This window comes from Rutidosis leptorrhynchoides, chromosome 4 (genome assembly GCF_046630445.1).
Source record: "Rutidosis leptorrhynchoides isolate AG116_Rl617_1_P2 chromosome 4, CSIRO_AGI_Rlap_v1, whole genome shotgun sequence".
Classification (NCBI taxonomy): Eukaryota; Viridiplantae; Streptophyta; class Magnoliopsida; order Asterales; family Asteraceae; genus Rutidosis; species Rutidosis leptorrhynchoides.
Genome location: NC_092336.1, coordinates 26282186 through 26354274, shown reverse-complemented (window position 1 = coordinate 26354274; position 72089 = coordinate 26282186). Strand labels below are relative to the sequence as shown.

At 33.1% G+C, this 72089-nt stretch overlaps 1 protein-coding gene across 1 annotated transcript; it reads left to right on the top strand.

Annotated features, from left to right (window-relative positions):
- The first annotated feature begins 26022 nt into the window (after positions 1 to 26022).
- Positions 26023 to 29419, top strand: LOC139904613 (probable serine/threonine-protein kinase At1g01540). Its single transcript, XM_071886540.1, has 7 exons — positions 26023 to 26777; positions 27205 to 27309; positions 27402 to 27524; positions 27594 to 27764; positions 28043 to 28172; positions 28251 to 28460; positions 29108 to 29419. The coding sequence occupies exons 1-7, from the start codon at positions 26170 to 26172 to the stop codon at positions 29237 to 29239; spliced, it is 1479 nt and encodes a 492-aa protein (XP_071742641.1). The 5' UTR covers positions 26023 to 26169; the 3' UTR covers positions 29240 to 29419.
- Positions 29420 to 72089: the final 42670 nt, after the last annotated feature.

Below are 72089 nucleotides of genomic sequence, written 5' to 3'. Positions count from 1 at the left end.
GGCTATTAATCCATTCCCGTGTCCGGTTAAATGAACGATTATTCGTACATATAAATACCCCGCCCATCGTGTCCGATCGAGTGTATATGGTAATTTATAGGGACGCCCAATTGTAAATCTTTATATTAACATTAACAAACTATCATTTAGTTAAACAAATATAAAGCCCATTAATAGCCCATAGTCTAATTTCCACAAGTGTCGTTCTTTTGTCCAAACCCCAATTATGGTACAAAGCCCAATTACCCAATTTTAGTAATTAGCCCAACATCATGATTACTTCGTTTTAAATAAGCATAATAATAACTTAGCTACGAGACATTAATGTAAAAAGGTTGAACATAACTTACAATGATTAAAAATAGCGTAGCGTTACACGGACAGAATTTCGACTTACACCCTTACAATATTCGCTAACATACCCTTATTATTAGAATTATAATTAAAATTAAAATATAAATTATATATATATATATATATATCGTTTACGTATGATAAGAGAAGAAAAAGATTATGAATTGCGATCAGAATTCGGTTGCTTTTATAGGAAAAGTTGAAATTTGGGGCTCCGCGACTCACGGCAAAATCCTCTTCAAACTCCGCGAGTCGCGGAGAATGAATTTACAGCTCACACCCTTGGAGTCTTTCTCTGCCGACGGTTTTATAATATATACATATATAATATATATATATAATTAATATAATTAATTATATATTATATTATATTTATATACATAGTTAACTTGTAATTTTTAGTCCGTTGCGTCGAGCGTTAAGAGTTGACTCTGGTCCCGGTTCCGGATTTTCGAACGTCCTTGCGTACAATTTTATATTTTGTACTTTGCGTTTTGAATCTTGTACTCTTGTAATTTCGAGACGTTTCTTATCAATAATTGGAACCTTTTTGATTATCTTTTGTACTTTTGAGCTTTTTGGTCGTTTGCGTCTTCAATTCGTCGAATCTGTCTTTTGTCTTCACCTTTTATTATTTAAACGAATATCACTTGTAAATAGAACAATTGCAACTAAAAGCTTGTCTTTCTTGAGGAATAATGCTATGAAATATATGTTCGTTTTTAGCATTATCAAATATTCCCACACTTGAGCGTTGCTTGTCCTCAAGCAATATTGTCTTGAAATACTAGAATCACTTCTTTATTCTTCGCTCTTTGTACATCAGTGATTTCTATACGGCGGTATAAACAATGGTAGTAACGATATGGTTTACAGTCCCACATGACTATAAAAATTTAGATCCATTAAGGAAATTGGATCTTTATGAAAACATTTGATCTTTTGAAAATTAAATCTAGTTTTTACCCTATATAAGTTTTCCGGGATAACCCTTTACCGGTGTTTGCAAAATATTTTTGTGGGTTTGGTGGGGTTCAGAATTGAAAATTTTAGCTCAAAACTTGCTGTTTTGTGTCACCCACTTGCTAACCTTGTATTTGGAAAGCAACACGTCCAGTTTACTTGTTCCGTATATTACCTTTTGGCAAACTACCGTCCGGTTGTAAAGGAAAGCATTGAACAAGCAACTGTTAAGGCAATGTCCCGTGACATGCTTTTGATTATGGTCTATAACGTGTCGGACGCAATTACTATCCTTGGTAGGAGCAATAGTAAAGCTCACCCTTATAATTTTTCGGTCTGGCACAAGGTCCTGTCTTTGACCACTATGCAACCACCGTTCTTACGGTTGACACCCGATTTAGTTCAGGTGACCTAATGAATTCCAGGTGAATTCCTAGGATTTTACGTTCAATGGTAATGAACGCAATGAAAATGGGTTTTCAGAAAACAAATCGGTTTGTATTTTTGATCAAAATATTTTCTCGTTCAAGCTCGAGTTTAGATATCATTGAATTCCATGAGTTTGTAATTCTCAATCTTTAAAGTCAATCTCAAGGATTGAGTAATATCAGGCTTAAAAGCTGATTTTTAATCTTTAAGGAGATTATCCTTTCTGGGGATCTGATTCATTAGTCTTATCCAGCTAATTTGCATGGTGCCCCCCCCATTGTACGAGATAAATCCTTCTCATGGTTAGGATAAATCTGACCACTTGGCGACCCTGTTTAATGCTGAGGTCCGTGGATTTCCTGCTGATTTTAGTGATGACTTTTCTAGATTTTTCGTCAACCTACAGCTGGTCTGGACGACAACTTCATGACCTAAATCAAGAAGTGCGTGTCTTTTTCGGAAGACTTTACTTCCTTTTAATGATGGAATTGATTCATCGTGTAGATCCACCTCTTCTTTTCTTTCATCGGGTAAAAACAGTTTAGTTTAGTCCAAAGCAAAAGTATTTTCAGTTATTTGTTACAGATATATGTGACATATGTTTAAGATAACTTGGTAAATTTTCCCACACTTGGCTTTTATTTTCCTTTTTATCGTCCTCTATTCCATCTTAAATGAATTTTAACATTTTGGTTTGTTTCTCAATTTATGTCCTTTCCGAGGTTACAATAATTTCGGTGTTAAAACCTAGTTTTATCGTTCATAAATATGTATAAACATGATTTTGAGTTCATTTAATTGAAAATTTTGAAAAATTTTACTAGAATTGGGTAGTCAGTATATAAGACTAGGGCTGTTCTTTTTTATCAGAGAGCACTAGATTCTAATACAACTACTGCTTTACTAGTATTTTTATTGGTAACCAAGTGTTAAAATCCGAAAGAATTTAACCCCTTCCCACACTTAAGATCTTGCAATGCCCTCATTTGCAAGAAATCAGTAACAATTTAAATTATTGAGGGTGATTTGTGTGAAAATGATTAAATTTTACCAAAGTTTCCAAATATATTGGCGTTTGTTTGCTGAATGATAAATGGTGCACATCATTTGTTCATTCCGTCTTGTTGTTATTTCACATATATTTTGCATCTTGTCGTCAAAATTAGTTGCTTTTGCTGAACTTAATGCCAGTCTTTGAAAATGCGTTGTTTTACCCTGTTGTGTACATAAGATAAACTTGCAAACATATATACATATTTTTGAAGTTTGGTATATTACCCCACGTTCAAAAATTATTAAAATCTAAGAATAAAAGTTAGATAATTATAAAAATGATTACAATATTAACAAAAGTATTAAACGTATCAATAATTACAAATTACAAAATAAAAAATAAAAAAAATAATAAGTAAACTAAGGATGATATTGGTACCAATAGGGGTTCCAGGCATAACCATAGGTGCTATAGAATGCTTCGGCAGGGTCATACGTAGGATATGGTGGCTGCATCTCTATAGACCAAGGAGGGAAGATGGGTTTCGGTGTAGGAATATAGTTTCTACCTATATGTTGGCAATGAGCTATGATCTGGTTCTGATGAACTTGCCAATCTTCAAATGCTCTCTGTCTAGCATTTTCGTATTCCTGAGAAGCTATAAACCTATGCATTTCTTGCATCTCATTCCCCCCTCCTACATTACCTTGTTGTTGGTTTCTCTCCACCTGTGGATGTCTACCATGGTATCGTACTGCGGCGTTATTTTGCCTCTTCAAAACTTTCGCACCATGGTATACATTTAAACCTATAGTATCGCGGGGTTCTGGTTCTTCTACTAATAATCCCCCCCGACTTATATCCACACCGAGATATTCACCAATCAAAGTAATAAAAATACCACCTCCTATTATGCTATGCGGTCGCATCCCCCGAACCATAGCTGATAAATAATAACCCACACAATATGGTATACTTACAGCGCTTTGTGGGTCTCGAATACACATATGGTAAAACAAATCCTGTTCATTTACTTTTTCCTTGTTCTTACCCCTTTGTGTAATCGAATTAACTAAAAACCTATGTATCACTCTTAATTCGGATCTATCTATATCCAAATAAGAGTAATTTCCCCCTTTGAAACGGTGATGGCTTGTCATTTGACTCCACACACCGTGTGTATCAAAATTTTCATCTATCTTTCTACCGTTTAGTATCAATCCTCTACAATCGGCAGACGCTAACTCCTCAGGCGTATATATACGTAAAGCCTGAGCCATGTCCAGTAAAGACATGTGGCGCATCGAACCGCCTAACAAAAATCTAATAAAAGAACGATCGGTTAAACTAGCTACCCGATCATTCAACTCTATACTACATAACAATTCTTCACACCATACTTTATATACAGGTCTACGTATGGTGAATAAACATATCCAGTCATTAAAAGAAGAATTACCATACCTCTGTACAAGTAATTCCCTAATTGGCCCGGCCAATTCTACAGCTTCTAAGGATCCCCATTCTATGACCCTCGGTACCTCAACAACCTTGGAATGAAGAGTATGCAAACCCCTTTGACATTTTGGATAATCTATCCAAAGTCTGTCAAATCTCAGGTTCGGGTGCAACTCTTCCAAATGCATATCGGAAAAGGTCATGACTGGATGAGGTATATCCTGCTTGTAGTAGTTATCCACCTCCTGTTGTTCCAAATTCTCAGCAGGAGCATTGCGGGCTTGGGATGAAGATTCACCCCTTTCATTCTGCAAAACACATCAAACACAATTTTTGTGCATCCAAATATGCATTAGTGTCAGCAAAATCATCAATCAAAATAATTACAATGACATTATCAATTTATATCAAACTTAAGCTTATTTTCACATTTTTATCAAATCTACACTTTTTCAAATAAGCATATACGAAAATTTTTGCCAAGTTCATAAGCATTCAACTCAAATAACATTTCAAAATAATCATTACTAGCAATCAAACAAGTCTCAAATGGCATTATCTTTCAAAAATCAAGTTCATGAATTTTAGACTTGAAAAAGTCCACTTTAATTCTCAAAATCATGTTTAGGCTCAAAGTTTGGATCATTTAACTACCTAGACATGTTACACTACTTATTTTAGCAACAATTCATGACAAAAATCGGCCATAACCTGTTTATATCAAAAAGTCCCAAATATGCTCATGAACACAAACCCTAGATTATTCAAAATTTGAAGTTTAAGGCTTCTAATCATGTTAAACAGCATCAATCTAGGTTATACAAGCATAATACATAAACAATTTAAGTCTAATTACACTAAAAAGCATCAAAATCAATTTGGGGAAAAAATAGCTCAAGAACACCAAATTTCGGATTAAATGGTGTTTAGGTGTAGAAATTTACCATTTTTCTTGAGTAATTCTTAGATAGCATCCTTCTCAACATGATTTTAGCAAAAGATTTGGTGATTAACGGTTAAAAATTGTGATTTTGGGGTGTATTTTGCGGGGTTTTTCGTGGGTTTTCGCAGTTTGTTTTTGAGTTTTTGGGTTGGGGACTGAAACAGGTCGTTCAGCTCTTTTTATTTTTTTTCTGTAATCCGGCCCCTCCGCGAGTCGCGGAGTTTTTTTTTTTTTTTTTTTTTTTATAATCATTAACTTTTGAAAACAATTAAGAAATTAATTTTAAAATTTTGTTTCCTTTATTATTTAGGACGAGGTCGTTTCGGATCGATGTCCTAGTCCGTCCTTCGATAAAATTTTAAAATTTGTCTTTTTGTAGCGATTGTTTTAAAAGCTAAGATTTTTGGGTTTTTTCAATGTTTTTGGCATACTCTAATTCAATAAGATTAAAAATAATGATAATAAAAGTTCTCGTCCCTCCCTCGGGTAAAGCAATTTCGGTTCAAAGACCTAGTCTTCAACTTACGACGAATTTTAAAAATCATATTCTTAACTTAATGAGATAAAGTAAATTTTTGTTTTTAAATTCACACAACTTAAATATAAAATTCAAAATTATTATTAAAAATTCACACCAAACTTAAAATTTGAAATGCATAAAATTAAAAATTAATATTTTAAAAATTAAAAATTCACACCAAACTTAATTTAAAAATTTATAAATTCATACTAAACTTATATTAATTTTTCAAATATTTACAATTTTAAATATATTGTTTTTATAAAGTTTACAATATTAATTTAAGATTTAAATATTAATTTTAAAAACATGGTAAAAATAAAATTAAAAATCTTTTTTTTTTCTTTTTATCCCACTTTAATCAATCAAATATTATCAAAAATATGCGCTCCTCTTTTCGGTAAAGTAATTTCGGTTCCAAGACCTAATTTAACTCATGACGAATTTTTGAAATATTTTGGGTTGATTGTTTAAAGATATTTATACCTTAAGAATAAACGTTAAATTTCGCAGTGATGTAATAAATTTTTGAATGATATCAATAATTTCGGTCGCCAAACCTAATTTTATTTAATACCAATTTAATACTTTTTAGCGAACAAATTAGCGTTTATTATCAAAAGGTTAAAAATAAAAATAAAAATAAAAACTGTACAGACATACCTGTGAAATAGATTTCTTAGTTATATGATCTATCCCATTCATAAGATAGTCGGTTTAATTGGTTTTCCATGGCTACATAGGCGTAACCTCGAGCATTCAGTATCTTTTCTTCTAAACATATGAACGGTCCGTCTCTGCATAAAGTAACAAATTCGGTATTTGAATAGGTTTGATTATTTGAACATTTACCTCCATGTGACCATTTTCCGCATTTGTGACATCTTTCTAGGTGTCGTGCTCTTCTTTTCGCTGCGGATTTTGATTTTCCTTTACCAAATTGTAACTTATTATCTTCGCATCTGGATTCTTTTCTAACTCCGTCCATTCTTTCTCTGATTACTGATACTATTTCACTCGGTAGTATGTCATTATTACGTTTAGTGATCAAAGCGTGTAGCATTAGACCATGGTTTAGTTCACAGGCAGTCTTCATTTTGTAAAAACCTAAAAAAAAAAAAAAAATTCAGAATGGGGGGAGAAGACTAGTTCTTTAGGGTCTGCTAGGGAAAGACCATTCGGGTTCCATTTTCGAGAACTACACGAAAACAGACAATCTAACTCTAACAGAAATACATATTATCCTTTAAAGACTTGATTCTCCCCACACTTAGTTAGCTGTGGTGTCGAAATTGTGATTAACTTCGCTGTCGACTTCCATCGGACCATGTATGTAATGTTTAACTCTGTGACCATTAACTTTAAATTCAAACCCATTTAAATTTATTAATTCTATCGTTCCGTATGGAAAAACTCTTTTGACTATGAATGGTCCAGACCATCTTGATTTCAATTTTCCAGGAAATAGCTTGAATCGTGAATTGAAAAGAAGAACTCTGTCTCCTTCTTTAAATTCTTTTGAACTTCTGATTCTTTTATCATGCCATTTCTTCGTTCTTTCTTTATAGATTAACGAATTTTCGTATGCTTCATGTCTTAATTCTTCTAATTCGTTTAGTTGACTTAATCGTAGACGTCCGGCTTCATGTAAATCAAGATTACATGTCTTCAAAGCCCAAAATGCTTTGTGTTCAATTTCTACTGGAAGATGACATGCTTTTCCATAAACAAGTCTAAAAGGTGTGGTTCCAATTGGAGTTTTGTAGGCTGTTCTAAAAGCCCAGAGTGCATCCTCCAATTTAATGGACCATTCCTTCGGATTTGATCCTACCGTTTTCTCTAGAATACGTTTTAAAGCTCGGTTGGTATTTTTAACTTGTCCACTTGTTTGTGGATGATATGCGGTGGAGATTTTATGAGTTACTCCATATCTTTTAAGAACTTTCTCAAGTTGATTATTACAGAAATGAGTACCCCGATCACTTATTAAAGCTTTCGGTGTTCCAAACCTTGCAAAAAGACGTTTTAAAAAGTTGACTACAACTCGTGCATCGTTAGTTGGGAGAGCTTGTGCTTCCGCCCATTTAGATACATAATCAATGGCTACGAGTATATATAGATTATTATGAGATTTTGGAAATGGACCCATAAAGTCAATACCCCAAATGTCAAATACTTCACATACTTGGATGACATTTTGTGGCATTTCATCACGTTGACTTATTTTTCCGGCCCTTTGACAAGCATCACAGGATTTGCAAAGAAGGTGTGCGTCTTTGTAAATTGTAGGCCAATAGAATCCAGCTTCATAAACTTTTCTAGCTGTTAGTTGAGGTCCATAATGCCCTCCTGTTGGTCCTGTGTGACAATGGTTTAATATTTTACTAGCTTCATCTCCAAATACACATCGGCGTATTATTCCATCGGGACAACTTTTAAACAGATGTGGATCTTCCCAGAAATAGTGTTTTATATCACTGAAGAATTTCTTTCGTCTTTGGTACGATAATCCTTTTTCAAGGAATCCACAAACTAAGTAGTTTGCATAGTCTGCAAACCATGGGATTTCTTTATAATCTATCTTCAATAGATATTCATCAGGAAAGTTGTCTTGTATGGCCGATTCATTTAGAACTTCTAACTCAGGATTTTCAAGACGAGAAAGATGATCAGCGGCGAGATTTTCTGCTCCTCTTTTATCTCGGATTTCAATATCAAACTCTTGTAAGAGTAAGATCCAACGGATTAATCTTGGTTTAGCATCTTGTTTTGAAAATAGGTATCTAAGAGCAGAATGGTCGGTATAGACCACCGTTTTTGCTAGAACGAGATATGATCGAAATTTGTCAAAAGCAAAGACAATAGCAAGGAGTTCTTTTTCAGTAGTTGTATAGTTTTTTTGTGCTCCTTGTAACGTCTTACTAGCATAATATATAGGTTGAAATCGTTTTTCAATCCTTTGTCCTAAAACGGCTCCCATTGCAAAATCACTTGCATCGCACATTAGTTCAAATGGTAGATTCCAATTTAGTGTTATCATGATTGGTGCATTAGTGAGTTTCTCTTTAAGAATATTAAAAGATTTGATACACTCATCTGAAAAGATGAATGGCGCATCCTTTTCTAGGAGTTTATTCATAGGAGTGGCAATTTTAGAAAAATCTTTTATGAAACGTCGGTAAAAACCGGCATGCCCTAGAAAACTCCTAACTCCTCTAACATTGGTGGGATGTGGAAGTTTAGCAATTACATCTACTTTAGCTCTATCCACTTCAATTCCTTCTTTTGAAATTTTATGTCCAAGAACGATGCCTTCTTTAACCATGAAATGGCATTTCTCCCAATTAAGTACTAGATTTGATTTTTCGCATCTAATTAGCATTCGTTCCAGATTAACTAGACATGATTTAAATGTATCACCGAAGACTGAAAAGTCATCCATGAATACTTCCATGCATTCTTCTATCATGTCGTGAAAAATCGCCATCATACACCTTTGAAAGGTTGCAGGGGCGTTGCAAAGTCCAAATGGCATGCGTTTGTAAGCAAAAGTACCATAAGGGCACGTGAATGTGGTTTTCTCTTGGTCCTCGGGTGCTATTGGAATTTGAAAATATCCGGAAAATCCATCTAGAAAACAATAGTAACTATTTTCGGCTATCTTTCCAACATTTGATCTATGAAAGGTAAGGGAAAGTGATCTTTTCTGGTGGCGTCATTTAATTTTCTATAATCAATACATACACGCCATCCTGTTACAGTCCTAGTAGGAATAAGCTCATTTTTCTCATTTGTAATGACAGTCATGCCACCCTTCTTAGGTACGCATTGAACTGGGCTTACCCATGGACTATCAGAAATTGGATATATCAAACCTGCATCTAGCAGTTTAATAATCTCTTTCTTAACTACATCTTGCATATTAGGATTTAGTCTTCGTTGGCGTTGCACATACGTTTTATGACCTTCTTCCATAAGGATTTTATGTGTGCAATACGAAGGACTTATTCCTTTAATATCATGAATCTTCCATGCAATGGCTGGTTTATGAGCTTTCAACACAGAAATGAGTTGTGATTTCTCATTTTCAGTAAGAGAAGACGATATTATTACAGGTAATTCAGATTCACCATGTAAATAAGCGTATTCCAAATGGTTTAGAAGTGGCTTTAACTCTAATTTCGGAGGTTCTTCTATCGATGATTTATATCGATATCTGTCTTCTTCTTTTAGCATTTGAATTTCTTCTGTTGTTGGTTCATATCCATTAGCTATAAGTGTAGCTAACATTTCAGCTTCATCAATTGGTTCATTACCTTCTCCTAAAGAACATTCTCCTGTTCCTTGTAATTCTGGAAATTCTTCTAATAATTCTGCATGTGCATCTATAGTTTGAATATAATAACATGTATCATCTGCAGATTGTGGTTGTTGCATTGCTCTATCAACTGAAAAGGTAACACTCTCATCCTCTATACTTAGGGTCAGTTTCTTACCGAACACGTCTATCATTGCTTTAGCCGTGTTTAAGAATGGTCTTCCTAATATGAGAGGAACTTGAGAATCTTCTTCCATGTCCAAAACAACAAAATCTACTGGAAATACTAAAGTACCAACTTTAACTAGCATGTTCTCCATTATCCCTCTAGGATATTTTATTGATCTATCGGCTAGTTGTATGCTTATTCTTGTTGGTTTCAATTCTCCAAGGTCTAGTTTAGCGTATAGTGAATACGGCATTAGATTTATACTAGCACCTAAGTCTGCCAATGCTTCTATTGAACTAAGACTACCCAGAAAACATGGAATTGTGAAACTTCCTGGATCAGATAATTTTTCTGGTATCTTATTCAACAGCACTGCTGAACAATTAGCATTCATAGTAACAGCCGAGAGTTCTTCCATTTTCTTTCTATTTGAGATTAGATCTTTCAAGAATTTAGCATATCTTGGCATTCCTGAAATCACATCAATGAAAGGAAGATTTACATTTATCAGTTTAAACATATCCAAAAATTTGGATTGCTCGGCTTCAAGTTTTTCTTTCTTCATTTTACTCGGGTAAGGAAGTGGTGGTTGGTATGGTTTAACATAAGGTTTATCCTTAACTGTGTTATCTTCATTAACTTTTTCAACTACCGGTTCTTTTTCCTTATCTTGATCAGGTTGTGGTTCTTGTGGAGTAGGAATAGTTTCATCAGAAGTTACAGGTATTTCAGGTGGTTTAAGTGTTGTACCACTTCTTGTGGTAATGGCTTTAGCTGTTTCATTTCGGGGGTTAGCGTTTGTATCACTAGGTAGACTTCCCGGTTTTCTTTCACCTATTAACCTTGCTAGGTTACTTACTTCTTGTTCCAGATTTTGAATAGAAGCTTGTTGATTTCTAAATGCTTGAGCATTTTGTTCATTAGTTTGTTTTTGAGATGTGAAAAACTGCGTTTGAGTTTCAACTAGCTTCGTCATCATATCTTCTAAATTCGGTTTTTTATCATCGGTTTGTTGTGGTGGTTTGTTTTGAAAATTCGGTCTTTGCTGATTGTAAGTATTATTGGATACTTGTTGATTGCTAGGACCTTGTTGGTTGTTGTATGGAATATTTCGGTTATAATTCTGGTTTTGATTGTAAATCGGTCTTGGCGGTTGATAATTATTCTGATAATTATTTCCAGGCCTTTGGTTTATGTATGAAATATTCTCTCTTTGTTCCATTGTTAATTCAATACTGAGACAATCTTTTGTCAAATGTGGTCCTCCACACTGCTCACAACTAATTCGTATTGAGTGAATATCTTTAGTCATCTTTTCCATTCGTCTCTCTACAGCATCTATCTTTGCGGAAATGGAATCTAAGTCATGGCTAGAATAGGCTCTAGCTGCTTTAGATGATCTAATGATGTCTTTTTCTTGGTGCCACTCATGTGAGTGGGAAGCAGTATTATCAATAATTTTGTAAGCATCAGTTTCGGTTTTCTTCATAATAGAACCACCAGCTGCTATATCTATGTCTTTTCTTGTAGTGATGTCGCATCCTTGGTAGAATATTTGTACTATTTGACAGGTGTCTAAACCATGTTGCGGACATCCTCTTAACAACTTTCCATATCTAGTCCACGCCTCATATAGAGTTTCATTTGGCTTTTGTGTGAACGTAACAATTTCTGCTTGAAGTCTTACGGCTTTAGATGCAGGAAAGAATTGTTTAAGAAATTTGTCAACTAAAACGTCCCATGTATCAATCGCCCCTTCAGGTAACGATTCCAACCAATCTTTGGCTTCTCCCTTTAAAGTCCAGGGAAATAACATGAGATATATCTGTTCATCCTCCACTTCTCGTATTTTAAATAGTGTGCAGATCCTATTAAAGGTACGTAGATGTTCATTTGGATCTTCCTTCGGCGCACCACTAAATTGGCATTGATTAGTCACCATGTGTAGAATTTGTCCTTTGATTTCATAATCTGGCGCATTAATGTCTGGATGAGTAATTGCGTGACCTTGGCCAGTGCGTTTAGCTCTCATTCGGTCTTCCATACTTAAAGGTTCCAGATTCTCCATAATTGAATTTGTTGAATCGGTATCACTAGATGATTCTGATTTAATGGTTCGTTCCTCAACAATCTCTGTTTGAATGATTGGTGGTTCCGGAGGAAAGTTTAGTGGTTCAGGATCTACGAACCGTTCCTGAATATTCTCCGGATTCTCAATTGTGAGGTCGGGTTCAAAAAATGGATTATCGGAAATTTGAACTGAAGTATTTGGTCGACTGGATGACGATTCTAAAGAAAAATCAACGGCGGTTATATTTGCTAAATGTCTTGATCTAGTTACAGGTGGTGAACGTACAAAAGGTGATGAACGTCTTGCTCGGTGCATTCACTGAATATCCTATTAGTTTTAAAAAGGAAAGAAAAATTATAATAAGTTATCCAATCAATAGACTTTTCTGATTTTGCCCACGTTTCGAATAGCCAAAAGATGCAGCAGAGGGGCAGGATTCGTTTGGTCTCAATATAATTGAGGGCTGTTTGGCTCCAATAACCCGGTCCACGTACAAATCCAACTATTACTACGAACCAGAAAATTTTGATGTCTATTAATTTAACCACTTAAAATAAATTTTCGTAATTTTAAGAAATTTAGATAAGAGGTAGAAAAAATTCTAAGTCCTAAAACTAGAATAGCGAGAAATGAGAGAGAAAAAGAGTTCGTCGAAAAAGGTCGAAAAAGAAAAAAATGGTTGAAAAATAAAAGGTGACGGAAAAATAAAAGAAACTTATAAAAACTTAAAAATACTTGACTAACCTAACCTTATTACTACAACTAACTTAAAATTATAATCGCAAATTGAGATTACTAATTGGAATGATAATTGATACATAGTAAAAGGTGTCTAAAAATATTAAAGCTTACAGGAAAAACTAAATCCCAAATGGAAATAACTTAAAAAGAAGCTAAAACTTAAAAAGGCGTCGCAAAATTCTAAAGCACCTAAATTTTAGTCTAAAGAAAAAGCACTTAAGGAATTCTACGGCAAAGCCTAAAAATCTAGGAGTAAAAATAACTATAGCAAAAACTAAGTTTAAAATTAAATATGAGCTAAAAATACAAATATTACGCTACAACGATTAAAAAGGGACAAAATATAAAAATATACAAAAAGTTGTAAAAAGTACAATTTTTATAAAAATATTATTTTTATATTATTTATTTAATAAAACTACTAATTTTACAATTTAATAAAACTAATTTAACTAAAGTATATAAATTAAATAAAAAGTAAAAGTTAAAGTAAAATTAATTATAATAATAATAATAATAAGGGTTTAATATTAATTAATTAATAATAATCCGTAATAAATGCTGAATTAGGGCTTCTGTCGGCGTGTCAGAAAGCCTCCGCGAGTCGCGGTATTTAATGAAGAAAACCCCGCGAGTCGCGGGGTTCAGAAATTCAGTTCTGGCACAGTTTGAATCGACGCGTTTTTTCTTTATTTATATTTTTTTTTTATTTTCTGTTTTCTGTTTTTTCTATATATAAAAGATATTTAATAAAACTTATATTTTTATAAATTAAAATAAGAATAAAGAAACTTATAAAACTTAAATATTTAAAAAAAATACTTATATTTTTGTTTTTCTTTTTATATTTTTGAATAATTAACACGTATTTTTACAAAAACGAATTTTTAATAGAAGTAAGCTAAAAATCTTTTTTTTATTATTATATTAGCGTTGCGCTTCCGGCGTTTAAGAGTGTTCCCCGGCAGCGGCGCCAAAAATACTTGATGTTATGCGAGGTGTATATAAAATAGTTTATATTTTACTAGAAAAAAAAACTATTAAATACGATACAATTTTACACAAGATATTTACTTATTTATAGAATGGATATACTTAAACCTTGCTACAACACTTATAGGCAGTGTACCTAATCGTACAGTAGTGTAGTTTTTAGTAAGTCCGGTTCGTTCCACAGGGAAATCTTTAAACAAAGCTCAACGCTATAAAAAATACAAATATATATATAAGTAATATTATTATTATAAAGGGGGGTTTTTACCGTTTAATGACCGGTTTGTCGATTTTAAGACTTTAGTCGCAGTTAAAACCTAATGTAAAATATTAAATAAATAAAAGACTTAATTTAAAGCGTAAAGTAAATAACGATAATGAAATTGCGAATAATAAAAGTGCGATAAAATAAAATTGCGATAATTAAAAAGTATGATAATTAAAAGTGCGATTAAATAACAATAAATAAAATTAAATATGAAATAAAAGAATTATGCTTATTTAAACTTCCGTAATCATGATGTTTGACGTGTTGATTTTAGTTTTATGCCCATGGGTTAATTGTCCTTTGTCCTGGATTATTTAATATGTCCGTCTGGTTTTTGTCCATAACAGTCCATCAGTCATAAATATAAAGTGCGAGTGTCCTCGTCAAATTATTATTATACCCGAAGTTAAATATTCCAACTAATTGGGGATTCGAATTGTAACAAGGTTTTAATACTTTGTTTAATGAATACACCAGGTTATCGACTGCGTGTAAACCAAGGTTTTACTACTTTGTTAACAATTACACCAATTACCCTTGAATGTAATTTCACCCCTGTTTTAATTATTCTAGTGGCTATTAATCCATTCCCGTGTCCGGTTAAATGAACGATTATTCGTACATATAAATACCCCGCCCATCGTGTCCGATCGAGTGTATATGGTAATTTATAGGGACGCCCAATTGTAAATCTTTATATTAACATTAACAAACTATCATTTAGTTAAACAAATATAAAGCCCATTAATAGCCCATAGTCTAATTTCCACAAGTGTCGTTCTTTTGTCCAAACCCCAATTATGGTACAAAGCCCAATTAACCAATTTTAGTAATTAGCCCAACATCATGATTACTTCGTTTTAAATAAGCATAATAATAACTTAGCTACGAGACATTAATGTAAAAAGGTTGAACATAACTTACAATGATTAAAAATAGCGTAGCGTTACACGGACAGAATTTCGACTTACACCCTTACAATATTCGCTAACATACCCTTATTATTAGAATTATAATTAAAATTAAAATATAAATTATATATATATATATCGTTTACGTATGATAAGAGAAGAAAAAGATTATGAATTGCGATCAGAATTCGGTTGTTTTTATAGGAAAAGTTGAAATTTGGGGCTCCGCGACTCGCGGCAAAATCCTCTTCAAACTCCGCGAGTCGCGGAGAATGAATTTACAGCTCACACCCTTGGAGTCTTTCTCTGCCGACGGTTTTATAATATATATATATAATATATATATATAATTAATATAATTAATTATATATTATATTATATTTATATACATAGTTAACTTGTAATTTTTAGTCCGTTGCGTCGAGCGTTAAGAGTTGACTCTGGTCCCGGTTCCGGATTTTCGAACGTCCTTGCGTACAATTTTATATTTTGTACTTTGCGTTTTGAATCTTGTACTCTTGTAATTTCGAGACGTTTCTTATCAATAATTGGAACCTTTTTGATTGTCTTTTGTACTTTTGAGCTTTTTGGTCGTTTGCGTCTTCAATTCGTCGAATCTGTCTTTTGTCTTCACCTTTTATTATTTAAACGAATATCACTTGTAAATAGAACAATTGCAACTAAAAGCTTGTCTTTCTTGAGGAATAATGCTATGAAATATATGTTCGTTTTTAGCATTATCATACCTACTTGCAAACACTTACACACATACCGCATACATGCTAGCAACACAATTAGCTTATCATCTCAAATACAAGCTATTAACCTCCAATACCATAATCTAGCAATACAATAGCATATATACAATTGGTATAATATAATATGCTTACGCTACAACACAATAATCATGGTTAACCAATAGCACGAGGAATGGTACTCGAATTTCTCATCGGTGTTCATAACAACCATTAGAGTACTTAACACGTCGTACACTAATCCCACGGGTGGCATCTTAACACATCGATACTTCACCCCGGATGGTGTCTTAACACGTCGACACTTCATCCGTTACTTTCTTAGAGTGGCATCTTAACACGTCGATACTTCACTCCGAGTGGTGCCTTAACACGTCGGCACTTCATTCTTCATCTTACTTGAGGTGGCATTTTAACACGTCGATACTTCACCCCGAGTGGCGTCTTAACACGTCGACACTTCACTCTTTACATTGCTTTGAGTGGTGTCTTAACACATCGACACTTCACTCATTTCATTACTTGGAGTGGTGTCTTAGCACATCGACACTTCACTCTTCACGTGAACGTGGTGTCCTAACACATCGACACTTCACATCTCACGCTACACAAATAAATACATTATATACCTACGCATATAATTATTCCACTCACCTTAACGATTCGGTGACGGTTTTATACTTCCGCAAGCTTCAAAGCAAAGTACCTAATACAATAAGTACTCAATCAACACACAAACTAGTTGGACTAAAGACCAACAATTCACTCATGTGCATTTAATGACTTAAAATGCATTAAATGTCCCATTTACTCCAAAATCGTCCATTTAAGGTCAAGACCTTCTTAAATCACTCAAAGCTAGTGATTAATGTCCAACAACGCTAACTAATACATAATTAGGGTATTTCATACCCACATTTCCCAACTAGGTCAATCATTACCCATTTGGCCATTTCAAGGTCAACACACCCATTTCGGGTCATCCACTAACCCAAGTAACACCCATTCACTTTAATAGCTAGGTGTGCTAGCAATTAACTAACCAATTATGACTCTTAAACACCAAATAACCCTTTGAAACCCTAGGTTAGTCATTCTTGAGTTCTCATGACTCAATCTTACCCAAGAACACCCAAAATCACCAAATATGGATTTTATGTTCTTCTTTTAACCAAACCCTAACCCATACATAAATCAAAGTTAGGAAATCAACGTTAGAACATACCACTACAACCAAAACGTAGCTAGTTGCTAGATGAACGACTTTAATGCACGCGCTTTGACCCGTAATCAACTTCTTCCTTCTTGATTTGAGCTTTCTCTCTCTCAAATGGGTTTCTCACTCTAGAACTTTTGTTTGGAGAGATGAAGTGGTTGGTGATAATGTTAAGTGTGTTTCAACCACCAAACAACTGGCCACTAAAGCCCCAAACTCATCCTCATGTGATTTTACCAAAAAGCCCTTCCAAATATCCAATTAAATGAAACAGAATCTGCCAGCTGGAAAGGGTGCGCGGCGCGCTCCCTTACATGTGCGCGGCGCACACAGTGGTCTGAACGGGCTCTGGTCACAGTTTAATGACACACAGCTTCCTACACTTCCAGTAGCTTATTTACACTTATGTACAATAAATATTAAGGTCTTACATAACATGCATCAAACAGCGGATAACATGCATCAGATGCATCTTAACGCTACAGTTAAAAAAAAAAATATTTTTTTTGAATCTGCACACTGAAAATAGATACCAGCAATTTTTTTTTTAATCGGAACTGTAGAATTAAAGATATAAAAATCACAAAATCACTTATCCCCTTATCCCACCAAGTACCACTTAGCGCTGGATCCTTACCCTATATATATTTAATCAAAAGAGAAACACTTTTTTAGGGAAAGTGGGGAGATAAATTTTTTTGTTTTTTTTTTTGTACATTCAAACGTTAAGATCAAATGAAAATATGAACATTTAAAAAAGATAAATGTTATTATTTTGACGGAAAAAAGTTCGAAGAAATAAATGATAATTTGCATTATATGTAATGTTTTAATTAAAGTTTTTTTAAAGGGGAAGAAAGATGAAGATAGTAGCGGTAGTAGGACGACGTTGGTGGTGGTTTTCAGTGATGGCCATAAATGGGGTGAACGGTGTGTGATGGTGGCGGTGGTAGGAGGTTGATTGTGGCGGTGGCAAGAGTTCGATGGTGGCGGAGTAGTGGTGGGGCAGGAGCTATAGTGGTGGTGGTGGTGGTGGTGTGGTGGTAGGATTTATAGTGGTGGTGACCTGGTGGTAGGAGGTATAGTGGTGGTGGCAAAAACAGTAATTAGTAAATAAATGAAGTAAAATGGTGAAAATGCCCCTGTGAACAGTGAAAGTTCATAGCTTTCGGTATATAGATAGATATAATAATATATAATAGTTTATTTTATTAATTTTTTAATTTTTAATATGTTTAAACTTGAATTGCCTGTTTATTTTAGACAAAATCAAGCATTGGTCCTTATTATTTGTCTAAAATTTCATGAATACATCTAAAATATTTTTTTGACATGAAAGGCCGTAATGTTTCAATATGTGACATCGTTGGTCCATGAAGGTGACATACTGTAATTCTCCACCATTAGTCTCCATCACATACACGAGGGTTGTTTTGCCATTTACGATTACAGTATAACAGACAACCCTAACATTAATATAATATCACGTTTATGTTGAAATTGAAACAAAATACGAACATAACTCAATGAGGAAACCGTAGAATATACGATCGGGGTTTTTCGAATTCTTTGAAGTGCGAAGTATAACGCGTCTGCCACACCAACAATCAACCATTGCGAAACTGGAATTATGATTTTGAATTGTTGTGCATGTAATTAGGATTATTATAGGTTGAACGAGCTATTGGAATTAGGGTTACAAATTAACGCGGAACGAATGAATTAAATCGGTTACAATATATTGCATACGTTGATTTGACAAAACAACCCTCGTGTGGACCTCACGTGATGAAGGCTAACGATGGAGAACTAACATCTGCTACTGGACCGACATTTGAAAACATTAGGGTCATCCACGTCAAAACATACTTTAAGTCCATCCATGAAATTTTAAGCAAACATTGTAGGATCGTTTCAGGTCCGCCAACATGTACGACATATAAGCTCATGAGTTTCACATTACTCTAAAACCAATTGGTAATAGAGGGAGGTTCCCATAAGCTTATATACAAACATTTGGTTCATTCATTTTTCGATGTGGGACATGACTTGCACACCTTAACCGATTATACTCCAACAATCACCCCCTTAATCGGTTAATCTTGCTGCATGCTACGTGCTACATGTTATTATAAGGTTGCAATCAAGCCCTTTCTTTCATCTTCATGCGTCCGGTTTACTTGCTCTCTGCTCCGGCTCTGATACCACGTGTAGGATCGTTTCAGGTCCGCCAACATATACGACATATAAGCTCATGAGTTCCACATTACTCTAAAACCAATTGGTGATAGAAGGAGGTTCTCATAAGCTTATATACATACATTTGGTTCATTCATTTTTCGATGTGGAACATGACTTGCACACCATAACCGATTATAATCCAACAAACATTAAGAACCGATGGCGTAATTTTTAGTTTATTTTATTATACATTATCTGAATTTATGATTTTTGTTTTTATTATTACTTATTGATTATTGATTTAATCATTGTAAGACAAGTTATACTGATTCAATCATTTATGCTGACTCTGACTCTAACTATATTTAAGGATTTAAACGGCGATTTGAAAAACATAATATGTATGTGTTGAATTGATTTGTCTTTAATACAAACGTGATAATTAGTTAGAGAATACATCTTTTATAAAAACCCTATGAACCTGTAGTGATTGCTTTACATTTATTAATTTATAAGATAAGACTCGATTGTCAATTGCTTTCTTTAGTTTAAGTAAGATTAATATAATATTTGTTTTCTTAATAGTAATTTTAGAATTAGTTAATTCAACTAAAATCAACCTTGACATTAATATTTCTTGTTCAAAAGCTTAGCTGTAACCACATACTCCCCGTGATTTGACCCAATACCTTAGCTGGTTTAAGGTAATTGAAGTTCATTTTTTATTGGTACTAAGAGGCCGATCAAATGTTGGAGCCGTTGTCCAGGAGTGAGTGCGCTTATAGCTTAAGTTTTATTTGTTTTACTTATTTCAAAAAAAAATATTTGTAAGAAAAGGGAAGTGGCTTGCAAACGATTAACGGAAAAGTACCACTCAAAGTAAAGCAGGTAGAGTTGGTAGTGCTCAAAGAGACTTCCCTTATATTTCATCTCAGCGGAGAAGACGGTAAACAAGAGTGTGTGTAAGAAAAGAAAAACTAAATTTCATATAGCACATGTTGTGTTAGACAAAGGAATGAGGAAAGCACGAATGCATTGACGAAAAGATAAACTCTTGTTACGAATTGGAAATAACAATTTCGTGTAGTTCTTACCCATGTAAAAATGATCCAAAGCTGTAAAGTTATAGCACGAGCTTATCCGGGAAATTCATTTGGAAAATGGTCAGAACCACCATCTGCAATCCAAACAACCTAATATCAGGAACCAAAAAAAAAAAAAATCAAATCTTAATAGACATATGTTAAGTAAATGTAATTTAGTATGTACCAATTAAAAACACTCTAGCCATTGTCGAAAATGCAGTACTTAGATAAAACAGTTCCCTCCCGTTATCTCTTTCGTGTACCGTTGGAATAAACTGTACAAACAACGAAAAAAATATGTGTGTTTATTTCAAATGAAAATAAACATTAAGCTAGTCATGCTAATTCATGTGTACATTTACATGTTAAACAAAGTAAATGTATCCAATTGCACTACCTCTATGGGCACTTTCTTGTAATCAGACCATTTAATATCTTTCTTGTTCATGGAATTCAACGCCAATATTTTGTAAGGAATGCTGTAATATTCAAGAAATGTTGTAAAAAGAAAATAAATTTCAAGTTAACAGCAAATAGCTAAGCAACATAACACAACATTACGATAAAAAAAAATATATATATATATATATTCCTCATATAAACACACTAACATGTACTATGTAACTTTTTGGGGTAAAGTGATGTGGTAGCGGAGTGGTATAAAATAGTTACTGTATTAATTTTAGCAGAAAATACTATTAAATACGATACAATTTTACACAAGATATTTATTTATTTAGAGAACGGATATACTTAAACCTTGCTACAACACTTATAGGCAGTGTACCTAATCGTACAGTAGTGTAGTTTTTAGTAAGCCCGGTTCGTTCTACAGGGAATCTTTTTAAACAAAGTTTAACGCTATATTAGTTTACTTTTATAGAAATACAAATATATATATAAGTAATATTATTATTATAAAGGGGGGTTTTTACCGTTTAATGACCGGTTTGTCGATTTTAAAACTTTAGTCGCAGTTAAAACCTAATGTAAAATATTAAAAATAAATACAAGACTTAAATTAAAGCATAAAGTAAATAACGATAATGAAATTGCGAATAATAAAAGTGCAATAAAATAAACTTGCGATAATTAAAAGTACGATAATTAAAAGTACGATTAAATACAATAACAATAAAAATGTGATGATTAGAAATGCAATTAAATATAAAATAAAGAAAATTAAATATGAAATAAAAGAATTATGCTTATTTAAACTTCCGTAATCATGATGTTTGACGTGTTGATTTTAGTTTTATGCCCATGAGTTAATTGTCCTTTGTCCTGAATTATTTAATATGTCCGTCTGGTTTTTGTCCATAACAGTCCATCAGTCATAAATATAAAGTGCGAGTGTCCTCGTCAAATTATCCTTATACCCAAAGTTAAATATTCCAACTAATTGGGACTTAAACTGTAACAAGATTTTAATACTTTGCTTAATAATTACACCAGGATATCGACTGAGTGTAACTCAAGGTTTTAATATTTTGTTATCAATTATACCAAGTGTCCTTGTACATAATTTCACCCATGTTTTAATTATTCTAGTGACTATTAATCCATTCCCGTGTCCGGTTAAATGAACGATTATTCGTACATATAAATACCCCGCCCATCGTGTCCGATCGAGTGTATATGGTAATTTATAGGGCCGCCCAATTGTAAATCTTTATATTAACATTAACAAACTATCATTTAGTTAAACAAATATAAAGCCCATTAATAGCCCATAGTCTAATTTCCACAAGTGTCGTTCTTTTGTCCAAACCCCAATTATGGTACAAAGCCCAATTACCCAATTTTAGTAATTAGCCCAACATCATGATTACTTCGTTTTAAATAAGCATAATAATAACTTAGCTACGAGACATTAATGTAAAAAGGTTGAACATAACTTACAATGATTAAAAATAGCGTAGCGTTACATGAACAGAATTTCGACTTACACCCTTACAACATTCGCTAACATACCCTTATTATTATAATTATAATTAAAATTAAAATATAAATTATAAATATATATATATATATTTTACGTATGAATGAGGAGAAGAAAAAGATGATGATTACGATCAGAATGCGCGAGCTTTATAGGGATTTTCTGAAATTGGGGCTCCGCGACTCGCGGCCTTTTTGGCCTTCAAACTCCGCGAGTCGCGGAGTTTGAAATTACAGCTCAGATACTTTGGAGTCTTTCTTGTCGACGGATTTATAAATATATATAATATATTAAATAATTATAAGAATTATTTAAATATTATATTATATTTATGTGCATAGTTGATTTGTAATTTTTAGTCCGTTGCGTCGAGCGTTGAGAGTTGACTCATGTCCCGGTTCCGGATTTTCGAACGTCCTTGCGTACAATTTAATATCTTGTACTTTGCGTTTTGAATCTTGTACTCTTGTAATTTCGAGACGTTTCTTATCAATAATTGGAACCTTTTTTATTGTCTTTTGTACTTTTGAGCTTTTTGGTCGTTTGCGTCTTCAATTCGTCGAATCTGTCTTTTGTCTTCACCTTTTATTATTTAAACGAATATCACTTGTAAATAGAACAATTGCAACTAAAAGTTTGTCTTTTTTGAGGAATAATGCTATGAATTATATGTTCGTTTTTAGCATTATCATAAAGCATTGCTGAATGTACTACTTTTATTTACATATGATTATATGAGTCACTAATGGATGACTTGGTGTATGGGCTGGGTCATTTTGTGACAGATAAGTTTTACATCTCATATAGATGAGCACATGAATAAGGATCCTACAAAAGAGTACTAACGTAATAAGAAGATTAAGAACACTCGAATTAGAATTCAAATCATTTGCAAATTTTTTTTTTTTTTTTTAAAAAAAAAACGTTGGTCAGGGCAATACATTATCTCATATATACATTGTTGCAGATTGTCAAATAGCTTCTTAAATTGAAATGCATCAAACGGAATATATCCACTTGAAGTTGATACACAAGTCAAAAGTTGTGATTATGTTATCTTAGATGATTTAACATATTTTTAAACACTTCACAAATTATTTCAGGGTGCTATAAATTATACAAACATAAATAACATATTGAACAACAATTAGAATTTTTTTTTTTTTTTTTTTTTTTTTAAAGGCAAACACGAACAACTATTAGAAATTAAGACGCAAAATGACATAAACAGGACTGAAAGTCAAATTTTTAGGCTCATGGACCACAGTAGACTACAAAGTTGCTAACAAAATTACAAATCCTCTTATAACATAGATTAGATTAAAGAATAATATTAAATAGATTTAACTTCAGTAACAACCGTTTTAGTGCTAAATTACGAATTGTACCGAACCTTATATTGCATCCAATCATGCAATAATGTTAAAATTCGGAAAAAGTATCTAACTTTGGTACAAATCGGTCCATTTCTCCGAATTATATGCAAATTAAAAAATAGAGGAGATTTTTCATCAAAATATTATGAATGCGAATTTTGGTTACCGTAGCGGCGATGGCGGCGAGACGACTGGAATTTTTTTAATCGTTGTTGCCATAGGAACCGATGGTTGTAGAAAAAAAAAATAGGGGTTTTAGCAGCAAACGTCGAAGGAATTGGGTAATTGGTGGATCAGTAAATAAAAGAAAAAAAAAACAACAAAAAGTGTGAACTTAACAGTAAAAGAACTTTATGTTTTATACTGTAGCATTTTACTACGGAGTACGAGTACTTTTAATTAAATTTCAGGCGTTAAACAAAATTAGTTATCGAAGTTGTTAGAAGGAAAAAAAAAAGGTAGAATTAATTCCCAGTTGGTTCCAAACCGATCACTCTCACGAGTAACATATAAGAAAATTGTGTGACACGTGATTAAAGGGTCGGGATGCTATGATTGAACTCATTATCTCCGCTTCATGCTTGCATATCTTCCGGCTGCTAAACTACATCTATGAAGAATGATATATTGATATGATATGAGTGGTTCACTTTATAAGATTGCAAAGCATCTAGTGAGTTGAGTTGAACTTATATTATTATTATAAGTATAATATAAAGTATAATTAAGTATATAATAGTTAATTAAGTGTACATGAATCAAAAGGTTTGTGTGAAGATCATCTTCCTCTATCTATACGTAATCCCTTAAGATTATAATTAAAAAGTACGGAGTATATGATTGATAAATGAAAGTTATAAAATCAATCCACTTTATTACTCCCCCATATTATATACTCCTTATAAAGTTAGGAGCAATGACGCGTCCACATAATTTTCAAAAGAAAGAATTTACAAATTGAGTTGTACCAAGCAAATTAAGTGATAGAACATTAGAACAATGACAGAGAAAGAAGAACTGCATTTATTTGGCTCACATCATTTGATAAAATATTTTTATGAAATATATGTGATCTTTTACATTTCTCTTGAGTTAATTATATATGAAATTGATGTGATTATTAAATAAACAACGAAAACTTAAACATTTAACTATTTTTCGTTCGAATCTTCAAACGCATTCTGAAATTTCTTGTGAATCTTAGGACAAGCTTTCAACACCAACTCGTATTGTTTGGGAGTCAAGTCGTTTGCAACCGGTTTGGTGTATAATTTTAAGCTATCCAACATCGTACGATTCTCGGCTTCTTTGTATATTTTGTTCATAGTCCGCTTTGTAGCATTTGCAGAATCAACAACCATTCGTCGAGCTTCCTCTGACGATAAACGCGATGACGCATCGGACTATCAGGAACTTTTTTGACTCTTGGAAATTGCACGGACATTTGCACAACTCAGTGGACGTCGGAGTGCCACCTCACGGAATAGATGCTCAAACTGAGTCGGTACCTAGCCAATTGTTTGGTTCGGGTTATCTTGTTGATCGGTTCCTCGATCGTTGTCTTCCTTTTACTCGTGACACACTCGAACGTTAAAAATTTCGGACAATCCTTTAGAACACGCCTTGCGTCCTCGTATATAATATTTCTAATTGTTTGTTTCTTGAACGCCCCTCGTCTGAATTACATGATATCCAAGGTGAATGACATCAACGCTCTCGAGGGCGGATGTCACCACGAGCTCACTACTAGCTCCGATACGAATGGTCTAAGTGTTTGACAATTTCATCGTAGTTGACAATTATTCTTTTTGGCAAAATTGTATATACAACAAAACTGGAACACCTCATCATTTTGTAACAATTAATCAAGGAAATTATCACACTTCACGGTAGTTAACAATTTATTCAAGGAAATTGAGGATATTTAAAGGGATTAATCAAGGAAATTATCACACTTCACGGTAGTTAACAATTTATTCAAGGAAATTGAGGATATTTAAAGGGCAGATATCCTTTTAATCATCACCATAAAGGTAAAGGTTATGTATAATAGGGTGATATTTTAATTTAGAAGGTTAGTATTATACCAAACTCTTATACCGATCATTTTCAATCTTTACAAACAATCATTTAAATTGCATAATACAATCCTAAACTCAACCGATACCAATCGCTTCAAGTTACTACAAAAATCAAACAAACATCACTAAAAGAATATAAAAACAAATAAAAACAAAAATGAGTAGCAACAAAATGAGCTGATAAAATTCTACTAAATTTTTTGTACAAGTCCCATTCAGTACAGCTCTGTACACTTCCCTACCATCCAACCCCCAAAATCCCCACTTAATTTTCTAACCATTTAATACCACCATTACATTACCCTTCTTTTTTGTCTCTCTTCTTCATTTCATATTTTCCTAATTGTCCTTTTTGTCATGTGGCATCATCGTACTAATAATTAACAGCAACAAGAACAAATATGTCTGGTTTTCTTAATGATGAAACCTCAATATTTGGTTTAAGGTTATGGGCTGTTGTTGGTATTTGTGTTGGTGCCACCATTGTTATCTTGATGTTCTTAATTTCACTTTATTTCACTTCCAAGAACAAAAATTTTTGCAAAAAAAGCGAAACTTTACCTCAAAAGCAAAAACCCATCATCCCAAATATCTCTAAAGAAATCCGTGAGATCCGGGTCAACCCGACCCGGCCTGATAATCAAGAAACCGAGTCAAAACAACAAAACCCGGGTCAAGATTCCGACTTTTTAGTTGAAGATGAAAAAGATGTAAATGGGTATCAAAACATTCAGATTGAATTGGGTAAAAAGCACCGGATTTCGTATCCGGAGAGAACTGGTTCGGGTCACAAAAATGGGTCGGGTGATCAATTGAGTATTGTTGGTTCTGTTCAACCTGAGGTTTCCCATCTGGGTTGGGGTCATTGGTATACACTTAGAGAGCTTGAGATTGCAACAAATGGTTTTGCTGATGAAAATGTGATTGGTGAAGGTGGTTATGGGATTGTTTATAGTGGGATTTTGGAAGATAACTCTACTGTTGCTGTTAAGAATTTGCTTAATAACAGGTTTAACTGTTACTACAATAACTTACATTATTAATTGGTGGTAACATTTTAATAATATTGTTACCAAATTTTTCTACCGTGGGTAATCAAACATCATGTGCCTTTGAAAAGGATCCTAAATCCTAAATTTAGTTTAATCAACAACAAAAACTGAACTTCCTAGTTTATTTGATTAAGATACGATTTTATTTAATTTGTTTTTATCCAATCGTTTTAGTTGATTAATAGGAGATGATCAAAATAGTATATGATGATCTTGAATAAAAACTTTGACTATTCAAGGGTACTTTATAATTTAGTACAGTATAGTATATAGTATTAAGTGTGGATGCAATAATGAAATATGCTTAATTTGTCTAGCAGTTAATGAAATAATTGGAAATTGATAATGTTAATTATTTTCGTTTTAAATACATTTTTTGAACAGAGGACAAGCTGAAAGGGAGTTTAAGGTAGAAGTAGAAGCAATTGGGCGTGTACGGCATAAGAATTTAGTCAGGTTACTTGGTTATTGTGTGGAAGGAGCTCATAGGTAACGTTTGATTAGTATCGGTTTTGTTTTAAAGTTAGTAAAGCTTTTAACCTAAGAGAAGATACTGAACATAAGATTTGTTTTATGTTTAGGATCCTAGTTTATGAGTACGCAGACAACGGAAACTTAGAACAATGGCTTCATGGAGATGTAGGACCCACCAGCCCTCTTACATGGGAGATTCGAATGAACATTATACTCGGAACTGCCAAAGGGTACATTCTTGATTCATAATATCTAAATCTATTTCAAGAAGATTACTAAACGCTTATGGTCATTTATAGGTTGACGTATTTGCACGAAGGACTCGAGCCCAAAGTAGTTCACCGTGATATTAAGGCAAGCAACATATTACTTGATAGGCAATGGAACTCGAAAGTTTCGGATTTTGGTTTGGCAAAGCTCCTGGGGTCAGATATGAGTTATGTAACGACCCGGGTCATGGGAACATTTGGGTATGTCAGTTAATTCTTCATGTTTATGGTCTTCTTCTAGAGGTAGCAATTTCCCCCCATTCACTTATTATCTTTAATGGGTCAAGGAGATATATATCTAAAAATAGTTAGAAAGGAAATACATCAAATTTCTCTAACAATTCAAAAGTCCTATGATGTATAGTTTTATTGTATGAATCATCTAAATCAATATATTGTTCAACAATATTCTATTCTAGTACAATTATATTTAGTAAATTTATTAATTGGCATGCTTTGTATTGTGCATATATAAATAGGTATGTTGCTCCAGAGTATGCTAGTACTGGTATGTTGAACGAACGAAGCGACGTATACAGTTTTGGGATTTTAATTATGGAGATAATTAGTGGTAGAAACCCTGTAGATTATAGCCGGCCTCAAGGAGAGGTTTGTTTTTAATTTCTGTTCATTTTAATCTTGTTTTATTTATTATAACTGGATTATAATAAAATCAAATCAACACAGGTAAACCTTGTTGATTGGCTTAAAACAATGGTAACAAATAGGAACGCTGAGGGCGTTTTGGATCCTAAATTACCTGAAAAACCTTCTTCAAGAGCATTGAAACGAGTCCTTTTAGTAGCATTACGATGTGTGGATCCAACTGCTCAAAAAAGGCCGAAGATGGGTCATGTGATTCACATGCTCGAGGCCGACGATTTTTCCTTTCAAAGTGTAAGTTACATGCACCAAGTACTTCATATTTTTTCTCAATATCCATGTTTATAGAATTATAGTTTTAATGTTCAACTTTTGATGTTTAGGTTTAAAATGTACTTACTCATTTTAGTAAATTGTACAAAACCTGACCACCGAAGCTTGGCTTAAGTAGTATGAGGGGTGGGATTCAACTTGGGGTACTGCCAACCCAGGTTCGATTCTCACTCTAAGCAGGGAGTTTTCAACCTTTGATGGTACTGCCAACATCAATGCGATTTGGGAAGGTCTTTGGGGGGTTTTCCCAACCTTCGATGGTACTGCCAACATCGTCACGAATTGTGTTTCCTCCTAACGTGTGTGTGGGTGACAAATGAGAGCATTCGATGCCGATATCGCCGTTCAAAAAACAATTTGTACAAAACCTCATCATCAGAAGAATGCCGTTTTTGACCATTTTATGGCTCAAGTTATTACCTAAAAGTTCTTAATTTTTCAAACATTTATTTAAATGACTATTCCAGCTTCAAACCTTTAAAACACATCCATACAGTATCCCTTGCAACCATTTTATTATAGTTGATTTTTTATTACAAATATTTATATATTTACTTTCATAGTGCACAATTAACCACCTCCTTAAATCGTGATATTGGATGATGTAGGATCGAAGAGGAAGTCGGGAAACAGTAAGGGAGAGGTCATTTGAGAAACGACAAATTGAGTCAGGAGATAGTAGTGGATATGAAAGTAGCATCCAAACAAACAAAACAGAATGGAGAAGACAAGAACACTAGTAGGAATGTAGTTCATCGAAAGCTGATATTTGTGTATATTGTTGTCTCGATTCATCCCATTTATGTAAGTTTACACGTTCACGACTGATCGTTGTATATTCCTTTCAATCTTGTTGGTTTCAAATTGTTTCACTTTATAACACTTGTTTATTTTTAGTCAGTAACGAGCTTTTAAATATATTAGTGATAGGAATTATCACATGTAAAAATAAATACATAGCCCATTCATAATTCATAATCAAAATCATAATAACAACAACAATAATCGTTGTAGTATTTAATATATGAGAATTTTAAATCAACAAAGTTGTTATAAAAGTAATAATTGGATGATAATTTTATTATTATTATAGATATTGCATAGTATATTTTTTTGAGTATAAATAGGTGTGTTGAGTTAGAGTTTATGGGATGTATTTTTTGGTTAACAAAATACTCTCTCTCTCTAGATTCCAAATGCCACCAAACTCTCATTGTACATTTTTCTATAAATAAAAAACCAATTACTCATACCTTTTGTTCAACCTTTGTTTTCTCTGTTTTACAGTATCTCTATCTCTATATACCTTCTACAGTCAAGAACCACTAAAGGTAGTTATAAGCCTACTGAATTATAACACGTTATCAGCACGATTATCTCAACATTTATACTAAATATGGTTGGCTCTGCCACCTAACTAATATATGGTCGGTTATACCACCTAAATGATATATGGTCGACACTGTCGCCTAATTTACATTTATGTTATCTAACATTTATTTATGTATACTAACATTTACATTTATGTTATTTAACATTTATTTATGTATACTAACATTTACAGTTATGTTCACTAACATTTATATTTATGTTATTTAAGTTATATATGGTCGGTTATACCACCTGAATTATATTTCTGTAATCTAACTTTTACTAACTTCACTAACATTTATATTTATGTTATTTAAGTTATATATGATCGGTTATACCACCTGAATTATATTTCTGTAATCTAACTTTTACTAACTTTACTAACATTTATATTTATGTTATTTAAGTTATATATGGTCGGTTATACCACCTGAATTATATTTTCTGTAATCTAACTCTTATTAACTTCACTAACATTTATATTTATGTTAATAAGACCTCATGATTGTACGCAACACGTCATTTGACAACACGGTACTTTATGTACGCAACACGTCATTTGACAACACGGTACCATGGGTCGAGATTAATTCCGATCAATGCGAATACGATGGGGTCTTTATATGTTATCTAACATTTATGATTACTTATGCAATAAATCATTATTTATTTCATGCATACTAATATTTATTCTTAAAAGTAAATCTTAAAAGTTAAAATAAGAAAAAGTAGTTTGTATTTTTATTAAAAGTAAATCTTAAAAGTTAAAATAAGAAAAAGTAGTTTGTATTTTTATTAAAAGTATAAATCTTAAAAGTTAAAATAAGAAAAAGTAGTTTGTATTTTTATTAAAAGTAAATCTTAAAAGATAAAATAAGAAAAAGTAGTTTGTATTTTTATTAAAAGTAAATCTTAAAAGTTAAAATAAGAAAAAAAAATCTTGTCCTTTATATTACTCATACGCGTTTTGATATAGTGACTTTATTCGTTAACGTCAACTAATGACGTTACAACGGTCATATATACATAACGGTTGTTAACGTCAACTGACGACGTTACAACAACTATATTTTTCAAATATAAAATAAACATCTCCGTTTTCACATTTTCACAAATCAATCTTTATTTTTCAGATTACTACTCTCAAAAGGTTTTTGTAAAAATGATTCACACAAGGATGATTTTTCCTATTGTATTGGTCATATTAACTATCATCATTGTTGCTAATATACCACCGGGTGAACCTATATTCTATCCTGCCCTTGTGGTTTTATTATTTGTAATCATACCATTATTCTGTTGTTTGCTACTTATGAATTTAAAATGATTCTAATTTCATTTTATTATTTGTCTATGAATAGAAGTTGATTATGATTATAATTTATGTTATTCATCTTTTTGATAATAGAAAATGTCGAATTTGAAAAGGCTTAAATTTGCTCATTTAGAACAAGTGGGAACAACTACTTAACATGGGTTATGAATGTAGAAAAACATCTCGAATCAAACGGTATTTTAGAAACCCTGAATGAAAATAACAATTATTCCGAACAAGAGAAAGCAATAGTAAGTATTTTTCTTAGCAAACATATTGACGAGTCCTTAGAATCTACATATTATATGATCGAAAATCCAAGTGTATTATGGAAAATACTCAAAGATAGATACGTTAATAATTATCAAAAAAAAATAATAATAATAATAATAATAACGGTGATCCATGAAAGAATAAAATTAAAGATATTAGTAGACGCTCTTATAAGAATTCCGGAGATTCTTATTAATGATCTGGTAACGTGGATCATCAGTCTAGTATTTCTTGAATACATGAACATCTTGTTTAGCTCTACAAATAAGTCCCAAAAAGAAAAGAAAACGAGAGTGAATCTGTTGACAAATCTTGATTAAATTAACCCTGAGCTACCTTGAGACTTGAATGGTTTGAATTTTCTAAGATGCCTAGTTTTTTTTTTATGTATCACTCATAAATAAATGGTTTTAGACCATAACGCATATGTTTTATTAAGTGTTATCTTTTATGTACTTCAGATTATAACTTGTTTGCAGGTAATATAATTTGATTATCTTGCTGAAATATAACTCATTATTTGCTTATCTTATTTGAAGTTTTAGTATGAATCCTGCAGAAATACAACATCAATTAAATGGTAAAGAACTATGTATTGCAGATAGTAGTAACATACACACTATGATCAAATCTAAGAAATATTTCATTGATTTAAATCAAATGAAGGAATTATAAATACTATACCAGCTCTTGCAAACTTGATATAAGAAACGAAAAAGGCAAAATTTCATATTACCAAATGGTACGAATTTTTTGGTAAACAATATCTTGTTTTCTCCCAAATCAAAGAGAAATTTGTTAAGTTTCTCTGATATATATCATAGTGGATATGATTATCAGTCAATAATAATCGAAAATGAGAAATATCTATGTAGCACCGAAAAGCGCATAGGATTAAAAGCGCATATGATAAAAAGCGCATATGATGAAAAGCGCAGCGCATATGATGAAAAGCGCATATGATAAAAAGCGCATATGATGAAAAGCGCATCGCATATAATTAAAAGCGCATATAATGAAAAGTGCATATGACGAAAAGCGCAGCACATATGATTAAAAGCGCATATGGTGAAAATGATATATGATGAAAAGCACATATGGTGATTAATGAAAATCACATATGGTGATTAATGAAAAGCACATATAGTGATTAATGAAAAGCACATATAGTGATTAACGAAAAACACATATGGTGATTAATGAAAATCACATATGGTGATTAATGAAAAGCACATTGAGAAAGAATCACCAATATTTCTTGAAAGAATTCAAGGGAATATATATGGACCAATTCATCCATCATGTGGACCATTTTGATATTTCATGATTCTAATAGATGCATCTAGCGGATGGTCTCATGTTTGTGTGTTATCAAGCCGTAATATGGCATTTGCAAAGTTTCTTGCACAAATTATTAAATTGAGAACACATTATTCTGATTACATCATTAAAATGATGAGACTTGATAACGCTGGTGAGTTAACATCTCAAGTATTGAATGATTATTATATGTCTACAGGGATTGTTGTTGAACATCCAGTTACTCATGTGCATACACAAAATTGGTTTAGCTAAATCAATAGATAAACGCTTGCAGCTAATAACTAGACAATTGGAAATGAGTACAAAACTCTCAATATTTATATGGGGACATGTAAAATTACATGATGCGACATTAATTCGCATTAAACCAAGTGCAAGTCGTAAATATTCTCCATTACCAACTTAATTTTGGTCGAGAGCCAAATATTTTCCATCTTAGAACATTTGGCTGTGCAGTGTATTTTTAATTGCACCACCACAATAAATGATTCCTCAAAGAAGGATGGAAATATATGTTGGATATGAAACATCTTCAATCATAAGATATATTGAACTCATGACGGGTGATGTTTTACAGCACATTTTGCCGATTGTCACTTTAATGAAACATTGTTCCCTATATTAGGGGGAGAAATGAAAAATAAATAAAATACTTGATGTTATGCGAGGTGTATATAAAATAGTTATTAATTTTAGCAGGAAATACTATTAAATACGATACAATTTTACACAAGATATTTATTTATTTATAGAATGGATATACTTAAACCTTGCTACAACACTTATAGGCAGTGTACCTAATCGTACAGTAGTGTAGTTTTTAGTAAGTCCGGTTCGTTCCACAGGGAAATCTTTAAACAAAGCTCAACGCTATATTAGTTGACTTTTATTAAAAATACAAATATATATATAAGTAATATTATTATTATAAAGGGGGATTTTTACCGTTTAATGACCGGTTTGTCGATTTTAAGACTTTAGTCGCAGTTAAAACCTAATGTAAAATATAAAATAAATACAAGACTTAAATTAAAGCGTAAAGTAAATAACGATAATGAAATTGCGAATAATAAAAGTGCGATAAAATAAAATTGCGATAATTAAAAAGTACGATAATTAAAAGTGCGATTAAATAACAATAAATAAAAGTGCGATAATTAGAAGTGCAATTAAATATAAAATAAAGGAAATTAAATATGAAATAAAAGAATTATGCTTATTTAAACTTCCGTAATCATGATGTTTGACGTGTTGATTTTAGTTTTATGCCCATGGGTTAATTGTCCTTTGTCCTGGATTATTTAATATGTCCGTCTGGTTTTGTCCATAACAGTCCATCAGTCATAAATATAAAGTGCGAGTGTCCTCATCAAATTATTCTTATACCCGAAGTTAAATATTCCAACTAATTGGGGATTCGAATTGTAACAAGGTTTTAATACTTTGTTTAATGAATACACCAGGTTATCGACTGCGTGTAAACCAAGGTTTTACTACTTTGTTAACAATTACACCAATTACCCTTGAATGTAATTTCACCCCTGTTTTAATTATTCTAGTGGCTATTAATCCATTCCCGTGTCCGGTTAAATGAACGATTATTCGTACGTATAAGTACCCCGCCCATCGTGTCCGATCGAGTGTATATGGTAATTTATAGGGACGCCCAATTGTAAATCTTTATATTAACATTAACAAACTATCATTTAGTTAAACAAATATAAAGCCCATTAATAGCCCATAGTCTAATTTCCACAAGTGTCGTTCTTTTGTCCAAACCCCAATTATGGTACAAAGCCCAATTACCCAATTTTAGTAATTAGCCCAACATCATGATTACTTCGTTTTAAATAAGCATAATAATAACTTAGCTACGAGACATTAATATAAAAAGGTTGAACATAACTTACAATGATTAAAAATAGCGTAGCGTTACACGGACAGAATTTCGACTTACACCCTTACAACATTCGCTAACATACCCTTATTATTAGAATTATAATTAAAATTAAAATTAAAATATAAATTATATATATATATATATATATATATATATATATATATATATATATATCGTATATATGAGAGAAGAGAGAAATAGAATATTTTTTGCGTTCAGAATTCGGTTGGCTTTATAGGCATTTTTTCATTTTGGGGCTCCGCGACTCGCGGCCATTTTGGCCTTCAAACTCCGCGAGTCGCGGAGTTTGAAATTCCAGCTCACATCTTGGAGTCTTTCTCTGCCGACGGTTTTTATAAATATAATATATATATAATTAATATAATTAATTATATATTATATTATATTTATATGCATAGTTAACTTGTAATTTTTAGTCCGTTGCGTCGAGCGTTAAGAGTTGACTCTGGTCCCGGTTCCGGATTTTCGAACGTCCTTGCGTACAATTTTATATTTTGTACTTTGCGTTTTGAATCTTGTACTCTTGTAATTTCGAGACGTTTCTTATCAATAATTGGAACCTTTTTGATTGTCTTTTGTACTTTTGAGCTTTTTGGTCGTTTGCGTCTTCAATTCGTCGAATCTGTCTTTTGTCTTCACCTTTTATTATTTAAACGAATATCACTTGTAAATAGAACAATTGCAACTAAAAGCTTGTCTTTCTTGAGGAATAATGCTATGAAATATATGTTCGTTTTTAGCATTATCAAATATTCCCACACTTGAGCGTTGCTTGTCCTCAAGCAATATTGTCTTGAAATACTAGAATCACTTCTTTATTCTTCACACTTTGTACATCAGTGATTTCTATATGGCGGTATAAACAATGGTAGTAACGATATGGTTTACAGTCCCACATGACTATAAAAAATTAGATCCATTAAGGAAATTGGATCTTTATGAAAACATTTGATCTTTTGAAAATTAAATCTAGTTTTTACCCTAGATAAGTTTTCCGGGATAACCCTTTACCGGTGTTTGCAAAATATTTTTGTGGGTTTGGTGGGTTTCAGAATTGAAAATTTTAGCTCAAAACTTGCTGTTTTGTATCACCCACTTGCTAACCTTGTATTTGGAAAGCAACACGTCCAGTTTACTTGTCCCGTATATTACCTTTCGATAAACTACCGTCCGGTTGTAAAGGAAAGCGTTGAACAAGCAACTGTTAAGGCAATGTCCCGTGACATGCTTTTGATTATGGTCTATAACGTGTCGGACGCAATTACTATCCTTTGTAGGAGCAATAGTAAAGCTCACCCTTATAATTTTTCGGTCTGGCACAAGGTCCTGTCTTCGACCATGCTATGCAACCACCGTTCTTACGGTTGACACCCGATTTAGTTCAGGTGACCTAATGAATTCCAGGTGAATTCCTAGGATTTTACGTTCAATGGTAATGAACGCATTGAAAAAAGGGTTTTCAGAAAACAAATCGGTTTGTAATTTTGATCAAAATATTTTCTCGTTCAAGCTCGAGTTTAGATATCATTGAATTCCATGAGTTTGTAATTCTCAATCTTTAAGGTCAATCTCTAGGATTGAGTAATATCAGTCTTAGAAGCTGATTTTTAATCTTTAAGGAGATTATCCTTTCTGGGGATCTGATTCATTAGTCTTATCAAGCTAATTTGCACGGTGCCCCCCCATTGTACGAGATAAATCCTTCTCATGGTTAGGATAAATCCGACCACTTGGCGACCCTGTTTAATGCTGAGGTCCGTGGATTTCCTGCTGATTTTAGTGATGACTTTTCTAGATTTTTCGTCAACCTACAGCTGGTCTGGACGACAACTTCATGACCTAAATCAAGAAGCGCGTGTCTTTTTCGGAAGACTTTACTTCCTTTTAATGATGGAATTGATTCATCGTGTAGATCCATCTCTTCTTTTCTTTCATCGGGTAAAACAGTTTAGTTTAGTCCAAAGCAAAAGTATTTTCAGTTATTTGTTACAGATATATGTGACATATGTTTAAAATAACTTGGTAAATTTTCCCACACTTGGCTTTTTATTTTCCTTTTTATCGTCCTCTATTCCATTTTAAATGAATTTTAACATTTTAGTTTGTTTCTTAATTTATGTCCTTTCCGAGGTAACAATAATTTCGGTGTTAAAACCTAGTTTTATCGTTCATAAATATGTATAAACATAATTTTGAATTCATTTAATTGAAAATTTTGAAAAATTTTACTAGAATTGGGTAGTCAGTATATAAGACTAGGGCTGTTCTTTTTTATCAGAGAGCACTAGATTCTAATACAACTACTGCTTTACTAGTATTTTTAATGGTAACCAAGTGTATAAAGTAAAAATTTTTAAAATCCGAAAGAATTTAACCCCTTCCCACACTTAAGATCTTGCAATGCCCTCATTTGCAAGAAATCAGTAACAATTTAAATTATTGAGGGTGATTTGTGTGAAAATGATTAAATTTTACCAAAGTTTCCAAATATATTGGCGTTTGTTTGCTGAATGATAAATGGTGCACATCATTTGTTCATTCCGTCTTGTTGTTATTTCACATATATTTTGCATCTTGTCGTCAAAATTAGTTGCTTTTGCTGAATTTAAATTAATATTTCTAGATGGATTTAAATATTAATTTTAAAAACATGGTAAAAATAAAATTAAAAATCTTTTTGTCTTTTTATCCCACTTTAATCAATCAAATATTATCAAAAATATGCGCCCCTCTTTTCGGTAAAGTAATTTCGGTTCCAAGACCTAATTTAACTCATGACGAATTTTTGAAATATTTTGGGTTGATTGTTTAAAGATATTTATACCTTAAGAATAAACGTTAAATTTCGCAGTGATGTAATAAATTTTTGAATGATATCAATAATTTCGGTCGCCAAACCTAATTTTATTCAATACCAATTTAATACTTTTTAGCGAACAAATTAGCGTTTATTATCAAAAGGTTAAAAATAAAAATAAAAATAAAAACTGTACAGACATACCTGTGAAATAGATTTCTTAGTTATATGATCTATCCCATTCATAAGATAGTCGGTTTAATTGGTTTTCCATGGCTGCATAGGCGTAACCTCGAGCATTCAGTGTCTTTTCTTCTAAACATATGAACGGTCCGTCTCTGCATAAAGTAACAAATTCGGTATTTGAATAGGTTTGATTATTTGAACATTTACCTCCATGTGACCATTTTCCGCATTTGTGACATCGTTCTAGGTGTCGTGCTCTTCTTTTCGCTGCGGATTTTGATTTTCCTTTACCAAATTGTAACTTATTATCTTCGCATCTGGATTCTTTTCTAACTCCGTCCATTCTTTCTCTGATTACTGATACTATTTCACTCGGGAGTATGTCATTATTACGTTTAGTGATCAAAGCGTGTAGCATTAGACCATGGTTTAGTTCACAGGCAGTCTTCATTTTGTAAAAAAAAAAAAAAAAAAAAAATTCAGAATGGGGGGAGAAGACTAGTTCTTTAGGGTCTGCTAGGGAAAGACCATTCGGGTTCCATTTTCGAGAACTACACGAAAACAGACAATCTAACTCTAACAGAAATAAATATTATCCTTTAAAGACTTGATTCTCCCCACACTTAGTTAGCTGTGGTGTCGAAATTGTGATTAACTTCGTTGTCGACTTCCATCGGACCATGTATGTAATGTTTAACTCTGTGACCATTAACTTTAAATTCAATCCCATTTGAATTTATTAATTCTATCGTTCCGTATGGGAAAACTCTTTTGACTATGAATGGTCCAGACCATCTTGATTTCAATTTTCCAGGAAATAGCTTGAATCGTGAATTGAAAAGAAGAACTCTGTCTCCTTCTTTAAATTCTTTTGAACTTCTGATTCTTTTATCATGCCATTTCTTCGTTCTTTCTTTATAGATTAACGAATTTTCGTATGCTTCATGTCTTAATTCTTCTAATTCGTTTAGTTGACTTAATCGTAGACGTCCAGCTTCATATAAATCAAGATTACATGTCTTCAAAGCCCAAAATGCTTTGTGTTCAATTTCTACTGGAAGATGACATGCTTTTCCATAAACAAGTCTAAAAGGTGTGGTTCCAATTGGAGTTTTGTAGGCTGTTCTAAAAGCCCAGAGTGCATCCTCCAATTTAATGGACCATTCCTTCGGATTTGATCCTACGGTTTTCTCTAGAATACGTTTTAAAGCTCGGTTGGTATTTTCAACTTGTCCACTTGTTTGTGGATGATATGCGGTGGAGATTTTATGAGTTACTCCATATCTTTTAAGAACTTTCTCAAGTTGATTATTACAGAAATGAGTACCCCGATCACTTATTAAAGCTTTCGGTGTTCCAAACCTTGCAAAAAGACGTTTTAAAAAGTTGACTACAACTCGTGCATCGTTAGTTGGGAGAGCTTGTGCTTCCGCCCATTTAGATACATAATCAATGGCTACGAGTATATATAGATTATTATGAGATTTTGGAAATGGACCCATAAAGTCAATACCCCAAATGTCAAATACTTCACATACTTGGATGACATTTTGTGGCATTTCATCACGTTGACTTATTTTTCCGGCCCTTTGACATGCATCACAGGATTTGCAAAGAAGGTGTGCGTCTTTGTAAATTGTAGGCCAATAGAATCCAGCTTCATAAACTTTTCTTGCTGTTAGTTGAGGCCCATAATGCCCTCCTGTTGGTCCTGTGTGACAATGGTTTAAAATTTTACTACCTTCATCTCCAAATACACATCGGCGTATTATTCCATCGGGACAACTTTTAAACAGATGTGGGTCTTCCCAGAAATAGTGTTTTATATCACTGAAGAATTTCTTTCGTCTTTGGTATGATAATCCTTTTTCAAGGAATCCACAAACTAAGTAGTTTGCATAGTCTGCAAACCATGGGATTTCTTTATAATCTATCTTCAATAGATATTCATCAGGAAAGTTGTCTTGTATGGCTGACTCATTTAGAACTTCTAATTCGGGATTTTCAAGACGAGAAAGATGATCAGCGGCGAGATTTTCTGCTCCTCTTTTATCTCGGATTTCAATATCAAACTCTTGTAAGAGTAAGATCCAACGTATTAATCTTGGTTTAGCATCTTGTTTTGAAAATAGGTATCTAAGAGCAGAATGGTCGGTATAGACCACCGTTTTTGCTAGAACGAGATATGATCGAAATTTGTCAAAAGCAAAGACAATAGCAAGGAGTTCTTTTTCAGTAGTTGTATAGTTCGTTTGTGCTCCTTGTAACGTCTTACTAGCATAATATATAGGTTGAAATCGTTTTTCAATCCTTTGTCCTAAAACGGCTCCCATTGCAAAATCACTTGCATCGCACATTAGTTCAAATGGTAGATTCCAATTTGGTGTTATCATGATCGGTGCATTAGTGAGTTTCTCTTTAAGAATATTAAAAGATTTGATACACTCATCTGAAAAGATGAATGGCGCATCCTTTTCTAGGAGTTTATTCATAGGAGTGGCAATTTTAGAAAAATCTTTTATGAAACGTCGGTAAAAACCGGCATGCCCTAGAAAACTCCTAACTCCTCTAATATTGGTGGGATGTGGAAGTTTAGCAATTACATCTACTTTAGCTCTATCCACTTCAATTCCTTCTTTTGAAATTTTATGTCCAAGAACGATGCCTTCTTTAACCATGAAATGGCATTTCTCCCAATTAAGTACTAGATTTGATTTTTCGCATCTAATTAGCATTCGTTCCAGATTAACTAGACATGATTTAAATGTATCACCGAAGACTGAAAAGTCATCCATGAATACTTCCATGCATTCTTCTATCATGTCGTGAAAAATCGCCATCATACACCTTTGAAAGGTTGCAGGGGCGTTACAAAGTCCAAATGGCATGCGTTTGTAAGCAAAAGTACCATAAGGGCACGTGAATGTTGTTTTCTCTTGATCTTCGGGTGCTATTGGAATTTGAAAATATCTGGAAAATCCATCTAGAAAACAATAGTAACTATTTCCGGCTAATCTTTCCAACATTTGATCTATGAAAGGTAAGGAAAAGTGATCTTTTCTGGTGGCGTCATTTAATTTTCTATAATCAATACATACACGCCATCCTGTTACAGTCCTAGTAGGAATAAGCTCATTTTTCTCATTTGTAATGACAGTCATGCCACCCTTCTTAGGCACGCATTGAACTGGGCTTACCCATGGACTATCAGAGATTGGATAAATTAAACCTGCATCTAGCAGTTTAATAATCTCTTTCTTAACTACATCTTGCATATTAGGATTTAGTCTTCGTTGGCGTTGCACATACGTTTTATGACCTTCTTCCATAAGGATTTTATGTGTGCAATACGAAGGACTTATTCCTTTAATATCATGAATCTTCCATGCAATGGCTGGTTTATGAGCTTTCAACACAGAAATGAGTTGTGATTTCTCATTTTCAGTAAGAGAAGACGATATTATTACAGGTAATTCAGATTTACCATGTAAATAAGCGTATTCCAAATGGTTTGGAAGTGGCTTTAACTCTAATTTCGGGGGTTCTTCTATTGATGATTTATATCGATATCTGTCTTCTTCTTTTAGCATTTGAATTTCTTCTGTTGTTGGTTCATATCCATTAGCTATAAGTGTAGCTAACATTTCAGCTTCATCAATTGGTTCATTACCTTCTCCTAAAGAACATTCTCCTGTTCCTTGTAATTCTGGAAATTCTTCTAATAATTCTGCATGTACATCTATAGTTTGAATATAATAACATGTATCATCTGCAGATTGTGGTTGTTGCATTACTCTATCAACTGAAAAGGTAACACTCTCGTCCTCTATACTTAGGGTCAGTTTCTTACCGAACACGTCTATCATTGCTTTAGCCGTGTTTAAGAATGGTCTTCCTAATATGAGAGGAACTTGAGAATCTTCTTCCATGTCCAAAACAACAAAATCTACTGGAAATACTAAATTACCAACTTTAACTAGCATGTTCTCCATTATCCCTCTAGGATATTTTATTGATCTATCGGCTAGTTGTATGCTTATTCTGGTTGGTTTCAATTCTCCAAGGTCTAGTTTAGTGTATAGTGAATACGGCATTAGATTTATACTAGCACCTAAGTCTGCCAATGCTTCTATTGAACTAAGACTACCCAGAAAACATGGAATTGTGAAACTTCCTGGATCAGATAGTTTTTCTGGTATCTTATTCAACAGCACTGCTGAACAATTAGCATTCATAGTAACAGCCGAGAGTTCTTCCATTTTCTTTCTATTTGAGATTAGATCTTTCAAGAATTTAGCATATCTAGGCATTCCTGAAATCACATCAATGAAAGGAAGATTTACATTTATCTGTTTAAACATATCCAAGAATTTGGATTGCTCGGCTTCAAGTCTTTCTTTTCTCATTTTACTCGGGTAAGGAAGTGGTGGTTGGTATGGTTTAACATAAGGTTTATCCTTAACTGTGTTATTTTCATTAACCTTTTCAACTACCGGTTCTTTTTCCTTATCTTGATCAGGTTGCGGTTCTTGTGGAGTAGGAATAGTTTCATCAGAAGTTACAGGTATTTCAGGTGGTTTAAGTGTTGTACCACTTCTTGTGGTAATGGCTTTAGCTGTTTCATTCCGGGGGTTAGCATTTGTATCGCTTGGTAAACTTCCCGGTTTTCTTTCACCTATTAACCTTGCTAGGTTACTTACTTCTTGTTCCAGATTTTGAATAGAAGCTTGTTGATTTCTAAATGCTTGAGCATTTTGTTCATTGGTTTGTTTCTGAGATGTGAAAAACTGTGTTTGAGTTTCAACTAGCTTCGTCATCATATCTTCTAAATTCGGCTTTTTATCATCGGTTTGTTGTGGTGGTTTGTTTTGAAAATTCGGTCTTTGCTGGTTGTAAGTATTATTGGATACTTGTTGATTGCTAGGACCTTGTTGGTTGTTGTATGGAATATTTCGGTTATAATTCTGGTTTTGATTGTAAATCGGTCTTGGCGGTTGATAATTATTCTGATAATTATTTCCAGGCCTTTGGTTTATGTATGAAATATTCTCTCTTTGTTCCATTGTTAATTCAATACCGAGACAATCTTTTGTCAAATGTGGTCCTCCACACTGCTCACAACTAATTCGTATTGAGTGAATATCCTTAGTCATCTTTTCCATTCGTCTCTCCACAGCATCTATCTTTGCGGAAATGGAATCTAAGTCATGGCTAGAATCGGCTCTAGCTGCTTTAGATGATCTAATGATATCTTTTTCTTGGTGCCACTCATGTGAGTGGGAAGCAGTGTTATCAATAATTTTGTAAGCATCAGTTTCGGTTTTCTTCATAATAGAACCACCAGCTGCTATATCTATGTCTTTTCTTGTAGTGATGTCGCATCCTCGGTAGAATATTTGTACTATTTGACAGGTGTCTAAACCATGTTGCGGACATCCTCTTAATAACTTTCCATATCTTGTCCACGCCTCATATAGAGTTTCATTTGGTTTCTGTGTGAACGTAACAATTTCTGCTTGAAGTCTTACGGCTTTAGATGCAGGAAAGAATTGTTTAAGAAATTTGTCAATTAAAACGTCCCATGTATCGATCGCCCCTTCAGGTAACGATTCCAACCAATCTTTGGCTTCTCCCTTTAAAGTCCAGGGAAATAACATGAGATATATCTGTTCATCCTCTACTTCTCCTATTTTAAATAGTGTGCAGATCCTATTAAAGGTACGTAGATGTTCATTTGGATCTTCCTTCGGCGCACCACTAAATTGGCATTGATTAGTCACCATGTGTAGAATTTGTCCTTTGATTTCATAATCTGGCGCATTAATGTCTGGATGAGTAATTGCGTGACCTTGGCCAGTGCGTTTAGCTCTCATTCGGTCTTCCATACTTAAAGGTTCCAGATTCTCCATAATTGAATTTGTTGAATCGGTATCACTAGATGATTCTGATTTAATGGTTCGTTCCTCAACAATCTCTGTTTGAATGATTGGTGGTTCCGGAGGAAAGTTTAATGGTTCAGGATCTATGAACCGTTCCTGAATATTCTCTGGATTCTCAATTGTGAGGTTGGGTTCAAAAAATGGATTATCGGAAATTTGAACTGAAGTACTTGGTTGACTGGATGACGATTCTAAAGAAAAATCAACGGCGGTTATATTTGCTAAATGTCTTGATCTAGTTACAGGTGGTGAACGTACAAAAGGTGATGAACGTCTTGCTCGGTGCATTCACTGAATATCCTATTAGTTTTAAAAAGGAAAGAAAAATTATAATAAGTTATCCAATCAATAGACTTTTCTGATTTTGCCCACGTTTCGAATAGCCAAAAGATGCAGCAGAGGGGCAGGATTCGTTTGGTCTCAATATAATTGAGGACTGTTTGGCTCCAATAACCCGGTCCACGTACAAATCCAACTATTACTACGAACCAGAAAATTTTGATGTCTATTAATTTAACCACTTAAAATAAATTTTCGTAATTTTAAGAAATTTAGATAAGAAGTAGAAAAAATTCTAAGTCCTAAAAACTAGAATGGCGAGAAATAAGAGAGAAAAAGAGTTCGTCGAAAAAGGTCGAAAAAGAAAAATGGTTGAAAAATAAAAGGTGACGGAAAAAAATAAAAGAAACTTATAAAAACTTAAAAATACTTAACTAACCTAACCTTATTACTACAACTAACTTAAAATTATAATCGCAAATTGAAATTACTAATTGGAATGACAATTGGTACATAGTAAAAGTCTAAAAATATTAAAGCTTACAGGAAAAACTAAATCCCAAATGGAAATAACTTAAAAAGAAACTAAAACTTAAAAAGGCGTCGCAAAATTCTAAAGCACCTAAATCTTAGTCTAAAGAAAAAGCACTTAAGGAATTCTACGGCAAAGCCTAAAAATCTAGGAGTAAAAATAACTATAGCAAAAACTAAGTTTAAAATTAAATATGAGCTAAAAATACAAAAGTTATGCTACAACGATTAAAAAGGGACAAAATATAAAAATATACAAAAAGTTGTAAAAAGTACAATTTTTATAAAAATATTATTTTTTATATTATTTTTAATAAAACTACTAATTTTACAATTTAATAAAACTAATTAATACTAAATACATAAATTAAATAAAAAGTAAAAATAAAAATAAAACTAATAATAATAATAATAATAATTAGGTTTAAATAATAATTATAATTAATAATAAACCGTAATTAATGCTGAATTAGGGCTTCCTGTCGCGTGTCAGAGCATCTTCGCGAGTCGCGGTATTTAATGCTTCAAACCCCGCGAGTCGCGGCTTTTCAGAATTCAGCTGACATGTTTGAATTTTTACGCGTTTTTCTTTATTTTTTATTTTTTTTTATTTTCTGTTTTCTGTTTTTAAATAAATAAAAGATTTTAAAATAAAACTTTATATTTTTATAAACTAAAATAAAAATAAAGAAACTTATAAAACTTAAATATTTAACAAAATCTTAAAAATACATATATTTTTGTTTTTCTTTTTATATTTTTGAATAATTAAAACGTATTTTTACAAAAAAGAATTTTAATAAAAGTTAACTAAAAATCTTTTTTTTTTTTATATTTTAGCGTTGCGTTTCCGGCTTTTAAGATAACGTTCCCCGGCAGCGGCGCCAAAAATACTTGATGTTATGCGAGGTGTATATAAAATAGTTATTAATTTTAGCAGGAAATACTATTAAATACGATACAATTTTACACAAGATATTTATTTATTTATAGAATGGATATACTTAAACCTTGCTACAACACTTATAGGCAGTGTACCTAATCGTACAGTAGTGTAGTTTTTAGTAAGTCCGGTTCGTTCCACAGGGAAATCTTTAAACAAAGCTCAACGCTATATTAGTTTACTTTTATTAAAAATACAAATATATATATAAGTAATATTATTATTATAAAGGGGGGTTTTTACCGTTTAATGACCGGTTTGTCGATTTTAAGACTTTAGTCGCAGTTAAAACCTAATGTAAAATATAAAATAAATACAAGACTTAAATTAAAGCGTAAAGTAAATAACGATAATGAAATTGCGAATAATAAAAGTGCGATAAAATAAAATTGCGATAATTAAAAAGTACGATAATTAAAAGTGCGATTAAATAACAATAAATAAAAGTGCGATAATTAGAAGTGCAATTAAATATAAAATAAAGGAAATTAAATATGAAATAAAAGAATTATGCTTATTTAAACTTCCGTAATCATGATGTTTGACGTGTTAATTTTAGTTTTATGCCCATGGGTTAATTGTCCTTTGTCCTGGATTATTCAATATGTCCGTCTGGTTTTTGTCCATAACAGTCCATCAGTCATAAATATAAAGTGCGAGTGTCCTCATCAAATTATTCTTATACCCGAAGTTAAATATTCCAACTAATTGGGGATTCGAATTGTAACAAGGTTTTAATACTTTGTTTAATGAATACACCAGGTTATCGACTGCGTGTAAACCAAGGTTTTACTACTTTGTTAACAATTACACCAATTACCCTTGAATGTAATTTCACCCCTGTTTTAATTATTCTAGTGGCTATTAATCCATTCCCGTGTCCGGTTAAATGAACGATTATTCGTACGTATAAGTACCCCGCCCATCGTGTCCGATCGAGTGTATATGGTAATTTATAGGGACGCCCAATTGTAGATCTTTATATTAACATTAACAAACTATCATTTAGTTAAACAAATATAAAGCCCATTAATAGCCCATAGTCTAATTTCCACAAGTGTCGTTCTTTTGTCCAAACCCCAATTATGGTACAAAGCCCAATTACCCAATTTTAGTAATTAGCCCAACATCATGATTACTTCGTTTTAAATAAGCATAATAATAACTTAGCTACGAGACATTAATATAAAAAGGTTGAACATAACTTACAATGATTAAAAATAGCGTAGCGTTACACGGACAGAATTTCGACTTACACCCTTACAACATTCGCTAACATACCCTTATTATTAGAATTATAATTAAAATTAAAATTAAAATATAAATTATATATATATATATATATCGTATATATGAGAGAAGAGAGAAATAGAATATTTTTTGCGTTCAGAATTCGGTTGGCTTTATAGGCATTTTTTCATTTTGGGGCTCCGCGACTCGCGGTCATTTTGGCCTTCAAACTCCACGAGTCGCGGAGTTTGGCCTTCAAACTCCGCGAGTCGCGGAGTTTGAAATTCCAGCTCACATCTTGGAGTCTTTCTCTGCCGACGGTTTTTATAAATATAATATATATATAATTAATATAATTAATTATATATTATATTATATTTATATGCATAGTTAACTTGTAATTTTTAGTCCGTTGCGTCGAGCGTTAAGAGTTGACTCTGGTCCCGGTTCCGGATTTTCGAACGTCCTTGCGTACAATTTTATATTTTGTACTTTGCGTTTTGAATCTTGTACTCTTGTAATTTCGAGACGTTTCTTATCAATAATTGGAACCTTTTTGATTGTCTTTTGTACTTTTGAGCTTTTTGGTCGTTTGCGTCTTCAATTCGTCGAATCTATCTTTTGTCTTCACCTTTTATTATTTAAACGAATATCACTTGTAAATAGAACAATTGCAACTAAAAGCTTGTCTTTCTTGAGGAATAATGCTATGAAATATATGTTCGTTTTTAGCATTATCAATAATGCTTCATGATGTGAACATCAATTAAGGTATATTGAACTCGCACAAAAGAATGTGAAACGAAAGTTCAAAAATAATGCATATGCAAGAACTTGCAAATTAATTACTTTATGCATTTACAGATATAAAAAAGTGACTAAATCATATATACCAGCGATAAATGCTCCAGCTCGAACTGAAATTCCAAAAGCTGGCAATAATGTCACTGTTGAGTCTTTGCCACGCATCAAACGTGGAAGATCAATTGGTTCCGAAGATAAAAATCCTCGAAAAAGAAAATCAGCTGATAATGAGGTAAGAGAAAGTGTTCAAGAAGAACCACAAATCAATATTCCTTCTGCAGAGGATATTGATAAATGTAAATACTAAAATTGCGATAAATTATGCAATATTATGGAACCGAAATGAAACTAAAATCTCTATGAGATATTTTCATATAATGTTACAATGACATCATGAATAAGGATGATGATCTGGAACTAAAATCTGTCATTGAATATACAAAATGGACATGATTGAGCTCAATGAAAAGGAGCAATAAGAGCTGAATTAGAATCGCTCGATAAAAGAAAAGTTTTCGGATCAATCGTTATCACTTTTAAAGATGTGAAACGTATGGGATACAAATGAATTTTTATCCGAAAAGAAATGTGCAAATGAAGATACAAGGCAAAACTAGACTTGTAACTCAAGGTTTCCCACAAAGACCAGAAATGAATTATGAGGAAAACTTATCCTTATGTAATGGATACAATTACTTATTAGATACTTAATCAACCTGGTAGTTACTTAAATGCATCTCATGGATGTTGTTACTACTTATCTATATGGATCACTTGATAGTGATATATATGAATATACCTGAAGGGTTTAAGGTATCAGAAACATCTAACGCAAAACCTAAAGAAATGTATTCCATTGAATCACAAAGATTTTTATATGGGTTGATACAATAGTATAACGGATTAAGTGATTACTTGATAAGAAAAGTGTATACATATAAACTTATTTACACATGTGTTTTAATTATGAAAAACAATGACCAGATATATATCGTAGTTATTTATGTCAATGATCTTAATATCATAGGTACAAATAAAGAGATCCATGAAGCCATTCAACTTCTAAAGAAAGAATTTGAAATGAAAGATCTCGGAAAAACCAAGTATTGCCTTGGTTTACAAATTGAACATATGCCTAATGGTTTACTTGTACATCAAACAACATATACTGAAAAGATTTTAAAACGTTTTAATATGGACAAGGCAAAACCATTAAGTACTCCTATGGTTGTTAGATCACTTAATGTTGACACTGATCCATTTCGTCCCTGTGAAGATCATGAAGATATCCTGGGACCAGAAGTACCATATATTAGTGCAATTGAAGCTCTTATGTATCTTACAAATTGTACAAGACCTGACATTTCTTTTGCAGTTAATTTGTTGGCAAGGTTCAGCTCAGCTCCTACCAAAAGACACTGGAATGGGATCAAACACATATTTCGATACCTTCGAGGAACTATTGATTTAGGATTATTTTATTCTAACGAATCAAAACAAGATTTGATTGGTTATGCAGATGCAGGTTATTTATCTGATCCACATAAAGCTAAATCTCAAAATGGATATGTATTCCTAAATGGAGGTACCGCAATATCATGGCGTTCTCAAAAACAAATACTTGTTGCAACATCATCAAATCATGCCGAAGTAATTGCATTACATGAAGCCAGTCGGGAATGTTTTTGGTTGAGATCAATGACACAACTCATTACTGATTCTTGTGGACTAGAACGCAATAAAAGTTCAACAACTATCTATGAAGATAATGTAGCTTGCATAACACAGATGAAAGAAGGGTATATCAAAAGTGACCGAACAAAACACATACCCCCTAGATTCTTCTCATACACTCAAAATCTCATTAAGGATAACCAGATTGAAATGAGATATGTTCAGTCCAGCAAAAACTCTGCTGACCTTTTCACCAAAGCACTTCCAACTGCTATTTTCAGAACACACGTTCATAATATTGGCATGAGGTGAAATGTCCCGTTCTTATTGATTAAAAACGTTCCATATTAATTGATTTCGTTGCGAAGTTTTGACCTCTATATGAGACGTTTTTCAAAGACTGCATTCATTTTAAAACAAACCATAACCTTTATTTCATCAATAAAGGTTTAAAAAGCTTTACGTAGATTATCAAATAATGATAATCTAAAATATCCTGTTTACACACGACCATTACATAATGGTTTACAATACAAATATGTTACAACAAAATAAGTTTCTTGAATGCAGTTTTTACACAATATCATACAAGCATGGACTCCAAATCTCGTCCTTATTTAAGTATGCGACAGCGGAAGCTCTTAATAATCACCTGAGAATAAACATGCTTAAAACGTCAACAAAAATGTTGGTGAGTTATAGGTTTAACCTATATATATCAAATCATAATAATAGACCACAAGATTTCATATTTCAATACACATCCCATACATAGAGATAAAAATCATTCATATGGTGAACACCTGGTAACCGACATTAACAAGATGCATATATAAGAATATCCCCATCATTCCGGGACACCCTTCGGATATGATATAAATTTCGAAGTACTAAAGCATCCGGTACTTTGGATGGGGTTTGTTAAGCCCAATAGATCTATCTTTAGGATTCGCGTCAATTAGGGTGTCTGTTCCCTAATTCTTAGATTACCAGAATTAATAAAAAGGGGCATATTCGATTTCGATAATTCAACCATAGAATGTAGTTTCACTTACTTGTGTCTATTTTGTAAATCATTTATAAAACCTGCATGTATTCTCATCCCAAAAATATTAGATTTTAAAAGTGGGACTATAACTCACTTTCACAGATTTTTACTTCGTCGGGAAGTAAGACTTGGCCACTGGTTGATTCACGAACCTATAACAATATATACATATATATCAAAGTATGTTCAAAATATATTTACAACACTTTTAATATATTTTGATGTTTTAAGTTTATTAAGTCAGCTGTCCTCGTTAGTAACCTACAACTAGTTGTCCACAGTTAGATGTACATAAATAAATCGATAAATATTATCTTGAATCAATCCACGACCCAGTGTATACGTATCTCAGTATTGATCACAACTCAAACTATATATATTTTGGAATCAACCTCAACCCTGTATAGCTAACTCCAACATTCACATATAGAGTGTCTATGGTTGTTCCGAAATATATATAGATGTGTCGACATGATAGGTCGAAACATTGTATACGTGTCTATGGTATCTCAAGATTACATAATATACAATACAAGTTGATTAAGTTATGGTTGGAATAGATTTGTTACCAATTTTCACGTAGCTAAAATGAGAAAAAATTTCCAATCTTGTTTTACCCATAACTTCTTCATTTTAAATCCGTTTTGAGTGAATCAAATTGCTATGGTTTCATATTGAACTCTATTTTATGAATCTAAACAGAAAAAGTATAGGTTTATTGTCAGAAAAATAAGTTACAAGTCGTTTTTGTAAAGGTAGTCATTTCAGTCGAAAGAACGACGTCTAGATGACCATTTTAGAAAACATACTTCCACTTTGAGTTTAACCATAATTTTTGGATATAGTTTCATGTTCATAATAAAAATCATTTTCTCAGAATAACAACCTTTAAATCAAAGTTTATCATAGTTTTTAATTAACTAACCCAAAACAGCCCGCGGTGTTACTACGACGGCGTAAATCCGGTTTTACGGTGTTTTTCGTGTTTCCAGGTTTTAAATCATTAAGTTAGCATATCATATAGATATAGAACATGTGTTTAGTTGATTTTAAAAGTCAATTTAGAAGGATTAACTTTTATTTGCGAACAAGTTTAGAATTAACTAAACTATGTTCTAGTGATTACAAGTTTAAACCTTCGAATAAGATAGCTTTATATGTATGAATCGAATGATGTTATGAATATCATTACTACCTTAAGTTCCTTGGATAAACCTACTGGAAAAGAGAAAAATGGATCTAGCTTCAACGGATCCTTAGATGGCTCGAAGTTCTTGAAGCAGAATCATGACACGAAAACAAGTTCAAGTAAGATCATCACTTGAAATAAGATTGTTATAGTTATAGAAATTGAACCAAAGTTTGAATATGATTATTACCTTGTATTAGAATGATAACCTACTGTAAGAAACAAAGATTTCTTGAGGTTGGATGATCACCTTACAAGATTGGAAGTGAGCTAGCAAACTTGAAAGTATTCTTGATTTTATGAAACTAGAACTTTTGGAATTTATGAAGAACACTTAGAACTTGAAGATAGAACTTGAGAGGGATCAATTAGATGAAGAAAATTGAAGAATGAAAGTGTTTGTAGGTGTTTTTGGTCGTTGGTGTATGGATTAGATATAAAGGATATGTTATTTTATTTTCATGTAAATAAGTCATGAATGATTACTCATATTTTTGTAATTTTATGAGATATTTCATGCTAGTTGCCAAATGATGGTTCCCACATGTGTTAGGTGACTCACATGGGCTGCTAAGAGCTGATCATTGGAGTGTATATACCAATAGTACATACATCTAAAAGCTGTGTATTGTACGAGTACGAATACGGGTGCATACGAGTAGAATTGTTGATGAAACTGAACGAGGATGTAATTGTAAGCATTTTTGTTAAGTAGAAGTATTTTGATAAGTGTATTGAAGTCTTTCAAAAGTGTATAAATACATATTAAAACACTACATGTATATATATTTTAACTGAGTCGTTAACTCATCGTTAGTCGTTACATGTAAATGTTGTTTTGAAACCTTTAGGTTAACGATCTTGTTTAATGTTGTTAACCCATTGTTTATTATAACAAATGAGATGTTAAATTGTTATATTATCATGATATTATGATATATAATATATCTTAGTATGATGTATATACTGTTAAATGTCGTTACAACGATAATCGTTACATATATGTCTCGTTTCGAAATCATTAAGTTAGTAGTCTTATTTTTACATATGTAATTCATTGTTAATACACTTAATAATATATTTACTTATAATTTAACATAATTAACCAAGTGTATCAATATCTTAATATGATTCATATGTACCTAGTAAGACGTTGTTATAACGATAATCGTTATATATATCGTTTTCGAGTTTCTTAAATTAATAGTCTCATTTTTATGTATATAACTCATTGTTAAAATACCTAATGAGATACATACTTATAATAAAATCATGTTAACTATATATATAACCATATATATGTCATCGTATAGTTTTTACATGTTTTAACGTTCGTGAATCACCGGTCAACTTGGGTGGTCAATTGTCTATATGAAACATATTTCAATTAATCAAGTCTTAACAAGTTTAATTGCTTAACATGTTGGAAACAATTAATCAAGTAAATATCAATCTCAATTAATATATATAAACATGGAAAAGTTCGGGTCACTACAGTACCTACCCGTTAAATAAATTTCGTCCCGAAATTTTAAGCTGTTGAAGGTGTTGACGAATCTTCTGGAAATAGATGCGGGTATTTCTTCTTCATCTGATCTTCATGCTCCCAGGTGAACTCGGGTCCTCTACGATCATTCCATCGAACCTTAACAATTGGTATCTTGTTTTGCTTAAGTCTTTTAACCTCACGATCCATTATTTCGACGGGTTCTTCGATGAATTGAAGTTTTTCGTTGATTTGGATTTCATCTAACGGAATAGTGATATCTTCTTTAGCAAAACATTTCTTCAAATTCGAGACGTGGAAAGTGTTATGTATAGCCGCGAGTTGTTGAGGTAACTCTAGTCGGTAAGCTACTGGTCCGACACGATCAATAATCTTGAATGGTCCAATATACCTTGGATTTAATTTCCCTCGTTTACCAAATCGAACAACGCCTTTCCAAGGTGCAACTTTAAGCATGACCATCTCTCCAATTTCAAATTCTATATCTTTTCTTTTAATGTCAGCGTAGCTCTTTTGTCGACTTTGGGCGGTTTTCAACCGTTGTTGAATTTGGATGATCTTCTCGGTAGTTTCTTGTATAATCTCCGGACCCGTAATCTGTCTATCCCCCACTTCACTCCAACAAATCGGAGACCTGCACTTTCTACCATAAAGTGCTTCAAACGGTGCCATCTCAATGCTTGAATGGTAGCTGTTGTTGTAGGAAAATTCTGCTAACGGTAGATGTCGATCCCAACTGTTTCCGAAATCAATAACACATGCTCGTAGCATGTCTTCAAGCGTTTGTATCGTCCTTTCGCTCTGCCCATCAGTTTGTGGATGATAGGCAGTACTCATGTCTAGACGAGTTCCTAATGCTTGCTGTAATGTCTGCCAGAATCTTGAAATAAATCTGCCATCCCTATCAGAGATAATAGAGATTGGTATTCCATGTCTGGAGACGACTTCCTTCAAATACAGTCGTGCTAACTTCTCCATCTTATCATCTTCTCTTACTGGCAGGAAGTGTGCTGATTTGGTGAGACGATCAACTATTACCCAAATAGTATCAAAACCACTTGCAGTCCTTGGCAATTTAGTGATGAAATCCATGGTAATGTTTTCCCATTTCCATTCTGGGATTTCGAGTTGTTGAAGTAGACCTGATGGTTTTTGATGCTCAGCTTTGACCTTAGAACATGTCAAACATTCTCCTACGTATTTAGCAACATCGGCTTTCATACCCGGCCACCAAAAATGTTTCTTGAGATCCTTGTACATCTTTCCCGTTCCAGGATGTATTGAGTATCTGGTTTTATGAGCTTCTCTAAGTACCATTTCTCTCAAATCTCCAAATTTTGGTACCCAAATCCTTTCAGCCCTATACCGGGTTCCGTCTTCCCGAATATTAAGATGCTTCTCCGATCCTTTGGGTATTTCATCCTTTAAATTTCCCTCTTTTAAAACTCCTTGTTGCGCCTCCTTTATTTGAGTAGTAAGGTTATTATGAATCATTATATTCATAGATTTTACTCGAATGGGTTCTCTGTCCTTCCTGCTCAAGGCATCGCCTACCACATTTGCCTTCCCCGGGTGGTAACGAATCTCAAAGTCGTAATCATTCAACAATTCAATCCACCTACGCTGCCTCATATTCAGTTGTTTCTGATTAAATATGTGTTGAAGACTTTTGTGGTCGGTATATATAATACTTTTGACCCCATATAAGTAGTGCCTCCAAGTCTTTAATGCAAAAACAACCGCGCCTAATTCCAAATCATGCGTCGTATAATTTTGCTCGTGAATCTTCAATTGTCTAGACGCATATGCAATCACCTTCGTTCGTTACATTAATACACAACCGAGACCTTGCTTTGATGCGTCACAATAAATCACAAAATCATCATTCCCTTCAGGCAATGACAATATAGGTGCCGTAGTTAGCTTTTTCTTCAATAACTGAAACGCTTTCTCTTGTTCATCCTTCCATTCAAATTTCTTCCCTTTATGCGTTAATGCAGTCAAGGGTTTTGCTATTCTGGAAAAGTCTTGGATGAACCTTCTGTAGTAACCAGCTAGTCCTAAAAACTGGCGTATGTGTTTCGGAGTTTTCAGGGTTTCCCACTTTTCAACAGTTTCTATCTTTGCCGGATCGACCTTAATACCTTCTTTGTTCACTATGTGACCGAGGAATTGAACTTCTTCCAACCAAAATGCACACTTTGAAAACTTAGCGTACAATTCTTCCTTCCTCAATACTTCTAACACCTTTCTCAAATGTTCACCGTGTTCTTGGTCATTCTTTGAGTAAATAAGTATGTCATCAATGAAAACAATGACAAACTTGTCAAGGTATGGTCCACACACTCGGTTCATAAGGTCCATGAACACAGCTGGTGAATTAGTTAAACCAAATGGCATGACCATAAACTCGTAATGACCGTAACGTGTTCTGAAAGCAGTCTTTGGAATATCATCTTCTTTCACCTGCATTTGATGATACCCGGAACGTAAGTCAATCTTTGAATAAATAGACGAGCCTTGTAGTTGATCAAATAAGTCGTCGATTCTCGGTAGTGGGTAGAGGTTCTTGATGGTAAGTTTGTTCAACTCTCGGTAGTCGATACACAACCTGAATGTACCATCTTTCTTCTTGACAAACAAAACAGGAGCTCCCCACGGTGATGTGCTTGGTCGAATGAAACCACGCTCTAAAAGTTCTAGTAATTGGCTTTGCAGTTCTTTCATCTCGCTGGGTGCGAGTCTGTAAGGAGCACGAGCTATTGGTGCAGCTCCTGGTACAAGATCTATTTGAAATTCAACGGATCGATGTGGGGGTAATCCCTGTAATTCTTTCGGAAATACATCGGGAAATTCTTTTGCGACGGGAACATCATTGATGCTCTTTTCTTCAGTTTGTACTTTCTCGACGTGTGCTAGAACAGCATAGCAACCTTTTCTTATTAGTTTTTGTGCCTTCAAATTACTAATAAGATGTAGCTTCGTGTTGCCCTTTTCTCCGTACACCATTAAGGGTTTTCCTTTTTCTCGTATAATGCGAATTGCATTTTTGTAACAAACGATCTCTGCTTTCACTTCTTTCAACATGTCCATACCGATTATCACATCAAAACTCCCTAACTCTACTGGTATCAAATCAATCTTAAATGTTTCGCTAACCAGTTTAATTTCTCGATTCCGACATATATTATCTGCTGAAATTAATTTACCATTTGCTAATTCGAGTAATAATTAATTATCCAAAGGCGTCAATGGACAACTTAATTTAGCACAAAAATCTCTACTCATATAGCTTCTATCCGCACCCGAATCAAATAAAACGTAAGCAGATTTATTGTCAATAAGAAACGTACCCGTAACAAGCTTCGGGTCTTCCTGTGCCTCTGCCGCATTAATATTGAAAACTCTTCCGCGGCCTTGTCCATTCGTGTTCTCCTGGTTCGGGCAATTTCTAATAATGTGGCCCGGTTTTCCACATTTATAACAAACTACATTGGCATAACTTGCTCTGACACTACTTGCTCCGCCATTACTCGTTGCGACACCATTTGTTCCTTTCGTTCTATTAACCCCTGGTCCGTAGACCTCACACTTCGCCGCGCTATGACCATTTCTTTTACACTTGTTGCAAAATTTGGTGCAGAACCCTGAGTGATACTTTTCACACCTTTGGCATAGCTGCTTCTGATTGTTGTTGTTGTTGCGGTTATTATTGTTGTTGGGATGATTGTTGTAGTTGCTGTTGTTGTTGTTATTGTTGTTGTTGTTGGGCCATTTGTTGTAGTTGCGATTGATGTTGCGATTGTTGGGATAATTGTTGCGATTATTGTTGTAATTGCTGTTGTTGTTGTATTGGTGATTCTTATCACCGTTTTCCTCCCACTTTCTTTTGACTTGCTTTACATTGGCCTCTTCAGCAGTCTGTTCTTTAATTCTTTCTTCAATCTGGTTCACTAGTTTGTGAGCCATTCTACATGCCTGTTGTATGGAGGCGGGCTCGTGTGAACTTATATCTTCTTGGATTCTTTCCGGTAATCCTTTCACAAACGCGTCGATCTTCTCTTCCTCATCTTCGAATGCTCCCGGACACAATAGGCACAATTCTGTGAATCGTCTTTCGTACGTGGCAATATCAAATCCTTGGGTTCGTAACCCTCTAAGTTCTGTCTTGAGTTTATTGACCTCGGTTCTGGGACGGTACTTCTCGTTCATCAAGTGCTTGAATGCTGACCACGGTAGTGCGTACGCATCGTCTTGTCCCACTTGCTCTAGATAGGTATTCCACCATGTTAATGCAGAACCTGTGAAGGTATGCGTAGCGTACTTCACTTTGTCCTCTTCAGTACACTTACTTATGGCAAACACCGATTCGACCTTCTCGGTCCACCGTTTCAATCCGATCGGTCCTTCGGTTCCATCAAATTCCAAAGGTTTGCAGGCAGTGAATTCTTTGTAGGTGCATTCTACACGATTTCCTGTACTGCTAGATCCAATGTTATTGTTGGTATGTAGCGCAGCCTGTACTGCGGCTATGTTTGAAGCTAGAAAAGTACGGAATTCCTCTTCATTCATATTCACGGTGTGTCGAGTAGTCGGTGCCATTTCCTTCAAAATAGTCAAATGGAACAAGTTAATCATACAGAATATTAAGAGTAGTTAATAGTATTTCGTAGCATAATATGAACTCATTTATAAAAGCTTTTTCTTCATATTAGCATTTTATAAGTTTAAATTCGGGTAGTACCTACCCGTTAAGTTCATACTTAGTAGCTAATATACAATTCAACTACTACAATTCTATATGAAAAACTGATTATAATAATATTTCGCGTTCAAACTTTTATACAATATTTTACAAACTTACAATACCGCTTATTTTACATAAAGCATGAAATATAGCACACAATAACTTTGATACAAGATAGTTGTGAAGATAATTCTAGCTAGTACACAAGTCGTTCAGCAAAGGTAATAAAGACACGTAATTCATACGTCCAGAAACAAGTCATGCATTCTGGTTTTACTAGGACTACTTCCCATCCTTGGTCTTGTGGAACATAACCGTTATGGCCATTGATAAGACAGCGTGTTGTAACGTCGTTAAAGGGACGAGGGTTACGTAATGTCCAACAGTCCCGTAACAATCTAAAAACCTCATTTCTTACCCCAATTACCGACTCCGTCACTTGTGGGAACATTTTGTTTAATAGTTGTAGGCCGATGTTCTTGTTCTCACTTTGGTGAGAAGCGAACATTACTAATTCGTAAGCATAACATGCTTCTTTATGTTGCATGTTAGCCGCTTTTTCTAAATCACGAAGTCCAATATTCGGATATATTGAGTCAAAATAATTTCTTAACCCATTGCGTAAAATAGCATTTGGGTTCCCCGCAATATATGCGTCAAAGTAAACACATCGTAACTTATGGATTTCCCAATGTGATATCCCCCATCTTTCGAACGAAAGCCTTTTATAAACCAAGGCATTCTTGGAACGTTCTTCGAATGTCTTACAAACTGATCTTGCCTTAAATAGTTGTGCCGAAGAATTCTGACCGACTCTAGACAAGATTTCATCAATCGTGTCTCCGGGTAGGTCTCTTAAAATATTGGGTTGTCTATCCATTTTGTGTTTTTATACTGTAAAATAGACAAGAGTTAGATTCATAAAAAAAATACTTATTAATACAAGCAATTTTTACATATATCATAAAGCATAAGCACACTATATTACATATATTACACCACACGAATACAACTATCTTATTCCGACTCGCTTGTTTCTTCTTCTTCGGTTTTGGTTCGTTTTGCCAAGTTTCTAGGGATATATGATGTTCCCCTAATACGAGCCGTCGTGATCCACATTGGTTTAGAAAAACCTGGTGGTTTAGAGGTTCCCGGGTCATTGTTACAACTTAAGGACTTCGGGGGTTGACGATACATATAAAGTTCATCGGGGTTGGAATTATATTTCTCTATTTTTATGCCCTTTCCCTTATTATTTTCTTTTGCCTTTTTAAATTCAGTTGGGGTAATTTCTATAACATCATCGGAATTCTCGTCGGAATCCGATTCATCGGAGAATTGGTAATCCTCCCAATATTTTGCTTCCTTGGCGGAAACACCATTGACCATAATTAACCTTGGTCGGTTGGTTGAGGATTTTCTTTTACTTAACCGTTTTATTATTTCCCCCACCGGTTCTATTTCTTCATCCGGTTCCGATTCTTCTTCCGGTTCCGATTCTTCTTCCGGTTCCGACTCTTCTTCCGGTTCCTCTTCGGGAACTTGTGAATCAGTCCACGAATCATTCCAATTTACATTTGACTCTTCATTATTATTAGGTGAGTCAATGGGACTTGTTCTAGAGGTAGACATCTATCACATAATATCAAACGCGTTAAGAGATTAATATATCACATAATATTCACATGTTAAAAATATATAGTTTCCAACAAAATTTGTTAAGCAATCATTTTTCAAGTAAACACGGTCGAAGTCCAGACTCACTAATGCATCCTAACAAACTCGATAAGACACACTAATGCAAAATTCTGGTTCTCTAAGACCAACGCTCGGATACCAACTGAAATGTCCCGTTCTTATTGATTAAAAACGTTCCATATTAATTGATTTCGTTGCGAGGTTTTGACCTCTATATGAGACGTTTTTCAAAGACTGCATTCATTTTAAAACAAACCATAACCTTTATTTCATCAATAAAGGTTTAAAAAGCTTTACGTAGATTATCAAATAATGATAATCTAAAATATCCTGTTTACACACGACCATTACATAATGGTTTACAATACAAATATGTTACAACAAAATAAGTTTCTTGAATGCAGTTTTTACACAATATCATACAAGCATGGACTCCAAATCTCGTCCTTATTTAAGTATGCGACAGCGGAAGCTCTTAATAATCACCTGAGAATAAACATGCTTAAAACGTCAACAAAAATGCTGGTGAGTTATAGGTTTAACCTATATATATCAAATCATAATAATAGACCACAAGATTTCATATTTCAATACACATCCCATACATAGAGATAAAAATCATTCATATGGTGAACACCTGGTAACCGACATTAACAAGATGCATATATAAGAATATCCCCATCATTCCGGGACACCCTTCGGATATGATATAAATTTCGAAGTACTAAAGCATCCGGTACTTTGGATGGGGTTTGTTAAGCCCAATAGATCTATCTTTAGGATTCGCGTCAATTAGGGTGTCTGTTCCCTAATTCTTAGATTACCAGACTTAATAAAAAGGGGCATATTCGATTTCGATAATTCAACCATAGAATGTAGTTTCACTTACTTGTGTCTATTTTGTAAATCATTTATAAAACCTGCATGTATTCTCATCCCAAAAATATTAGATTTTAAAAGTGGGACTATAACTCACTTTCACAGATTTTTACTTCGTCGGGAAGTAAGACTTGGCCACTGGTTGATTCACGAACCTATAACAATATATACATATATATCAAAGTATGTTCAAAATATATTTACAACACTTTTAATATATTTTGATGTTTTAAGTTTATTAAGTCAGCTGTCCTCGTTAGTAACCTACAACTAGTTGTCCACAGTTAGATGTACATAAATAAATCGATAAATATTATCTTGAATCAATCCACGACCCAGTGTATACGTATCTCAGTATTGATCACAACTCAAACTATATATATTTTAGAATCAACCTCAACCCTGTATAGCTAACTCCAACATTCACATATAGAGTGTCTATGGTTGTTCCGAAATATATATAGATGTGTCGACATGATAGGTCGAAACATTGTATACGTGTCTATGGTATCTCAAGATTACATAATATACAATACAAGTTGATTAAGTTATGGTTGGAATAGTTTTGTTACCAATTTTCACGTAGCTAAAATGAGAAAAAATTTCCAATCTTGTTTTACCCATAACTTCTTCATTTTAAATCCGTTTTGAGTGAATCAAATTGCTATGGTTTCATATTGAACTCTATTTTATGAATCTAAACAGAAAAAGTATAGGTTTATAGTCAGAAAAATAAGTTACAAGTCGTTTTTGTAAAGGTAGTCATTTCAGTCGAAAGAACGACGTCTAGATGACCATTTTAGAAAACATACTTCCACTTTGAGTTTAACCATAATTTTTGGATATAGTTTCATGTTCATAATAAAAATCATTTTCTCAAAATAACAACCTTTAAATCAAAGTTTATCATAGTTTTTAATTAACTAACCCAAAACAGCCCGCGGTGTTACTACGACGGCGTAAATCCGGTTTTACGGTGTTTTTCGTGTTTCCAGGTTTTAAATCATTAAGTTAGCATATCATATAGATATAGAACATGTGTTTAGTTGATTTTAAAAGTCAAGTTAGAAGGATTAACTTTTATTTGCGAACAAGTTTAGAATTAACTAAACTATGTTCTAGTGATTACAAGTTTAAACCTTCGAATAAGATAGCTTTATATGTATGAATCGAATGATGTTATGAACATCATTACTACCTTAAGTTCCTTGGATAAACCTACTGGAAAAGAGAAAAATGGATCTAGCTTCAACGGATCCTTAGATGGCTCGAAGTTCTTGAAGCAGAATCATGACACGAAAACAAGTTCAAGTAAGATCATCACTTGAAATAAGATTGTTATAGTTATAGAAATTGAACCAAAGTTTGAATATGATTATTACCTTGTATTAGAATGATAACCTACTGTAAGAAACAAAGATTTCTTGAGGTTGGATGATCACCTTACAAGATTGGAAGTGAGCTAGCAAACTTGAAAGTATTCTTGATTTTATGAAACTAGAACTTTTGGAATTTATGAAGAACACTTAGAACTTGAAGATAGAACTTGAGAGAGATCAATTAGATGAAGAAAATTGAAGAATGAAAGTGTTTGTAGGTGTTTTTGGTCGTTGGTGTATGGATTAGATATAAAGGATATGTTATTTTGTTTTCATGTAAATAAGTCATGAATGATTACTCATATTTTTGTAATTTTATGAGATATTTCATGCTAGTTGCCAAATGATGGTTCCCACATGTGTTAGGTGACTCACATGGGCTGCTAAGAGCTGATCATTGGAGTGTATATACCAATAGTACATACATCTAAAAGCTGTGTATTGTACGAGTACGAATACGGGTGCATACGAGTAGAATTGTTGATGAAACTGAACGAGGATGTAATTGTAAGCATTTTTGTTAAGTAGAAGTATTTTGATAAGTGTATTGAAGTCTTTCAAAAGTGTATAAATACATATTAAAACACTACATGTATATATATTTTAACTGAGTCGTTAACTCATCGTTAGTCGTTACATGTAAATGTTGTTTTGAAACCTTTAGGTTAACGATCTTGTTTAATGTTGTTAACCCATTGTTTATTATAACAAATGAGATGTTAAATTGTTATATTATCATGATATTATGATATATAATATATCTTAGTATGATGTATATACTGTTAAATGTCGTTACAACGATAATCGTTACATATATGTCTCGTTTCGAAATCATTAAGTTAGTAGTTTTATTTTTACATATGTAATTCATTGTTAATACACTTAATAATATATTTACTTATCATTTAACATAATTAACCAAGTGTATCAATATCTTAATATGATTCATATGTACCTAGTAAGACGTTGTTATAACGATAATCGTTATATATATCGTTTTCGAGTTTCTTAAATTAATAGTCTCATTTTTATGTATATAACTCATTGTTAAAATACCTAATGAGATACATACTTATAATAAAATCATGTTAACTATATATATAACCATATATATGTCATCGTATAGTTTTTACATGTTTTAACGTTCGTGAATCACCGGTCAACTTGGGTGGTCAATTGTCTATATGAAACATATTTCAACTAATCAAGTCTTAACAAGTTTAATTGCTTAACATGTTGGAAACATTTAATCAAGTAAATATCAATCTCAATTAATATATATAAACATGGAAAAGTTCGGGTCACTACATGAGGCATGTTCAGAAGATGTAACAACTCAGGCGTTGCCTACTTGAGGGGGAGTCAACTCTATGCTGCACTCTTTTTCCCTTAGCTAAAGTTTTATCCCAAAGGGTTTTCTTTAGCAAGGTTTTTTAACGAGGCAGTACTAGTTATTCACTAATAAAATTATCATCCAAGGGGGAGTGTTATAAAAGTAATAATTGGATGATAATTTTATTATTATTATAGATATTGCATAGTATATTTTTTTGAGTATAAATAGGTGTGTTGAGTTAGAGTTTATGGGATGTATTTTTTGGTTAACAAAACACTCTCTCTCTCTAGATTTCAAATGCCACCAAACTCTCATTGTACATTTTTCTATAAATAAAAAACCAATTACTCATACCTTTTGTTCAACCTTTGTTTTCTCTGTTTTACAGTATCTCTATCTCTATATACCTTCTACAGTCAAGAACCACTAAAGGTAGTTATAAGCCTACTGAATTATAACAAAAGTAAAATTTTAAATGTAATGGTAAACAGTGTAACTTTTGATAAAGAAAACTTATTCAGTATTACAAAGTAATTGTACTTCGTGTTATATGTAACGGTAAACAGTGCAACTTTTGATATTATAAAAATTAAAATTCTTTGAAAGTATGTCATATGAGCTATTACATTATGTAAATATATTTTTATCGTCAAGTTACTAATATAATTAAAGAGCTAATGAAAATCAAAGTTAACAATTACCACTACTAAGAATTCTTTGTACAAGATGTTGGATCCAAGGACATACTTAATGTCATAGAACAATTTAAAAAGAAGTAATCGAGAAAAGGGGTATAAAAAACGACTAAACGATAAATAAAGTGAGATAACGAAAAAATTAAATTCCCGTTAATGTAAAGGACTTCAAATAATAAACAAAGTACTAAATAAAGGACCATTAATATAAATAAACTAGTCCGGATCCGGCCCGCGCGATGCGGCGGGGGCTTTCGGTCTGTGTATTCATATTTAACGTAGCGTTGTGTATTTACATCGGAAAAAACGGCTCAGGTCTTAAGCGTCGTTTTAGATGTCGTTGTCTTAAACGTTTTTTAAAAAGTGTCCATTTCGAACGTAGTTATTTCGTTTTGTTCATAATTTTTTTTTCGAGTGTAACGGTGCTGTCGGAAAAATTTAACTTGCGGCGAACAGAAAGATACGGGCTGTCGTTGTGTTAAGCATTTTTTAAAAAGTGTCCGTTTTGCGTATAGTTAGTCCCGTTGGATTCGTGAGACTTTTTCGAGTTGAACTGTAGTCTCGAAAAAATTTAACTCGCACCGAACAAGAAGATAGGGTCCGTTATATATTCGAGGGAAATTAATTTATTATATTTTAATAAAATTATATGTTTACACATGGTACTCCTAAGAAAGTGTAAATTTGAGGAGTTATTGTGTAAATTGAGTCAAAGTTGAGGGACTAATTGTAGTGTGAACGCAAACTCGAAACTACAATTCAAAACAACTACAACTACACATTTTCACATGTCTTTTCACATGTCTTTTCACATGTCTTTTAGTATGTAAGAGTTAATTAATTAATTAATTAATAATTAATAATGTAAAGGACTAAAATAATACTTTTAGTATAACTACTAGAAAAAATTTGACCGCGCGTTGCTGCGGTTGTATTCGGCGCGTGGTCGATTTTGAATATACCTTGTTTGGTACTTAATATATCTAATAGGTTGGGTTTTTGTTGGACGTGTATGTATATGTATGTAATTTAGCCCGAAATATTTAATTTTTTTAACGATATCCGTTTCGCGTATAGTTAGTCACGTTGTGTTCGTAAAATTAATTCGAGTTGAAAGGTGGTCTCGGAAAAATTTAACTCGCACTGAGTGTGAATATAGAGCCCGTTATTTAGTGTTTTTTTAACGATGTCCGTTTCGCATATAGTTAGTCCCGTTGGGTTCGTGAGATTTTTTCGAGTTGAACGGTGGCCTTGGAAAAATTTAACTCGCACCGAGTAAGAAGATGAGGCCCGTTATAAATTTGGATGGAATAAGTTTTTTTAATTTTAATAAAATTATATATTTACATTTCTTACTCCTGGAAAAGTGTAAAGTTGAGGGGGCGATGTGTAAATTGTGCGAAAGTTGGGGGGCTTTTTGTAGTGTGAACGCAAACTCAAAACGGCATCGTGTTATAACTAAAACGACCAAAAACCCAGGACATTTAGTATGTAGGGGTCTCAGGACATTTAGTATTCAGGGGTAATAATAATAATAATAATAATAATAATAATAATAATGTGCCTTTTTGTTTGTTTGTTTTGAACTATTTATCTGTCTTTGGTGCGAAAAAGAGAAATTAGAAGACAGAAAGTTTGACTTGTTTGTAATTGAATGAATTAACACTTGATACTTCAGATACCATTTCTCACTTGTTTTCATGGGGATATATATATATATGAAATGTAGCTCAGAGTTTATCAATAGATAATACCTATATGCAAGTACGTATGTGTATACAGTGTAAACCTATACTAAATTATACTACAAAATTTTTATTGCTTCATTTGGTCTGCAAAATTTATTGAAATTTCAAATGAAACCGTATGTTTGACAAAATTAGTTGGTAGTTTTTAGCTTCTATCTGATAGCTTATAGCTGTTAGTTCTTTATATGTATTTAGTTGTTTAATATAGTATCTGGAACTGTTAAATTAAAGAGTAAAAATCGCAAAAACCTATGAACTTTTACTCAAACGTTACTTCTGTTAGCTTATAGCTTTTTTTCTCCGTCTAAAAGCTTTAAGCTAGCTTAATCGAATGAATTGTTAGTAATAAGTTTTTTAATAAAAGCTAGAAGCTACTAAAAGTTTCAAAAAACTTTTCCTGGTTAAAAGTCAAACCTGAGGTTAAAAGTCAAAACCTTACTCGTAATATATTACGAGGTGGTTAGGAAAAATGACCGAAAACAATCACTAGGTAAGCCGATTAGATAAGCCGGTTAAATTGTATACATCTTGGTAAAAATTACGCCTTCTCTTCTGATAATCCCCTACTTCGCAGCCTTTGTTTGTTTGTGATTTGTAAAACTTGGAAAAAATGGAATCTCCGGGAATTTGGTAGACATTTTTGAGGAGATTGACGACATATTCATGAAGCTTTTGTTGGCGTTCAGATACGTGTCACTTGTTAGCATTTCTAGAATAAATGCAGCTTTGCACTATTCAGATCCCTTTGTCGGCATTTAGCTACAAATTTTTTTGTTGTTTCAACGTGTAAATAAATAAACGACTTTTTGCAACTCCTTGGTATTGTGCCATGTTATTGTACAATATATTTTATTTCTTTTTAATGGCATATGTGTGTTGATTGGTCAACTGTTGTGATTTTTTTTCTAGGATCGTACATGACATGATTTTTATATGATGATCCCCAAGTAATATTAGATTGGGTCAATTACAAAAAAATTGATATAAGAGAGGTTTGTGAAGAAGAATCACACCATCAGAGAAAGAAAGTCAATACGAGAGAATATACCCTTAAGGTGCTTTCAATGGTTGGGTCTTGAGTCCCGCCCAGAGTCCAAGACTAGCCCTCCCGAGGACACCATTGGCAACAACTAGTCCAGGGGCTAGTCCAAGCCCCTTAGTCCTCCTTTTCGTGCTTCTTTGAAATATTTGTGGACGGATGGATGGATGGATGTAAATGTATATATATTACTTGTACGATTAGCTATAAAGCTTGTAAACTCTTTAATTAAATAACTTAAGTAGGTCCTAATTTATTTGAGGGAGTATGTCATTGTTGGTAGTGTTTAATTCAGGGTTAGTCCTGAGAAGGAAATAGTGATGTGCCGCTGATGTGGCAGCTAATTCTAGGAGGAAGTATGTCTTCATTTAGAGCACTCTTAATGAAGGTGATATGGTTAGGCGATGGGTCTTACGTATAAGCTTCCCTAATATAAAGAATATGTAGTGACCCGAACTTCTCAATGATTATATATTATATGAGATTATATTATATGAGATTAATATTTACATGAATAAATGTTTCCAACATGTTAAGCAATCAAACTTGTTAAGACTCGATTAATTGAAACGGTTTTTGTGTTAACGTTTGACCACCCAGTTTGTCCGATGATTCACGAACGTTATAACTTGTATATGACATGATATTATATATATATATATATATATATATATATATATATATATATATATATATATATATATATATATATATATATATATATATATATATATATATATATATATATATATATATATATATATATATATATATATATGTTTAGCATGATGAAATGATAATTAAAGTATCTCATTATATATATTAACAATGAACCTTATACATAAAACAAGACTACTAACTTAAGAAATTCAAAAACGTTATCTATACGTAACGGTTATCGTTGTAATAACGTTTTAATATTTATATATCATATTAAGATATATTAGTGCATCATGTTATCATGATAATGTAACAATTTAACATCTCATCTCATTAAATATAATAACAATGGGATTAATTACATTTAACGAAATCGTTAACTTAAAGGTTTCAAAACAACACTTACATGTAACGACTAACGATGACTTAACGACTCAGTTAAAAAGTATATACATGTAGTGTATTAAGATGTATTAGTACACTTTTGAAAGACTTCAAGACACATATCAAAGTACTTCTACTTAGCAAAAATGCTCACAATTACATTCTCGTTCATTTTCATCATCAATTCTACTCGTATGCACCCGTATTCGTACTCGTACAATACACAGCTTCTAAATGTATATACTATTGGTATATACACTTTAATGATCAGCTCTTAGCAGCCCTTGTGAGTCACCAAGACATGTAGGAACCATCATTTGGCAACTAGCATGAAATATCTAACAAAAATACAAACTAATGGAGACTATATGTGTATTCCATATTCAAGTGAACTAGCACCAACCATAACACTTTCATTTTTCAACTTTCATGCATCAAACAACTCTCTCTCAAGTGTTCTCTCATTGTTCTAAGTGTTCTTCATCATCTTCAACAAAATCTAACTCAATCTAGTTCATAAATCCTAACCTATATCAACTTTCAAAACAACTACTCAATAACACATCAAGAACACTTTCAAGTTTACAAGTCTACTTCCAAGCTTTCTAATCCATCTCAAGTAATCATCTAAGATCAAGAAACCTCTGTTATTTACAGTAGGTTACCATTTTAATTCAAGGTAACACTCATATTCAAACTTTGATTCGATTTCTATAACTATAAACTATTTTAATTCGAGTAAAAATCTTACTTGAACTTGTTTTCATGTCGTGATTCTACTTCAAGAACTTTCAAGCCATCCAAGATCCTTTGAAGCTAGATCATTTCTTGTCACTTCCAGTAGGTTTACCTACTAAACTTGAGGTAGTAATGATGTTCATAACATCATTCGATTCATATATATATATATATATATATAAATATTTTATTCGAAGATTTAAACTCGTAGTCACTAGAACATAGTTTAGTTAATTCTAAACTTGTTCGCAAACAAAGTTAATCCTTATAACTTAACTTTTAAAATCAACTAAACACATGTTCTATATCTATATGATATGCTAACTTAATGATTTAAAACCTGGAAACACGAAGAACACCGTAAAACCGAACATACGCCGTCGTAGTGAAACCAGAGGCTGTTTTGGGTTGGATAATTAAAAACTATGATAACCTTTGATTTAAAAGTTGTTCTTCTGGGAAAATGATATTTCATATGAACATGAAACTTGATAACGTCAAAATTATACATGTTTATTGCCGTTATTTCGATCCAAAGTTGTTCCATTTGTATGTAATTGTTGTACGTATGTATTGTAATTCGTGTATATTTGTAAAAGTCCATTGTGAATGAATAAATGAAGACCAACAGCGAAAACAGAGTTAAAATGAAGATTGAACGCGTAAAACAGCCCGAAACCACTGAAACAGGTCCAAATGCGGCGCATCTCTCTTAGATGCGGCGCATCTATGCACCAAATAACTCCCGACAGTTTCAGATGCGGAGCATAAAGACTTCTGGACCAAAACAGCCTCAGATGCGGCGCATCTGAGATGGATGCGGCGCATCTGTCCCAGATGCGGCGCATCTGGTCCCCTGCCGACAGATTTGAGTGCAGAATCGAGCGTAAAGAGATACGGCGCATCCCAAAGAAATGCGGCGCATCTGGTCAATTTCTGACCATTTTACCTAACTTTTTAGCCTATTTAAGAGAGCCTTTGGTTACATACTTATACACCTTCACTACTACGTTTTCCCCCAATTCTAATACGATTTTCAAGGTTCAAGGAAGGTTGCAAGTCAATCTCCACTCTTTCAACATCAAGATTAAGCTAGGATCATTCATCACTATTGGTACTTTTGTTTTATATCTTTTAAACATGAATTCGAATTGTATTTACTGTTTCATTAGTTCTACCATGATTATGTTTGGCTAAAAGCCTTGTGTGTTTGCTTCAATGTAAGATTTATGGCTTGGGATTGTTCTATACTTTGATGTTATGCTAGTTATACATATGTTTGATTGATTAAATTATCTAGTTCAACCATAAGAACAATTGTTATGCTTGTTTAGTTCATTACTTCAATTATATAGATTGCAAACCTATTAATGTGAGTTAACTAGAAAAACAATCTATACTTTAATACACCTAGTAATCTAGACGATTAGATGCATATACTTGTAGCGACCCCGACAAATCGTCAAGTGACGGCGTCGGCTACGTGGGTCCCATTACCTGATTATAAGTCTTTAAGATAACGTTTGACCAAAATATGTCGCCTTCATTTCAAAATAAAGATTGTTTCAAAGTTTACAAGAATTGTTCAACCAAAAGTTAAGTTACAACGTTATAAGTACGATTGAAATCTAGGCGACACGGTTTAAAGTAAAGTCAAAAGACGCTCCATGAAAAGCATGTATACTCGACATCCAATGCAAGTATCAAAATAATGAGCGGAAGCATGTATCACATATCGTGCAAGACCTGAGAAAAACATAGAAAAATCTGTCAACGAAAACGTTGGTGAAATCATAGGTTTAGTAAGTAAATTGTATTGAACCACAAGGTTCTTTAAGAATTGCTCAACCAGAATCATTCACATTCCAAAATAGTATTTGTATCACGAGCACCCAATTATCAAGGCTTAACCGAATCTTCCCTCTGAATTTTGAATTTAGTGTTAGAACTTACACTATACATTGTTGAAATTATATTTCATTCACTAACGGTAGCGAACCGTCTGAATGAGGGTTTGTTAAACCCGTATGGCCACACAACATAATTACACGCTTACACTTACACCCTGCAAGTGGAACTAATGATAATTGGATTGAGGACTTTTGTTCAAACTCGTATGCATCTTTGTATTCGTATTTGTTCACAATGTAAAAGCATGATAAGTAAATAAGTATGAAATGTATGTGTTTCTCAGCCCACGATGTAAAGAATAAAAGTGATTGAAAAAGTGGGACTATGATCTCACCTTTGATTGCACGGGTATAAATGTACTTCACAAAGTAAACGTGTGCATGAATGTTGCTTAGCCTTGACCTAAACAAATAAGTTGTATCAATTAACCGGTTACGACACAAGGTCGGGTGAAATGTGTTCAATTAGTCCTATGGCTCAATACGACTTGAATAGTATAGCATGTGAATCACGTTGTCAAGTTTCATGCAAGAATCACGTACAAAAGCATGTTAGAACGATTGTATAAAAGTTTGGTTAAGTTTGACTAAAAGTCAAACTTTGGTCGGTCAAAGTCAACGAAAGTCAACACGTTCGGGTCGGGTTCCGAACTATTTTTCTGAGATTTTTATTCATATATAAGCATGTTAGAACAAGTCTCATGTGAATCGGAAGTCTAAAACATGGCAAACATTTCACGTGAAACGGACATTGGAGACAGAAGCTGGGCACGGCTTATGCCGCGCCGCGGCCAGTCCTGTCGCGCCGCGACAATGGCCGTGGCCTGGTCCCAGGCCTGTTTCACTTGTTCAAGACTTGGTCAATTTTCAAACAAACGCAAAACTCAAACCGTAAACAACTAGAAGACGTATCTTATACCGTTGGAAAGCTCTTTTGACAAGGAACACAACTAAACATGTTTCACCAAACAAAAACATCATTTATAATAGCCGAAAACTCATCAAGTGATCATTAAACGTTCATTTTTAAGGTTTCAAGTTCTTCAAATGCAATTTGAGTTTCGGGAAACCAATTCACACATATAATATGCCGTTTTGAAGGTAATGAAACATACATTACAACTAAACACTAATAATTAACATTCCATGGCATTCAAGCATCCAAAAATTCATGTCAAGAACTATCAAACCCTAGTCAAACATCACAAAATCAATATTCATGTTTTTGAAGTTTTCTTAATCAACCTACGCATCAAAACGAAGCTAGTGATACTAGTAACACAATTAAAACATGCACTTTAACAATCTAACAACATTAACTCATCCAAAATCAAGGATTAAGCACACCCATTTCAAGTTCATGCTAGTTACTCCAAAAACAACAAATCGAGCAAACCAAACATATATTCATGTTAGACTCGAGCCATAGACACTAACTAACACCATTTCAAATCAAAAACACGAATTTAGAGAAATCTAGAGTTTTAGAAATGTTACCCAAACGAGATGAAGTTGGTATCAAATTGTAGAGGATGAAGAGAGGATTCCAAATATGTAATCGGATTTGTTGTGAGCTTCCAAGATTGAATTTAGATGATGAATGAATGGAATGGGTTTGTGTGTGTGTTCTTGAGATGGAGAGAAAAAGGATGAGGGAGATGATGGAATGGATGAAATGGGTTGACTAGTTGACCTAGTCAACTAGTTTGCCCATTTGGCAACTCCGGTCCCTCGAGTTTCAAAGCGGGTGCGGGATTTAACCGATCGAATATTTTTAAAACGCAAGTTAACGAGAGATGTTATAATTAAATGACGGAATTATTATGAACGTTAGTCAACGGAAACTACGAATTTAAATAACGAAAGGTATTATTTAAAAGAAAAAGACGGTGTTAAAAATAAATTTAACGGAAAAAAACGCGGGATGTTACATTATCCACAACTCAAAAGAAATTTCGTCCCGAAATTTAGTTGGAAGTAGTAGTCGATATCTCTTACTCGAGACTTTACGTTGTCAATGCTATGAATAAGTGAAAGTACGTTCTTG

Excerpts from the sequence above, each read along its gene's own strand:
- LOC139904613 (XM_071886540.1), top strand. The coding sequence starts at position 26,170 with ATGTCTGGTTTTCTTAATGATGAAACCTCAATATTTGGTTTAAGGTTA. Across the intron at positions 26,778-27,204 it reads AAGAATTTGCTTAATAACAG|AGGACAAGCTGAAAGGGAGT; the intron begins GTTTAACTGTTA and ends TTTTTTGAACAG. Across the intron at positions 27,765-28,042 it reads CGGGTCATGGGAACATTTGG|GTATGTTGCTCCAGAGTATG; the intron begins GTATGTCAGTTA and ends ATATATAAATAG.